The sequence below is a fragment of the Eucalyptus grandis genome, chromosome 5 (assembly GCF_016545825.1).
Source record: "Eucalyptus grandis isolate ANBG69807.140 chromosome 5, ASM1654582v1, whole genome shotgun sequence".
NCBI classification, from domain to species: Eukaryota; Viridiplantae; Streptophyta; class Magnoliopsida; order Myrtales; family Myrtaceae; genus Eucalyptus; species Eucalyptus grandis.
Window position 1 is genome coordinate 62,106,905 of NC_052616.1, and position 71,327 is coordinate 62,178,231.

At 38.8% G+C, this 71,327-nt stretch overlaps 6 protein-coding genes and 1 pseudogene across 8 annotated transcripts; 3 read left to right on the top strand and 4 right to left on the bottom strand.

Annotated features, from left to right (window-relative positions):
- LOC104431363 overlaps positions 1–3,228 on the bottom strand; it is a 3,901-nt pseudogene extending 673 nt beyond the window's left edge.
- A 15,810-nt stretch (positions 3,229–19,038) lies between these two features.
- On the top strand, positions 19,039–19,581 carry LOC104447727 (UPF0481 protein At3g47200). The gene has a single exon (XM_010061433.2). The coding sequence runs from the start codon at positions 19,039–19,041 to the stop codon at positions 19,579–19,581; it is 543 nt and encodes a 180-aa protein (XP_010059735.2).
- A 1,014-nt stretch (positions 19,582–20,595) lies between these two features.
- On the bottom strand, positions 20,596–26,478 carry LOC104445809 (coatomer subunit delta). Its single transcript, XM_010059729.2, has 12 exons — positions 26,347–26,478; positions 25,842–25,899; positions 25,156–25,195; positions 24,707–24,930; positions 24,221–24,463; positions 23,949–24,123; positions 22,812–23,116; positions 21,945–22,143; positions 21,719–21,872; positions 21,294–21,356; positions 21,089–21,185; positions 20,596–20,969 (listed from the first exon to the last, which is right to left on the bottom strand). Exons 2-12 carry the CDS (start codon positions 25,842–25,844, stop codon positions 20,880–20,882), a joined length of 1,593 nt encoding a protein of 530 aa, XP_010058031.2. The 5' UTR covers positions 25,845–25,899; positions 26,347–26,478; the 3' UTR covers positions 20,596–20,879.
- Positions 26,479–29,864: 3,386 nt separating this feature from the next.
- Positions 29,865–33,132, bottom strand: LOC104445810 (MADS-box protein FBP24-like). The gene is made up of 8 exons (XM_010059730.3): positions 33,000–33,132; positions 32,417–32,660; positions 31,304–31,370; positions 31,043–31,207; positions 30,914–30,955; positions 30,756–30,797; positions 30,158–30,371; positions 29,865–30,049 (listed from the first exon to the last, which is right to left on the bottom strand). The coding sequence occupies exons 2-8, from the start codon at positions 32,602–32,604 to the stop codon at positions 30,045–30,047; spliced, it is 723 nt and encodes a 240-aa protein (XP_010058032.2). The 5' UTR covers positions 32,605–32,660; positions 33,000–33,132; the 3' UTR covers positions 29,865–30,044.
- Positions 33,133–40,663: 7,531 nt separating this feature from the next.
- On the top strand, positions 40,664–42,289 carry LOC104445812. Its single transcript, XM_010059731.3, has one exon. It carries the CDS (start codon positions 40,886–40,888, stop codon positions 41,852–41,854), a length of 969 nt encoding a protein of 322 aa, XP_010058033.1. The 5' UTR covers positions 40,664–40,885; the 3' UTR covers positions 41,855–42,289.
- A 1,710-nt stretch (positions 42,290–43,999) lies between these two features.
- LOC104445813 (DExH-box ATP-dependent RNA helicase DExH18, mitochondrial) lies at positions 44,000–48,863 on the bottom strand. 2 transcript variants are annotated; one of them, XM_010059732.3, is made up of 3 exons: positions 46,157–48,863; positions 45,054–45,118; positions 44,000–44,842 (listed from the first exon to the last, which is right to left on the bottom strand). In XM_010059732.3, the coding sequence occupies exons 1-2, from the start codon at positions 48,622–48,624 to the stop codon at positions 45,064–45,066; spliced, it is 2,523 nt and encodes an 840-aa protein (XP_010058034.2). In that variant the 5' UTR covers positions 48,625–48,863; the 3' UTR covers positions 44,000–44,842; positions 45,054–45,063. The 2 variants fall into 2 exon arrangements, 1 of the variants encoding a protein (XP_010058034.2); XR_005551261.1 differs by lacking the exons at positions 44,000–44,842; positions 45,054–45,118 and adding an exon at positions 45,135–45,904 and having other exon boundaries at positions 46,086–48,863.
- A 15,350-nt stretch (positions 48,864–64,213) lies between these two features.
- LOC104445814 (potassium transporter 10) lies at positions 64,214–70,104 on the top strand. 2 transcript variants are annotated; one of them, XM_039312453.1, is made up of 9 exons: positions 64,214–65,164; positions 65,216–65,391; positions 65,747–65,972; positions 66,095–66,340; positions 67,021–67,071; positions 67,156–67,416; positions 67,532–67,699; positions 68,560–68,814; positions 68,901–69,934. In XM_039312453.1, the coding sequence occupies exons 2-9, from the start codon at positions 65,266–65,268 to the stop codon at positions 69,932–69,934; spliced, it is 2,367 nt and encodes a 788-aa protein (XP_039168387.1). In that variant the 5' UTR covers positions 64,214–65,164; positions 65,216–65,265. The 2 variants fall into 2 exon arrangements, with proteins under 2 accessions (XP_039168387.1, XP_010058035.2); XM_010059733.3 differs by having other exon boundaries at positions 64,214–65,391; positions 68,901–70,104.
- The last annotated feature ends 1,223 nt before the right edge of the window (positions 70,105–71,327 follow it).

Consider the following 71,327-nt stretch of genomic DNA (forward strand, 5'->3'; position numbering starts at 1 on the left):
AACTGTGCGTCAGGCCAAGGGTCCCCCAATATTTTTCCACAACTTTGAGGACTTACTTGCTGCAAGCGCTAGCTGGACGTGTATGTTCTCGTTCTTACTTCTGCAATATTATCTATGCTATGCAAGGATATTTAGAAAGAACGTAAATAGTTCGGAAAATCACCTCCACTCGCCATCAATCTGCCTCACATTCGGGGCTTCTCTAAGAGCTGAAGTGGTACGGAAATCACGACATTTCTCAGATCAAACATTGATGAAGACTCATCAGTACTTTGCATTCTCCACTTCGGAAGACCTACACCTGCAGCGTCACCAGCTTGACCAGTTGGAAAAGGCCGGTTTGGATCTTCCAGGCTTAGAATGCTCTCACTGTTGAATAACTCCTTGTTGATGTTAGGATGTGCCTTGAAAAGGCTGCCCGGATTACCCCGGGTTTTAATCTGAAAAGTATGAAAAAGCTCATAATATGCAAAGAGGCCGTAAACACCTGGAACAGTGTACATCACATGTTAAATAGCATTTTGCGGAAATTTCACATATATGCATCAGAGCTTAATTGCCCAATGCACTCTATGAAAGAGAGTCCACGGAAGAAAAAGGTGCTCAAGACGTGTCATTATGTCACAGCCATTGGTCATGCACACATGGGTTTATTTGTATTAAATGAGGCCATTACACACAGCATGAGTGATGAAACTTTACTTTCCTTCTTTCTGAGTAAGACTGTATTTCATAACCTAAAAGATGCAGCCTGCTATTCATCAACAATGACAGAAATCAAAAGACACCAATTCTTTAGCCAGTTCACCACGAGTTGGGACTCATCAAAGATACCAGTTTAAGAACAACAAAATGTTATGAGATAACTATGAAGTGAATGCCATCTTTAATTATGTGCAACTAAAAGTGGACTGGTCAAGTCACCTGACTTGTGACATACATCCACAGTGAAATGCTACTCAATCCAGAAAATGAATGACTGGTGACATTACCAAATTTGGCATGTCATTTTTAATGAATGACCTAGCTGTACTTGGAAATTGCTTCTCGTGGAATATCTGCTTCTGCTTATACAGGCATCGAAAAGATGAGGGAAGGGGAGAGTATCTGAACCTGGGTAAGCCCATCCTCTCGGTTTAGAATTTGAAGTGACAATGTTCCCTGGAGATCAAAATTGCTCATTCCACCATCACGTTTGAGTGTCACGTTGATTTTCTCCTCAACAGTCAAAAGTGATGGGATCAGTGAGTGGAGCAGCAGCCAATTTAGATGCAGCAGCTTTTGGCTACACATCTTCCAGAATTACTTCACCTTCTGCCTTCAAGCTTTCCAAGAACTGATTTGTCCGTTGGGTCTTACCAAGCTGCATACCCAGACCTTTGGAAGGAGCACTGAGATGAAGGTGGACGACCTATAAAAAAAATAGTCAGGACAAAGGCAGGGTCGTGTAGAATACTACCTACCAGAAATATTGGAATTAATCCAAGCATCATGCGAACATGACAATTTTCTAGTTGAGGGAAATTGAATGATAAACATATTAAATGAATGTAAGTTTAGAAAACTGACATATTAAATGAATGTAAGTTTAGAAAATTGAGTCTAGAGATTGATAGTAACTAGACATGCTGGTTCCTCCTGCATAATGAATTTGCACTGACACAACATTTATTTCCGCTATGAACTTAGGTAATTGATCTTTCAAACTGCTTTGACGTCATGTACCATGTATTCCTCTTATATCTTTTCAAACTTTCCATAATTGTAAATTACATATATGTGAATTCGATTGATTTTGCTTGTATAATGTTACTTATAGACGGTTACAATTTCCAAGTGAACTATGATTGAGATTATTGTACAGAATTAATTTCAACAAGAAATTGATCAAACACACAAATCAGACTATAGATTGGCAGTTAAAACCATAAAACTAGTTATCTAAAACCGGTTCCTTCTTCTAATAAATAACGCCATCGAAAGTTTCTAAGCATATCTAGGCGAGAAACCTCTGAACATTTTGTGAAAAAACCGGTAAACACTAAATCAAGTGGGAGGAACTTTTGTGAGCAACGGAAATTTGACTGCACCAAGTCATAGCAAATACTGTTACGTGAATGTGTGGGGATGATCCAAAAGTTATCAACAAATACCCTTTCCACTTAAAGGCTTGAGAGAAGCTAACACGATTCAAAGTAGTAGCGACCCACGAGACTTAACCAAATGACGATTACTACCAGAGCGAATGTGAAGAGCCACTAACCTTTAGGCTTAGCAGAAAAGGAATCAGCATCCGTGCTCAATCCAAATCCAGACCCACTTCCAAAGCCACTTCCACCGCTGGAAATGCTCATCTCACTAAAGCTACTCTCAAGTCTTCCAGACCCCATTCCCAGAGACCCTTAAACCCTCCTTCGTCACCTCTGGACTTCTCGATCTGCACAACATTGAATCATTTGTCTTGAAGATGGTTAACAACACAGGATAGTCATGGAAGGAAAAAGCAGGAGTCTTCTAAGGTCCCCAGAATGTACCTTGCTTTTGTCAATCTCACTAGCTTTACGCTTCATAACGTCCTTAGTTTCAATGATCTTATTTTGCCTTACTAGCTTGTGCAGCTTTTCTTTGTGACTTTCCATCTCACAGTATTGCTTGACCTGCGCAACGGTGACATTTTCCTTGAGAGATAACTTCATCAAAGGTAATCAGCTCAAAGGCTGTTTTGCCTATTCCCTCTTTATCAAGAGAGAAAGAATACTCAGGTACTTAAAAGAGTCTTAAGGAATTGACCAGATTGAATACTTATAAACAATTTAACTCGAATTTTGGCATTCAGGAACCACAGATCCAGAAAAATCAAAAGAGGAAAGGCAAAAAGAAAAGAGACTATAAAGATAATCTTAGAAATCCACCAAGAAGGATACAAGCTTGGAGAGAAGCCCAAGGGTTTCCAGATCTTCAAGAATGTTGCCTGCTTGTTGGTAACGAGAAGCAAGTACAGAGCTTCTATTGGCTGGTAAACATAGCGAACATTCTCGGTTTCAACATATGGGTGCTGCTTTCCAGCACCCACTAATTTCGGGAAAGCAGCAAGAAGACCCTCGATTCTAACTCGAGACATGTCAATGAACTGTCGAGAAACAAGCACCGCAAAAGAATCATTAACTCAGGAGAATGAGGACACCAAAACATGAAGAAAAATGAGGTTGTTCCCAGGGACCGAGGAAAATGTATTTATTGCTTTCCTCTTCTAGTTAGCTATATACAGGATGAAATAAAAAATAATCAAAAAGCAATCCAGTCTATCATTTTCTTCAAAGATATTAATATTGAAATCGAATGACTCACCTTTCCCAGACTTGCTCACTATAGAAGCTGCAAGAACCACCTGTTCAGACACAAATACGGTGCAAGAAAACGCTCAGAAACAATATCTAAGCAAACATTGTACTCAGCTCTGCACATGCCTATAGAGAGTGCCCTTCCCTAATAAACAAACAATAGTAAGTCTTAGACTATATAAAATTGTACGAAGCAGGACTCCTCAAGTTCTCTTACGCCTCAAGCCGCATGTTCCTAAATGTAGGCATTAAGCCTCACGGCATATCCTAGACCTGGTCCAATAAACGATCAGTAGGTTACAAGCTTCCAATCAATAAAACCTCAAAAACAGACCTAGCATTTAAGTCATCAAACACACGGCTTAAACAGTGAGGAATCTCTTCGTGATTAATTTACAAAAATGATATCTCTTCGTGTTCTTTAACGTGGACATGAACCATGGCCCCATTAAACAGCCGATTATCGGTTCAACTCCAACATGATACAAATTCCATGCATCATGGTTTCATTAAAACAAATGTCCTAGAGTAAAGAATCTGAAAGCACGTAATGTGCAAATGAGTGAACCAAAGTCGCTTTCAGCATAATGCAATTGATAATGCTAGCACGAACACCTAGAGGAAGTGAATAGGTGTTAAAATAAAATTTAGACAAATAAATGCAGAATGAAATAAGTTGCAAGCAAAGTCTAGATAAAGAACAGATCAATTTCGCGAAACACCACTTTTGGTAGATATTCAGAGTCTGTTGTAATGCTGCAACAGAGTTAAGTAAAGAAATAAGAGACAAGAGATAAAGAGAATTGCACATTGTGACATCCTGAATTTTCGACCCATCCCAATAAAATGAAATGGGTATTTCGTCGACGCGTCTATGGTTCTTTTTCTCTCGAGCGATCACTCACGAGTTAACCAATCTATTGGGTGAAGCCATTGAGAGATATAACCGTGATAAAATCCCTAAAAACTACCCGGTAGGTCGAATTGGACTAAAATCGTGTTCGGTCGATTTTAACCATGAAATTGAATTCGGTTTTGGAAATCGGACGTTCGAGCATGTTATGGTTCATTTATAGGACGTCGTCTTATCTTTCAGAGAAATTTCCGTCGAGTTCGGGATTTTTACGGAAAATCGATTCGAACGATTCGGAAAAACGGAAATTCGGATTGGCCAAATTGGCCTCCTTACCGAATTATTTGGTGATGGGGACTTGTGGAATTGATGTGGGCTTTTTCCTTGGAAAAATTGGACATCAATTGGGGAAATTTGTGTTGAAATTGAAGCTCATTTTTAAGAAATTCGGAGCTAGGTGGGGGATGCAACATTTGGCTTCAAATTGAAATTTTTATGAATTAATTTGCAAGATTTAATTGGGGGACATAAGAGGATGATTATGTGGAATTTTGGGACTAGGATATGATGAATAAGAGATATTTATCTTGACTTTTCCCTCATCCACCGGCTTCTCTTTCATTTCCTCGGTGCTGCCCTCTCCACGTTGGTCTCTTTCTTTTCGTTCCTTCGAAGACCGTCTGCAGCTTCTGTTTTCATTTTCCTTTTTTTCCCGGACGCCGCAGCTTCTTCTCTCTCTCTCTTGCTGTCCATCTTCCCCACCGTTCGAACGCCAGCACCTGCTTCCATTTTTCCCCTTCTCTATCTCGTTTCCCTTGGACAGAACCGCCTCTGCGCTTCTTCCTTTTGTTTCTTCATCTTCGGCCAGTGATGTCCACGTACTCTCCACCGATCTTCAGCTTCTTTGACGCCAGCATGCGGGTCAACAAACTAGCCAACTTCTCCCCATAGTTGACCGAGGCCACTCCAGCAACAGCCACACGTCCTCCTCCACCAGCTCGTCTTCCACCACCGATTCTCACGCTGCCTCTCACGGCAGCTCACAGTCAACATCAGCAAGTTCCTTCTTCTTCGTTGACTCCGTGGACGCCAGCAGCACCGCTCGAAGACGCCCACGCCTCCACCAAATCTTCTCACGCTGCCGCTGCCAGTCATCCCTTGCGGTTGCTCTTCACGTTCAGCTCAAACCTCCGCAGCCCAGCGTCCTTTCCGAGCCCAGCAAAACTTGAAGTTGAGCCCAGCAGGCCGCATATCCCAGCCTGTCAGTTGAGCTCAGCCCAGCCCGCAATTTTTCAGCCCGTCTTCAGCCCAGCTTTGGTCCATCTCAGTTCAAGAGCAAATCTCAGCTTGGGCTGAGGTTTGTTGGGCCATTTTCCAGCCTGGTCCTAGCTCCATTGGCGCCACCGCGAGTCCGAGTTTCGGCCTCTATCGTGCCACCGTCACAGTGAACCGGTTTCCACAATAAACTGCTAAGTTTATGCGCTAAACTCTTCTTAGTAGGCTAATGACGTTTAAGGGGTATTTAGATTTAATTAAGCTTAGATTAGTGTAATTATTAGTTTATTTAATTAATTTAGGTTAGTTAGATTAGTGATTTAGGTGGTTAGAAATTGTAATTAGTTAGTTTACTATGTGGCCTAGTAGTTAGAATGGTTAGGATAATTTAATTAGTTCAATCGGTGGTTAGATTAGCAATTATAAGCCTAAGTTTGTATTTATTGAATTAATGTGTATTTATTTAATTAATTTCAATAATTTATTTAATTATTAATTATTTTCCGGAAATTAGACCGGGATAGCCGGTGAGCGGAATTTTGTACTGATTGCAATAGTGTAGTTAATTTCTACGATTGAGTTTTGAATTCAGTGAATTGAGTAGAAACTAAAATTTTGGGTATTTATCCTAAAATAAAGTAATTTCAATAATTAATCATAAAATTATCAGGCGACGGTTTACAATGCCAAAATGTTTTTATGGATTGCATAAATAGTAGGATTTTCCAAAATAAAGATATTATATTTTTGGTTCAGCCGACTGTATGTCCGCACACAATGATTTTTATCGGTATTTTTAATATGAAGAAAATATGCCGGGACATTATTTTAATTGAGAAATTTAAGTGCGAAGCACAATGTCTTTAACCAGATTGAATAATTGTGTGCTGGTTAGGAGAATTTGTCATCCACTATGTGTCGGGTGAACGATGCTTTCAAACGAAAAGACATCTTAAGGTGCTCATTGGGGCGAGACAACGCTTAGCTATGTGATGGATAAATCCGCTATGTAACAGATAGATCTGTTGAACGTCAGATAGATCCGCTATGTGATAGATAGATCCGTTATGTGACAGATAGATCCGCTGTATGTCAATTAAATCCCTATGTGACAGATAAATCCACTATGTGACGGATAATTCCGCTGTATGTCAGTTGGATCCACCATGTAACGGTTAGGTCGTGCTTGTGTGACTAAAATTACTTGAAATGCATGATCGACTAAGGTGTGGTGATTGGCGGAGATGTGATTTGAGACGTTCCAACTGGTGTGTGAAATTGGCTATATGGATATAGTTGTAATATGAACTGTACTAACCTGCAGAAAGGAGTTGAGACGAGGTAAGTCTCTATGATTGTGTGGTTGTGAGATTATGGCACTTTAGGTGTATTACCCTCCTAATCGGGGTTTAGAGCATGAACTTACTGAGACATTATCTCACTGGTTATTGTATAATCATTTTCAGGTCCTTAGTTGGTGATCTTGGAGGACCAAAGTCCTGGAGTTTGTGGAGGTGAAGTCTAAAGGATCGACATATGTGTCCTACTAGTATGTTGTAGGATAGCTTCTTTCGAGAGTCGATTATTTTGTAGACTCCTACCTAGACTCTTTTTGTATATAAACCCAGTTGTTTATAAAAGTGTGTTTTTGTGAAATGTTGCCTTGCTTTTCTATTCCAAGATGATTACTGTCAGGGGATTTGTTAATCACTTTCGCATATGCAATAAAAAGAAAGGGTCCACCTTATCTTGGAAAGTTGCAAAATTTTATCGACTGCAGAGGGATAGACACGCGCTCGAGGATCAGGGCGTGACACACATAGATTTTATAATGATTCTACTTTGTCACGACCTCTTTTTTCCGTCCGGGGAAAAAAGAAGAGGGTTTAGGGGTATTTGCGTAAAGAGGTGGACCAATGGCCCTAGATTAGGCGCAGCTCTCCCAAGCCCATACCCCGCGCGACGTTGGATTCGTTTTTAGTTATTAACAACCTATGTAATTCTAGGAGTCGCCACTAGCCTATCGAGGTCGGCTAAACCAATCAAGACACGGGAGTGTTGTCTCGATTCATACGCAACCAGAGATTTCTAAGAACGGAGACTTGTTTACGCCAATGTTTCTATTAGCGCCCTTGCGGTACCACTAACTTGGAAGGTTGTTTATCTAAATGGCCATACAATCTTGATTACCAATTATAATCTTTATGAAACCACTAAGTGTCCATGCAAATGTTTTTGTAGTTTTTTTTTTTTTAATGTTTAGACTAATCCTAACATAATTTATAAGAGAAATTTACACTCAAAAAAAATGAAAAGCGGCGCGTAAGTAAACATCCAAGAAATTGAAATGACTTGAAAATAAACGGAAAAGGTAAACCCGATACAAGTCGGGCAAATAATATTACATGGCCTTGTTATCACGCCCGGGACAGGATCCCCATGAGCAAAATGAGAGTTCAAATATGCATGAAATTACTCTATATGCATGAAATTACTTTAAATAGTTTTAATCTACACAAAATGGATTATTTACAAAAATGGTTATAAAATATCAAAATAGCATTAAATTAGGAAAATGACCTTTTAAAATTAGGAAAATTTCATATATGTCATTTATATCCTAATTTGATGCTATCTAACATCTTTTGATATTTTTGAAATTTTCATGTTTTTCTCTTTTTTTAATTATTTTTTTTTAAAAATAATAATAATTCCTTAAACCGATCTATGCTAACATGGAGTAACACAGCACATGAATATCACAATAATCAAGCTCAAATCGACCGTTTCAAGATCGAAGCTTAGTTTGGGCATTTTGTCGAACACTTGGTGTGCATTAAACTAGCCACAATCAGCTTCCTCGGGCCATGTTTGCGGTCTTCAATCTCAACTCATGAGCAATATTATGTGGAACTAAAACATCAAGGTTAAACTACAACATGCAAGGAGTAAGATAGATAAAAACACAGCTTAAAACATACGAAAACCAAGCTGGAATCGTCATCAAATATGCGGGTTTGATCTGATTTTGCAAATCTGGGTTTGAACCCAAGTCAAGCAAACAGGTTGAGTGCCCATATTCAAGCCCCGACACCTATCACATACGAGATCTAAGGGAAACATTACTTGATCCGAATGAAAGTAGGTAACATGAGCTTTCAAATTCAATAAACATCATAGAAAATGACTAACCGAACACATCAAAACAACCTCTTCGAAAAGCATACATGCAAAACTCCTGAAGAGATTTCAACACTTAGAAAAAATTTCAGCCTCAAAATCAGTTTCTTAGACTAGTTTTCCTCTTAATTCTTCACTATTAAAACATGTTCAAACTCGAATAAAAATACATCTAGGATACTTACCTTGCTTCATAGTATTTTTTTTTCAAGTGGTTATTGGCCAAGGAAACCGAGAAATTGTCCTCCGGAAGCACGTGGAAGTTGGCTTCTTCAACTGGAAATGAGATCTGCACAAAAGAAGAACTGACAACGAAGGTTTTCGTTGACCTCTAAAATTAGACTTTAAGACGTCTTTTGTTAAAAAAATTGACACCAATCCAAACCATATGTATTCTAGTTTGGGTTTGAACTCATGGTTTTCCTCATTTGTCTCTCAAATTTCTCAAAAACACTTGCTTTCTCTCACTCGTGACCAACTGGGCTCAACACTTAGAAAATTTTCAGTGTTTCCTGGCCCGCCTGGAGGGTGTTTTTTCGGGGGACTTTATGAGGCCTTCCCAATCTCCATTTAGGACGTGCGACCTATGGATGGAAAGATATTTGAGTGGAGTTTCACTCTCTAGTTGAAGGTTTTGGCTAATTTTGACCGAAGGCTTGTGAAAATCTCACTTTTCTCTCAAAAGGTTGATCTGGAATTTCTGGGTTTGCTTTGCTGGAGTTGCTTCTGAGGGCCTCTTTGGGGGACGACCGCGAACTCTCTCCTCCCCCTCTCGTCTCCTCTCTCTCCTCTCTCGAAAGACCTTGCTTCCGTGACCTTATCCCCCGAATTAAGGGATTTTTGGTCAGCCTTTTGTCCACCTACCAAGCCTGTCAACAGGGCTACTTCACCTACTCTTCTGACTTAGCTAATTTTTTAACTTCTGCAGCTGTTGAGTGTGCAGGTTTTGCTGCAATTTTCCGGTGCTGTCAGAAGCTTATCTCTGGCGAATTTTCGTCCACTTGCATTACTATATACGGTCTTCCATCACGTGCAAAGATCGAGCTAAATGGGCGGCTGAGTGGGATATGGTGGGGCCACCAATATGGCTACTTAGCATCTCCGAATTAAGACTTAATCGTGGACTGAGATTTGGCAGCTGGTTTGGGTGCTTTAATCCATCACTTTGGCTGTGGTTTTTGATCAATTAGCAATTTCATGTATATTAGTTTAAGATCTCGACCAAATTTCGCAATTGTGCCCAACCAATTTTGCAAAAAAGTCCCTCAAAGTTGGCCATTTTCTTATCCGAAAATGCCAAATTCAATGCAATTAGGTCCTTTTTGCCCGATTCGATTAATTAGACCTGACCCAAGTTCAATTTCAACTTAATTGGGGGCCAAGATAATGATTTAAGGGTTCGGGCAAAATTTTGCAAATTTTGCAAATTAGTCCCTCAACTTTTGAAAATTGCATTTTTGCCCCAATTTGCCATTTTAATTCCTATTTGACCTCATGGGCTTGGCTAGTCACATTTAGATCATTGACTCCAGCTTTTTTTTTTTAATTTAATTTTTTTTAATTTTTAAATTTTTTTTTAATAGGAAAAACATATTCCATTAGAAAAACTATATTAAACACCTAGATAATCTTTATGCAATAATTTTTTTAAGGTGTCAACATACTTAGATCAAGTCTATATCCACTCTTGCACACTGACAACTTACTAGTTGGATTCCACTATGTGATCAACAAAGCATTACAACTTTTAGTACAAATACTCAGTGGTAAGTTATATTATTTTACTAAGTCACTCCTTTAGTATTTCTCTCATGATCACAAACATTTAAACTCACAGAAGATAAGTGTATGATCGAAATTTTATCAAACTTTGGAATTCTAGATTCGACGCTTTGTTTCTTACTTGCTTCTCGGTCCTTAGTCTCTTTAAATATTCATCAACTTCAAAACTAGCCATTGAACAATATCTAGAGTATCGTCTCCCAAACCACCCGTTGGATAAATATGTATCAATAAGATTAGGTAAATGTGAGTTAAAAGCAGAATCACTTGATTCTAATCATCCATACAAACAAAATTTTGATTTGCATGAGTAAAGTTTCTTCGTTTAAAAAGTTCTTATCTTTAAGATCCAATTGTCAATCAATTAGATTAAGTCAATCAAATATATCTTGATGTGGTATCCAAACAAAATCACTAGTCGTTTTATGTTTTGGGTTTATGTCATGTTTTGTCATGTTATTCATTTTGAACTTGCTTCGTTTTGAACCTGCTACATTCTAGACTTGCTTCGTTCTAAACTTGTCACGTTTGGATTACATTATGTACTTGTGTTGTTCTAGACATATCACATTTTTGACTCGCTCCGTCTGTATGTAAAGTTTGAGTGTGTTCAATCTAAAGTATACTTCACAATTTGGACTTAAGTATGAGCATATTCATCCTTAGAGTTTACTTCTAAACATATTTAGCCTTAAGGCATGGACACAATTTGAATAAATTTAGCTTCAACATAAAGTTTATCTTTTGGTTCTTCCAAGTACAAACATTGATAATATCATTTACATTTTCTATCATATGCATAGTCCATTACTTAATCATTAAACACATTAATAACCTTTAATTTATATTATCATCTTTAAAACATCATGAGGGATTTCCCTAACAATATCCCATTTTTGATGATGACAAAACAATCTCTGAATATGCAGATATATAAACACGCTTTTAAAGATATTAATAAATCAGGGTAATCTTAAAGAATGTAATTCAAATAAGAAAACAACAAATAGATTGAGCATAACAATATATGGAAAGATAATCGCAATCTTGCAGCTTAAAATATATCAAACATATGCATATTTATATTTTCTCCCCATTTTCGTCATAATTAAAAGGCAAAAACAATGGAAAGGGTATCACGTAAAGAATATAAAATTCAGCTCAAATTCACATAATATCTACAAAATATATTTTGCGTGAAACATATGCATATTTATGCAATGCATGCTACTAATTTAACATGAAATGATATAAGATAGTAGTATAGTCTAAACTATATGAATGAGTAAAATAATTTATTTGTGTTTTTTAATGAACGTGTAATAATTAAATATGCAATCTAAATTAACCAAAATGACTTAATCTTAATAATGAGCAATTTCTAATTAAATGAACCTAGCAACAATTACTAAATGACGTGCATTTCATGAACCTAATTATATATGATGGGCACGTGATTTTATTTTCTTAATAAACATGCAATCAATCCTAATATGCAATGAGGTGCAACGAATGCCCTAATTCTAATTTTCCTTACTCACGATGATTTTTTTATTAAATTCGAAATTAAAATTGGCGAATAATTAAGCGTGCAATTTAAATTGAAAAAAAAAAAAAAAACTAATGTCCTAAATGAATGCATTTTTTTAGATTTTTATTTAAGAAATTGAAATAAATAAATTTTATATTCTAAACATGCAAGATAACCCTAAAATGAGGAATATTCTAAAACAAACCTAATTTATCTCATTTTTTTATGATTTTTTTTTACGAAAATAAAATTGATTCAAGCAACATAGCAGTATATTAGTGCAAGATAAGATTGATATCTAAAAATTGACCAATCATATCTCATTCATGAGATTGGATTGGCCAATTTTAAATAAATCGCAAATTGACTCTAAGCCGAGATCGGATTGCGCAATTTTTCAGCAATTGTGATTGCAAATCGAATTTCGGCGCAAAAATCGGATTTATCAATCTCAAATTTCAAAGGCAATTTCATGTCGGAAATATCAATCTTACATCCGGTTACATCCAGGAATATTTCTACTAAAAGAAAGCAAAATAAAAGAAAATTAATAAAAATAATAAATTAAATAGAAAAACTACCTAAATTAGTTTTCCCTTTTTGTCCTTTCCTTGCTTTGGCTTTCCAGTGTTGGTGCGCAGGGGGTTGGCCACCGTCGGTCTCCGGTCGCGGTCGTCGGAGCTCCGGCGCGGGGACTCCGGCGAGGGATCCGGTGGCGTTGGCAACCCGACGGCAGGGGGCTCGGCTGCTGAAGGTGTCGCTCGGAGAGGAAGTTCGAGCGGCGTGCAGAGGCGGTGGCTCGCTGCAGGGCGAGCTCGAGGGCCGCTGCGACGTCGGGGACGAGCTGCGGTGGCGCGGGTGGTGGCTGGCGACGGGGATCACAGGTGGAGCCCGGCCGAGGGCGCCGCAGGTGTTGGCGACGGGGTCGGCAGCTGCTGGCGTCGCGGGGGCAAAACGAACAGCGGTCGGGGCCGTCGGGTCGTCGCAGGCGGAGGCGTCGGAGGTGGCTGGCACGACACGAGCAGGCGGAACGGCGGAGGAAGACTCGAAGAAGACGATGAACAGAAGCCTTTTCCTTTTTTTTTTTTTTTTTGGTTTTTTCTCTCTCTCTCTCTCTCTCTCTCTCTCTCTCTCTCCTCTGCTGCCCAGTCACACTCTTCGCAGACCCCTCTGCTCCCTGCTCAGTGCTCACGTCTCTTCTCTCGTTTCTTCTGTCACATTTTCCTTTTGATGTCCTTCGAAAGGTATAAAAACCTCACGTGGCCGTGCATTTATATTCTGTGGCCCTCTGCCTTTTTCTGTCTGCGTGTACTACTCCGCTAAATAGCCGATGATATCCTATGTTGATCTCCAAAATATATTCTTTCTTCGGATCATGTAGGTAATCAGTGGAGCCCCAGCTTACCAAGACATCATCACCATTTGCTGCCTCTCTCATATTTTCTTCCCCAAATATATTGGGAATCCACGCCGATTGCTTTCTTTTCCTTGTTGCCCATCAAATATTTCGAAATATTCTACTATTGCAGGATAGGAAATAGCCTAATTGATGCAATTTTCAGCCATGAGCTTCGTTTAAATTTTTATCATCGCAGGCTTAATCCAATCAAATCCAATTTAGAATCATTTACTCGAGTCTTCCGCCATCGGTCTTATGCAAATGCATAAAGCAATTTTGATTTTTTTGTTTATGGGTTAAAAATTAATCTCCCATTTTTTATGTAATAAATAACTAAATGAATTGCCAAAATTTAAATGTCAACAATGTTGAACAGAAATTCCATTAACAAGAGACATCTTTTGATATGACAACATTGATGACCATCTAGGAAAGTGTTTATCTATATGCCAAAAGATAAAATGTAAATCTCACCATAAGACAAGACAAAAGCAAATAATATCTTGAGTGAGTTAAATTCAAGGGAGTCCGATTAATTGAATTAAAATGGGATCAAAGCAAGAACTGTAAAAGAAAAAGAGAGCAAACAAATGATGAAGAAACTTAATGCTAGAAGACAAAAACTGAGTTAGGCACAGAATTGATTTAGTAATTTGTGAATGCCAGGTCTAGGCTCGGTCTTCTTATTTAAAAGAACATGTTTTTATTGACTTAGAGAAGTCTAATGCAGGGTGTAACGAACAATTCATCTCTGCATTTCTCTCTGTCACCCAGAAAGAAAATGAGAAAAATGAATTGACCTGTGACTTCCAACTGCTTAAAGAGTCAGTCCCACCTCCCTCCAAACCCAAGAACTCAATCTTGCAGATGGCAGGTAGAAACGTTTGGGGGTTGAAGCAGCTGTCTCTGCAGATGTCATGCAAGAAAAGAAACTTTGAAGCTATCTTCAGGAGATGTGCCTCGACCTCATCACAAGTGCATGGGAATTGTAAAGCCAGCCTGCTGAAGAAATTTAATGCCAAGATTCCTGAAGAGAGTCAAAATGTCTGCATCTACCGAGTCCCCGCTAAACTGCGTCAAGTAGAGGCAGAGGCGTATGATCCAAGCATTGTATCGGTTGGCCCTTATCATCGTGGAGATCAACACTTGAAAGAAATGGAGGAGGTAAAGCTAAAATTCTTCCAGAGTTTTCTCAAGTCAAGACAAGAAGGTGAAGTCGAACTAGACAGAGTGATTTCGGCAATGGAGAAACTAGAGCCGAGGGCTAGGAGTCGTTATGCAGACGATGTTAAGCTGAGCAGAGATGAATTCATTGAGATGATGACCATCGATGGTTGCTTCGTCCTGCAACTCCTGAGGGAGGTTGGCGGCCGTTCTTCTTCATCCCTCCTTCAAAGGTGGATGTTGCCAACGCTGCGCCGCGATTTAATCAAGCTCGAAAACCAGCTCCCGATGATAGTTCTAGACGAATTACTCGATTTGGTCGATGCCAATTCTCAATGTGAATACTCGATTCTTTCCCCACAGGACCTCGCGTTGAAGTTCTTCAATCCGTTACTGCAGAGGGACTCACATACAAATGCTGCTGGTACCACCGCGATGAATGAGGCCTGTCACTTTCTTGATCTATTCCGCTCCAGCGTTCTCCCTGAGATACAGGATCGGGACCGGGAAAGGCAAGCGCGCATGATCCGATCTGTAACTGAGTTGAGGGAAGCAGGAGTGGTCCTCGAGAAATCGCAGAACAACAGGGCACTAGACGTCCGATCTGAGGGAAGGGTCCTGAAGATTCCGCCCCTCCACATAGACGATCACAGAGGCACCTTGTTCCGCAACATGGTGGCCTTCGAGCAATGCCACAAGAAATGCAAACCCGACGCCACAGCGTACCTGTTCTTCTTTGACGGGCTCGTGAACTCGGCGGACGATGTGGAGATCCTCCATTACAAAGGCATAGTCCACCACTCCCTCGGAAGTAACAAGGAGGCAGCGAATCTGGTGAACAAGCTGTGCAGAGAAGTGGACTGGGACGGAGAAGAGTCGTACCTGCACAAAGTGGTGTGCGAAGACATCGATGTATACTTCATGAGTAGGTACGCGAAACTCAGAGCACGCCTTGTTCATTACTACTTCAGCAACTGGGTGGTCGGGATCTCGACCATGGCGGGATTGTTCGTGCTCTATCTTACGCTAATCCAAACGGGTTGTGGAGTTGCCGAAACACTGAAAACTCTGAAGGAGAATAGCTTCTGGTCATACATAAGCGATTCCTTTATTCTGCTCTTCTCGCGCCCCTCCACGCCAATCGTTCATAAGGACTCGAACAAGGGATGAAGTTTAGAAAATATTCACTTAGTTCTCGAAAACAAATTTGCAAGCTCTTCTGAATGTGCCGTGGGTTGTGATCCTGCATTTCTTAAAGTCTTGTTCCTTCGTTTCATGATGAGTTATGATGAGTTACCAATGATCTTTCTTTAGAATTCTAATGTGATGCAGGATCGCTTGTAAGAGAGTTGAAAAATCACTCGAAACGCCTCACATTTCATCCGCTCTATAGGTAGCTAATTAAGTCCCTGCTCATCGAATTAAATTAAGACAACTCTTGTATGTAAAGATCATTAACCGGCTTAAAGTTAGGATCAAGAACTCCGGTACCATTTCAAGATGAAAAGGTGCTATATCTACCGATAAAATGCAAATGGGACCCTGAGGGAATAACTCGGTTGCAATTGTCCAAAACTAATTCTAAGCAGCCTTCATAAAAATGAGATATAATAGACATAGAGGACATGCATAGTCGGAAAACAAGATACTGGTCTCCGCTTTACTCTATGCAACCACTCGAACTACCATGTGTATATCATTCATTTATATGTCCAGGAAACGCTCGAGACGGAATTACAAGAATACGTCAATGACATCTAAATATTGTCTTAGCCCCACTTTGGCAAATTTGCCAAAAAAATTGTTTAGGTGAATGTGACTTTTCTTTTTCTGATCTGCCAAATCCCCTTAAAAAGCATTGAATTTAGCTTGGTTCCCAATTCTGGTCCAAAATCAATATGGAGCTCTTTCCACACTAGTGTACGCTGCAATATTTTGTCTCCTAATCGGTCACATTTCAATTTTGTTATGTCATAGTTATGGACAAAGGCTAGGGTTCAACATCAACCGTTCGAAAAGCTCCATGCAATTGGGTAAAAACTGGGGGGAAACTTCACGTGCAATTTACCAACTATAGTGTTTCCTCTTCAAGAAAATCAAGTTTTTTATGATTGTCATACAACAAACTCCACTCTTGGGAATCCGACAACTAGTACGGGCCTGGTCAATGTTAGTTTCTTAGCCCTTTTACCAACAACGGGAGAAAAAAAAAAAAAAAAAGCACCTCTCGAAGTACTGAAAACCCTGGCAATCATTTCAGTTTTGTTACCCTTTGTTGGTCAACCTTACCATGACCCTCCTCAAGGGTTCTAGCAAAGGGATTCACCTTATACACGAAGCACACAATGAAGTCTGTGTATCTCATCAATTGTAAGTGGGAAGTGATTGCGGAGCGAGAGGGTCCAGATAAAAGCAACTCATGAGGCAAGCGTTTAGAATGGCGAGGGGGGCAAAAGATGAACCCAATTCCACCGAAGAAGAGAAGAACATTCTTGGATTGTATATATATAAAACTAAAATTAATTCACAAGAGTCATCTTTTAATGTAACAGAAACGTTTGGCAGTGAAACTACATTATTGTGCTCGGGTAGGAAACCTCCTAGTAAAATGCGTACATGTACACCAAAGAAAAAGGGCAGGATCGATCACTTAGGTCAGAGGACTTAGACAAGAAGCGATTCTTGGCAAATTTCCATAATGACAAAGAGAGTAAGAATGATTAAAATTGAGCACCAAACAAGGGGAGAGTGTTTATGGATTGTGTATGTTGAGCATGAATTTAATTCGACATCTTTTGACATGATGGCATTGATGATCTTCTATGAAAACACCAATTTGTATGCCAAAAGACAAATTGTAAACCTCACTATGAGAGGGGACCAAAACACACAACATTTCGAGTGAGTTAAATTCAAGGATGTCAGATCAATTGAATTAAAATGCAACTGAAGCAAGATTTATGAAAGAAAAGAGAGGAAACAAATGATGAAGAAGCTTCATGCTACAAGCCAAAAATGAGTTAGGCATAGGATCAATTTAGTAATTTGTGAATCCCAGATCTACGCTCTGGTCTTCTCCATTAAAAGATCAAGCTCTCATTGACTTTGACATAGTCGTTGTTTAGCAGTGGAACTAAAATGTTAAGCGTGCTTGGGTAGGTGAGCTCTTGGGAAAATGCATACCTGTACGTCAAAGAACAAAGGGTAGGATTGATCATTTGGGTGAGAAGGCCTAAACAGGGAGTGGTTCTCAACAAATTTCTGTAATGGCAAAGGGGGCAAGTATGAATAAAATTGTGCACCAAACAAAGGAAGAGCGTTTATGGATTGTGTATGTTGAACAGGAATTTAATTCATAAGATTTTTTGACATGATAGCATTGTTAACCTTTTAGGAAAGCACCTATCCATATGCCAAAAGACTAATTGTAAACCTGACTATGAGATGGGACCAAAACAAACAATACCTTGAGTGAGTTAACTTTAGGGTTGTTAGATCAATTGAATTAAAATGGGACTAAAGCAAGAATTGTAAAAGAAAATAGAGTGAATAAATGATGAAGAAACTTCATGCTACAAGCTAGAAATGAGTTAGGCATGGGATCAATTTTGTAATTTGTAAGCATTTTCGGATTGTGTATGTTGAACAGAAATTTTATTCACGAGAGACATCTTTTGATATGATAGCATTGATGACCATCTAGGAAAGTGTTTATCTATATGCCAAAAGATAAATTGTAAATCTCAATATGAGACAAGACAAAAGCAGATAATATCTTGAGTAAGTTAAATTCAAGGGAGTCCGATTAATTGAATTAAAATGGGGATTAAAGCAAGAACTGTAAAAGAAAATAGAGCAAACAGATGATGAAGAAACTTAATGCTAGAAGACAAAACTGAGTTAGGCACAGAATTGATTTAGTAATTTGTGAATGCCAGGTCTAGGCTCCGGTCTTCTTATTTAGAAGAACACGCTTTTATTGACTTAGAGAAGTCTAATGCAGGGTGTAACGAACAATTCATCTCTGCATTTCTCTGTCACCCAGAAAGAAAATGAGAAAAATGAATTGACCTGTTGACTTCCAACTGCTTAAAGAGTCACTCCCACCTCCCTCCAAACCCAAGAACTCAATTTTGCAGATGGCAGGTAGAAACGTTTGGGGGTTGAAGCAGCTGTCTCTGCAGATGTCATGCAAGAAAAGAAACTTTGAAGCTATCTTCAGGAGATGTGCCTCGACCTCATCACAAGTGCATGGGAATTGTAAAGCCTCCCTGCTGAAGAAATTTAATGCCAAGATTCCTGAAGAGAGTAAAAATGTCTGCATCTACCGAGTCCCCACTAAACTGCGTCAAGTAGAGGCAGAGGCGTATGATCCAAGCATTGTATCGGTTGGCCCTTATCATCGTGAGATCAACACTTGAAAGAAATGGAGGAGGTAAAGCTAAAATTCTTCCATAGTTTTCTCAAGTCAAGACAAGAAGGTGAAGTCGAACTAGACAGAGTGATTTCGGCAATGGAGAAACTAGAGCCGAGGGCTAGGAGTCGTTATGCAGACGATGTTAAGCTGAGCAGAGATGAGTTCATTGAGATGATGACCATCGATGGTTGCTTCGTCCTGCAGCTCCTGAGGGAGGTTGGCGGCCGTTCTTCTTCATCCCTCCTTCAAAGGTGGATGTTGCCAACGCTGCGCCGCGATTTAATCAAGCTCGAAAACCAGCTCCCAATGATAGTTCTAGACGAATTACTCGATTTGGTCGATGCCAATTCTCGATGTGAATACTCGATTCTTTCCCCACAGGACCTCGCGTTGAAGTTCTTCAATCCGTTACTGCAGAGGGACTCACATACAAATGCTGCTGGTACCACCGGGATGAATGAGGCCTGTCACTTTCTTGATCTATTCCGCTCCAGCATTCTCCCTGAGATACAGGATCAGGACCGGGAAAGGCAAGTGCGCATGATCCGATCTGTAACTGAGTTGAGGGAAGCAGGAGTGGTCCTCGAGAAATCGCAGAACAACAGGGCACTAGACGTCCGATCCGAGGAAGGGTCCTGAAGATTCCGCCCCTCCACATAGACGATCACAGAGGCACCTTGTTCCGCAACATGGTGGCCTTCGAGCAATGCCACAAGAAATGCAAACCCGACGCCACAGCGTACCTGTTCTTCTTTGACGGGCTCGTGAACTCAGCGGAAGATGTGGAGATCCTCCATTACAAAGGCATAGTCCACCACTCCCTCGGAAGTAACAAGGAGGCAGCGAATCTGGTGAACAAGCTGTGCAGAGAAGTGGATTGGGACGGTGAAGAGTCATATCTGCACAAAGTGGTGTGCGACGACATCGATGTCTACTTCATGAGTAGGTACGCGAAACTCAGAGCACGCCTTGTTCATTACTACTTCAGCAACTGGGTGGTCGGGATCTCGACCGTGGCGGGATTGTTCGTGCTCTATCTTACGCTAATCCAAACGGGTTGTGGAGTCGCCGACACGCTGAAAGCTCTGAAGGAGAATGGCTTCCGGTCATACCTAAGGGATTCCTTTTTTCTGCTCTTCTCTCGCCCCTCCACGCCGATCTTTCAAAGGGATTCGAACGAGGGATGATGTTTGAGGATATGCAGTTAGTTCTCATTAACAAATTTCCAAGCTCTTCTAGATGTACCGTGCGTGATGATCCCGCATTTCTTAAAGTCTTCTTCCTTTGCTCGTGATGAGTTACCAATGATCCTTCTTTAGAATTCTGATGTGATGCAGGATCGCTTGTAAGAGATTTGAAAAATCACTCGATACGCCTTAGGTTTCGTTCTGCTCGTCGAATTAAATTAAGACAACTCTTGTATGTAAAGATCTTTAACCAGCTTAAATTTAGGATCAAGAACTTCGGTAATATTTCGAGATGAAAACTGCAATATCTACCAACAAAATGCACATCGGACACTGAGGGAATAACTTGGTTGCAATGGTTCAAAACTAATTCCAATCAGCTTTTCATAAAAATCAGATACAATAGACATAGGGGACATGTATAGTTGGAAACAAGCCATTGGGCTACACGCTTTACTTTATGCAATAACACGAACTACCATGTGTATTTCATTCATTTATATGTCCAGGAAATGCTCAAGACAGAATTAAAAGAATACGTCGATGACATCTAAAATCGAGTCAATAAATTCTCAAGAAAGAACTCAACATTCTCGCCACATGTTGCAAGACATCGGTCAGATGCAGCATTAAACTATAAACCAAAGATCTAAACAAAACTCGAATTCAGATTAATGTATGTGGCACAGGAATTCACAAAACCAAAAAGTGGGCAGAAGCAGACATTCCAGTGACCGAATGATCTATTATTCAGACAACTTGGTAGTTCTCGGTGATCAACTGTGTTCTCTGAGAAAACTTGGGAGGCGGTCCACCTTTCAGAGGCAAGATATTCACAACCTGAGGAGATGAGAAAGGATAGTTCATATCAATCCATAAGAACAAAATGAACTAAAAGCAAGAGGAAAAGAGGAACCAAAGCTCCTAGTTTTAGAGAAAACAAAACTATTACAACAAACCTTTAAGACACTGAATGTGCTAGTAGCTGAGAACTGGACAGATATAGGGAAAAATGCAGAAGCATCTACCGGAGGAACGACAAACTCCATTGAGCCACTGTGGACAGATCAAGAGTGTTTAGTGAAAGGTCAAATGGGTCGCAAGGATGGTAATACTCGTGCACAGAAATGGAAGAAAGCTATAGAGCAGAAAATTATGCTGCACCTGCGATTTGAATTGTCAATAAGAACGATTGACCACTCCAAGATGGAATTTCTAGAGTCATATCTGCAAGAAATTAAAAACGCATCTGTAACTAGTAACAGAACATAACAAAGGTACTGTGCCTACTGACGACTAGCAACTTCATCATTGATTGGGCAACTGAATATCAAGTATGAATATAGTATAAAATGAAAAGTAAGGGAATGACACTTCATTTTTTAAAAGACCACAGATTTAAATAAATAAGGGGCCAAGCTTTAATAACTGTGTGTCAGGCCAAGAGTTCCCCCAATATCTTTCCACAACTTTGAGGACTTGCTTGCTTTAAGCGCTAGCAGGACATGTACGTTATTGTTCTCCCTTCTGCACTATTATCTATGCCATGCGAGGATATTTAGAAAGAACGTAAATAGTTCAGAAATCACCTCCACTCGCCGTCAATCTGCCTCACATTCGGGGCTTCTCTAAGAGCTGGAAGTGGTACGGAAACCACAACATTTCTCAGATCAAACATTGATGAAGCCTCATATTCAATGCTTACATAAGTTTCATTTCCAGAAACAGAAGGCCAGCAATTTACTGCAATGATAATTGCCTGTTAGTAACAGAACCATAAATTTGATATTTATATCACCAGGGATATTAACCTACTTGACAGAGGCACCATAGACTCATCAGTACTTTGCATTCTCCACTTCAGAAGACCTACACCTGCAGCGTCGCCAGCTTGACCAGTTGGAAAAGGCCGGTTTGGATCTTTCAGGCTTAGAATGCTCTCATTGTTGAATAACTCCTTGTTGATGTTAGGATGCGTCTTGAAGAGGATGCCTGGATTACCCCCAGTCTCAATCTGAAAAGAATGAAACAACTCATTATATGCAAAGAGGCCATAAACACCTGGAAAAGTGTACATCACATGTTAAATAGCATTTTGCGGAAATTTCACGTATATGAACATGAGAGCTTAAATGCCCAATGCACTCTATCAAAAAGAGTCCACGGAAGAAAAAGGGTGCTCGGAGCATGTCATTATCTCACAGCCACCAGTCATGCACACATGGATTTATTTGTATTGAATTACACACAGCTTGAGTGATGAAACTTTACTTTCCTTCTTTCTAAATAAGAAATACAGCCTGCTATTCATCAACAATGACACAAATCAAAAGACGCCAATCCTTTAGCCAGTTCACCATGAGTTGGGACTCATCAAAGATACCAGTTTAAGAAAAACAAAATGTTCTTAAATAACTATGAAGCAAATGCCATCTTTAATTAAGTGCAACTAAAAGTGGACTGGTCAAGTCACCTCACTTGTGACATACATAGGGGCATGTTTTAAGACACCTCCCACGGTGAAACGCTTCCCACTCAATCAGCAAATGAATGACAGGTGTTATTACCAAATTTGGCATGTCATTTTTAATGAATGACCTAGCTGTACTTGGAAATTGCTTCTCACGGAATATCAGCTTCTGCTTATACAGGCATCGAAAAGATGAGGGAAGGGGAGAGTACCTGAACCTGGATAAGCCCATCCTCTTGGTTTAGTATTTGAAGTGACAATGTTCCCTGAAGATCAAAATTGCTCATTCCACCATCACGTTTGAGTGTCACGTTGATTTTCTCCTCAACAGTCAAAGTGATGGGATCAGTTAGTGGAGCAGCAGCCAATTTAGATGCAGCAGCTTTTGGCTGCACATCTTCCAGAATTACTTCACCTTCTGCCTTCAAGCTTTCCAAGAACTGATTTGTCCGTTGGGTCTTACCAAGCTGCATACCCAGACCTTTGGAAGGAGCACTGACAGATGAAGGTGGACGACCTGTAAAAAAATAGTCAGGACAAAGTCAGGGTCATGTAGAATGCTACCTACCAGAAATATTGGAATTAATCCAAGCATCATGTGAACATGACAATTTTCTAGTTGAGGGAAATTGAATGATAAACATATTAAATGAATGTAAGTTTAGAAAATTGAGTCTAGAGATTGACAGAAATTAGACTTGCTGGCTCCTCCTGCATAATGAATTTGCACTGAAACAACATTTTTTTCCTCTATGAACTTAGGTTAATTGATCTTTCAAACTGCTCTGACGTCATGCACCAACTATTCCTCTTATATCTTTTCAAAATTTCCATAATTGTGAAAAATAAAAAATATATATATGCAATTCGATTAATTTTGCTTGTATAATGTCACTTATAGATGGCTACAATTTCCAAGTGAACTACGATTGACATTATTGTACAGAATTATTTCTGACCAGAAATTGATCAAACACACAAATCAGACTACAGATTGCATGGCAATTAAACCATAAAACTAGCTATCTAAAACCAGTTCCTTCTTCTAATAAATAACATCATCGAAAGTTGTAAGCAACTCTAGGCTAGAAATCTCTGATCATTTTGTGAGAAAAACAGTAAACACTAAATCAAGTGGGAGGAACTTTTGCGAGCAACGGAAATTTGACTGCACCAAGTCATAACAGATATTGTCACACGAATATGTGGGGATGATCCAAAAGTTATCAACAAATAACATTTCCACTTGAAGGCTTGAGAGAAGCTAACATGATTCAAAGTAGTAGCGACCCACTTAGACTTAAACCAAATGACGATTACTACCATTGCGAATATGAGGAGCCACTAACCTTTAGGCTTAGTAGAAAAGGAATCAACATCAGTGCTCAATCCAAATGCAGACCCACTTCCAAAGCCACTTCCACTGCTGGAAATGCTCATCTCACCAAAGCTACTCTCAAGTCTTCCAGACCCCATTCCCTGTAGACCCTTAAACCCTCCTTTGTCACCTCTCGACTTCTCAATCTGCACAATATTGAATCATTTGTCTTGAAGATGGTTAACAACACAAGATAGTCGTGGAAGGAAAAAGCAGGAGTCTTCTGCGGTCCCCAGCATGTACCTTGCTTTTGTCAATCTCACTAGCTTTACGCTTCATAACATCCTTAGTTTCATTGATCTTACTTTGCCTTACTAGCTTGTGCAGCTTTTCTTCATGACTTTCCATCTCACAGTATTGCTTGACCTGCGCGACAGTGACATTTTCCTTGTGCCCAAGAGAGATAACTTCATCAAAGGCAAAAATCAGCTCGAAGGCTGTTCTGCCTATCCCCTCTTCATCAAGAGATAACGAATACTCAGGTACCTAAAGAGTCTTAAGGAATTGACCAGATTGAATACTTATATATTAAGTTGACAGTCCCAAAAAAAGTTGTAATATTCCTTGCCATCATGACATGTTCAAATAATAAAATTTTAAAAACAATTAACTCGATTTTTGGCATTCAGGAACCACAGATCCATAAAAATCAAAAGAGTAGAGGAAAAAAGAAGAGAGAAAAAAGAAGAGACGATAAAGATAATCTTAGAAATCCACCAAGAAGGATACAAGCTTGGAGAGAAGCCTAAGCGTTTCCAGATCTTCAAGAATGTTGCTTTGCTTGTTGGTAACAAGAAGCAAGTACAGAGCTTCTATTGGCTGGTAAACATAGCGAACATTCTCGGTTTCAACATATGTGTGCTGCTTCCCAGTACCAACTAATTTCGGGAAAGCAGCAAGAAGGCCCTCAATTCTAATTCGAGACATGTCAACAAACTGCCGAGAAACAAGCACTGCAAAAGAAATTACAAATATCAATGATTAACTCAAAAGAATGAGGACACCAAAACATGAAAAAAAAAAATGAGGCTGTTCCCAGGGACAAAGGAAAATGTATTTATTGCTTTCCTCTTCTAATCAGCTATATACAGGATGAGATAAAAAATAAAAATAATCGAAAAAACAATCCAGTCAATCATTTTCTTCAAAGATAATTATATTGAAACTGAATGACTCACCTTTCCCAGACTTGCTCACTATAGAAGCTGCAAGAACCACCTGTACAGACACAAACACAGTGCAAGAAAACGCTCAGAAACAATATCTAAGCAAACATTTAATCAGCTCTGCACACGCCTATGGAGAGTGCCCTTCCCTAATAAGTAAACAATAGTAAGTCTTAGACTATATAAGATTGTACGAAACAGGACTCAAGTTCTCTCACGCCTCAAGCTGCATATTCCTAAATGTAGGCATTAAGCCTCACGCCGTATCCTCATCCTAGTCCCACAAACAATCGGTAGGATACAAGCTTCCAATCGATAAAACCTCAAGGGCAGATCTAGCATTTAAGTCATCAAACACACAGCTTAAACAGTGAGAAATCTCTTCGTGATTAATTTACAAAAATGCTATGCGCATGTCTTTTAACGTGGACACGAACCATGGCCTCATTAAACAGCCGACTATCGGTTCAACTCCAACATGATACAGATTCCATGCATCGCGGTTTCATCAAAACAAATGTCCTAGAATAGAGAATCAGAAAGCATGTAATGTGCAAGTGAGCAATCCAAAGTTGCTTTCGGCATAATGCAATGGCATATAGCCTGATCTCGCCAGTAAACGGACTTCAGATGCTAAACGATGAGACTAGATTGACATCCCACGACCTAAATTGCGGAATTAGAAACTGAAATCTTACCATCTTGGCCTCCTGACAAGCAACCACTCGCTGCTGAGGACAGCTGAACCGGCCGTACCTACACACAACACAAGGAAAAAACGAACCTGTCAATCAAGAACCACGAACAACACTCGATCCCGGATCCCAATGCCGCATCCCGCCCCAGATTCAACCAATCACGCACGAAACTAATCCCTAAACCACCGCCACCGAACACCGAACGCAAAGGGGACCAAACCCGCACGAACGGCCCGAAAAACCCGAACTCGGTCCCGTCACTGGATCAACCGCATCAGATGCAACGCAACAATAAATCAAGCTAACGAACGTCAGATCTGACGACGACTGACGGCCCGCTCAGCGGAGCTCCTAACGCAATTGCCAACCCTAATCGAGCATCCATTCGCATTGCTTTCGGATTCCCGGGGAAACCGCCGGGGGAAGGGAGATCGGAGCGCGCGACGGGAGGCCGGCGGCGGCGGGGATCGGTGGAGATCCGGGGAGGCGGGATCAGAGATCGTACCTGCTCGGTCGCGGCGGAGCGCGGCAGCGGATCCGCGAGGGAAAAACGGAAGGATCTGCGAACTGGAGAGGATCAAGATCAGCTTTGTTTTCTTTCGGTTGGGGTAAGGACGACGAACCGATTTATATTTTCTTTCGTGCTCTCGGAGTGAGTAGTTCTTCTTCGCCTACGAGTTCACGGATCGCTTGATGGGCCCGCAACCATCACGGCCCATTTGTGTTATGGGCTTTCTTGGCCCGTCTCGTTTCCTTCGGGGCGATGCCGGGTGTGATGGAGTTTCAGCAAAGGAGGAAAAGAAGAAGTTACAGTATAATTGATTTATCAAAAAGGGATCTTGTTGGCGATATTTATATTGGAGATTCTTAAGATTTTCTATGGAATATTATATAGGCTAATGCTATGTTAACTATGATATATCGAAATATGTACGATTCTTCTATTTGCATATATTTCTTATTTCTTAATTGATCTCATTAACGAGTGCACTAGAGACACTTGTTGACAGCATCTAATAAAATAATATTTTTATTTTCAATACAATGATTGCACATAACATGAGAAAGATAGTGCGTTGGAAATGATAAATTCTTACTATTTGGGCTGTCTAATAAGTGTACAGGATAATTGTAAAATTAGTGTAATGAGTAAGGTGGTGAACTGAAGATGGATATCTACACAAGTAGGAACAAGTAAGTCATGTTCTATGTTTTGAGTATTGATTTGACATACCATTTAGAGGACGGATTTTGTAAAGAAGTCTTACATGCATTGGTTTTGCCAAAGGAAAAACGTAAGAATTGGCGATTTGATAGTTAGAACTAATTCAATTTCTGATTTTGCGAACCTATAACCAGCCCAAAATAGAATTGGTGAGAGAAAATTGGCTCAAGCCCGTTATTTTCTAATGACAAAAATTAACTTATAAGAATTGGCAATTTGATATTTTAGTGATATAGCGGAGGATTTTTCATATATTTATGCAATCTATTCATATATCCTTAGTAAGGACAAGTGTGAGAATGAGATATTGCAAGCTCATCTTTGTAAGATTTGGAATTTGATAAAATCCTATTACAATTTTAAATTTCTAGCAAAATTTGATAAAAATCGATGGAAAATATTCATTTTTCTTTTGCACAGTCCAATGTGGAAAGTTATGAAGTGCATACAAAGGAAATCAAATAAGGCAAGACGAGATGTGGAAAATAAAAAAGAAATATTGCATGTAGGGGTACATATTTCGACAATATATTCAGGAGGTTATTGGCGAGCAAAAGTGATCTTTATGTATGTTGAGAAAAGAAGTGTGAATCTACTCAGGAGGTTGGACTGGCCTTAAGCTAATCTTAAAGTCTCTTTCAGAGGGAAAAAAAAAATACTTTTGCGTCTTCTAGAATTGGATCATGGTTTTCAACGTGAACACAACAACATAATCACTTAATAAGCAAATTTTTTTAGAGTAAAATTGTGCAATTTTTATATTAAAAAAATTGGTTTTTCACTTTAAAACATAAATGGGCATATTCATGAAATATTACTTGTCCATAAGATACACATAATTGTGTGATTTTCGATGAAATTTCTATCTCTGGCACTTCTGCTAACTTATGACAATTCCTTCAAAACAAGACTAACTATCCAAGTATAAAATCTCGTGCAAGAACATTTATATATGTATGTCCCTGTGACAACAGAGCCAAGGGAGAGAAATAATAATCATCTAATATCTATAGTGGGGACTCTCAGAAAGAAGAAGGGACGACCTTACAAGAGAGAGATGGTTTCTACAATTGGGCAAAGACAAATGTCGTCCCTTCTTTGTGAGAGCCCCCTCTATTATAGACCACATGTTAGATGTAGTACATAGTCACAAGTGAGTGGTAATACATACCAATTGGATTATAAATAGTGATTGGTCTGGCATGAGGATATTGAGTGAACAGTTATATGTATATATTTTTACTATCCAACAATTCATTTGTTAGTTGACGATATAACACTTCCATTAACATTCATATGCCAAAGATATGATTGCATCAAATCATAGTTACAAAAGTAAATGGATGATTCTTTTGATTTATCACTAGATAGCACGGACACCAAAAGACAATTTTCATATGCGATATTTTTGTAAACTACGTGATTGACATAGTTACTTTTGTAGACATAATTTCTCTTAATCTATAACACAATTAATGTACAACTCATGATAACATCCTTCATGGGCTTTACATGCATAGGCTCTTGTCTATGAACACCAAAACTCATAATAGCGTTCAAGGATGGAGAAGGAGGCAGTGGCTGCCGCTCTCAGGCCATAAGTTGTCTGACAAAATTCCTCCTAGAGAAAGTAATCTGAATCTTCTGCGCGAGAAAGGTCTAAGCTAAATTTATTAGCTTCCCAGTTCACAAATTCTACTTCCCCCATTTTCAGAATCTTAGCAATCATGCCGCTTACATCAAATCCCAGGCAATATGAGATTTAACGACAAAATGCAAAGCTAAGCCAATCTAGATCTCGACAGAAAAAACTAGTCCTACAGCACCTAACGCCGGAATCGCTGTCCGTGAGCCGCCGACTCAGCTGGGCCATGACTTTGGTCAAGTGGCTGAATGTATAGTCCGGGTGGCTCGACGCCAGCACGGTGACCAGGCGAATGGACTCCTTGACGGAGGGCTTGGAGTCATTGCAGAAGTCGAAGAGGCAGTTGAGGAGCATCGGTATGTCGTCGTTGGGAGACGGACTGTATGGTGGCCTCGAGATCGGAGAGGGCAATCTGGTCGGTGTTGCAGTCGGCGAGCTCAGACAGCGAGGTGAGGATCTGCTGCTTGAGCTCCACCATCCCGAGGTGCAGCGACACCGACGAGGATGCACCGGCACCGGTAGAGGCCACACCGGCACCAGTAGAGGGCACACTGGCCGTGGCGGCAGAGGAGGATCAGGACGCCAGCGGCGCTGGCGAGGGCTGGGCGTGAGGCCACGAGGCACGGGAGGGCTTGAGTGAGCTCATATCGCGGCAGCGGCGATTAATGTTGAGCAAAATATGAGTTTTGGTGTTCATAGACAACTCGCGAAAATATTCATGTTACTATTGAGCAAAATGCGAAGAGATGCTAGACAATTAATAAATGGAGTATGAATTTGCATACCGGGCTAATGTTCGAGCGACCGTGTAAATCAAGTTAATGAGTAAGAAAAGAAATGGTGAAAAGAAAAATAGAAGTATGAGGCGAAAAATCGGAATAAATATTAATAATTGGAACTTGTAAATGACAGAAAATTATTGACAATTTGGATTCTTCTATTTTTCTCTGCTTTTGAGCAGCATGCAATAAGGCCCCTCATAAAGAGGTCAAATATTTGGGTGCATGGTCCAGCAAAGGCAAAAATAATCTATAGCAGTAAAGAAACGCAGTAAGTAAAATCCAAACACACCGTAAAATTGACCATCTGTGCAGTTTGTTCCATAAAATCCATGCATATATATACCCACAAGCAGATAATTAAGCTAGACATATACTGTGGTCAAACAATTGCAGGAAACCAACCAATACATAAACACAAACTAATCATAAGTAAGTCGCTTGTTTTTGGGTCTCTGAGAGGAAAAACACAATCAAAAGCTAGCATCCAGCAACGTCTAGAATCCTTCCTCAAAGCTTGGCGTCCCCAAACGCTGCTCTCTTCTTCCATCTTCCTACTCTGAAATGGCCACAAGAAAGCCAGCAAAAGGGTTACACCGGATCAACAAGTCAGTGACACTTAGTTCACCGATTAACATAAACATAGCCAAAACGTTTTGATGATTACCGCCATAGTTCGAGGGCTGGAGAAAGTCCTGCAGGTTAGGCTGGGTTGGTTGGAGGCGATATGGCTGAAACGGCGTAGGGAGGGTGGCGAGCTGAAGGATGCTGCTCGGCTGTTCTTCTCCGTAGAAAGGGAATTGCTCCAGCACATGCTGAGCTTCCTCTGGCTTCGACACTCCTGCCTGTTGATGCCCCATTGCCATGTGTTGCTGCTTAATCTATAGCCAGCATCGGTGTCAACATTGACCATAGTCAGTCTTATTACATTGCAATGAGAAACATGTTTCGATACGTTCTCATTTTTTCACAACAAGATTACTGTCCAAAAGGAAAAACAACTCACAGCAATATCTGGAAAACACTAATATACAGAGCTAAAATCGGTTTGAAAGATTTTTCGGAACATTTTTGCAATTTTTTTTTTCCTTTTAACTAGCAATGGGAGGCAAACTGGCTAGGTTTCGGCTCAATGCATATTTTGATGTTGCTTTTACGATATGATAAGAGAGTTTGAAAGTTAATGAACTGAACCAAACATCTTTCCCTTCAGTTCTATTGCCTACCAGCGGTGCAAGTATTTTGCTAGTGCCATTTTGACTCACCAGATGATATATCTGATTGTTTTCATCCTGCAGCATTTTCTCCTGGAAATTGTAACCGTGGTCACAAACGTATGAAACTTAAATTCCTTCTTGATGGTAAACAAAAAAGAAATGCATGTAAACTTAAATTTATTTGGGAAGAAAAAGGATAGTCATACCTTTCTCCGCAGATTGTCCATTTGCTGTTGCATCAGCTCAAACTAAATAATACCCAAAAATCAAGAATACAATTCGATTAGTATACATAGATCGACAATTTGAACAACATTGGAAGTGGATTAGCTTACCTTCCTTGCGCGGACCTTGTTGATGGAACACTCAAGTTGCTGCTCCATCTGATCAAAATCCTCGAGTCGCATGTTGTTCAAATCATTGGCGGTGTACTGCTGCACACTCAGTTGAAGGTTACACGTTTCCCTCCGTATCCTCCTTAGCTCATTCTGAAGCTGTTCCTGCAAAACAGTGTTTGACGACATATGAATATGATTAGCCATTATATTTTCCATAAAATTCTTTAGGGAGAGTGAGACATTCTCATCCAAATATACCTGTTCATTATGCTCCACAGTTTGATTCCCCTTATGGCTGTGGTACTTCCTTATGATTTCTTGCATGCTGCAAATTCAAATAACCAAACAATGTAAGAAAAATCCATTTGCTCACCATTATATATGGCTAATTCCTAAGTAAGTTAGTTGAATAAGATGAAGCATCCATCCCTGCTCTAAGTAAATAAATTGTTTACATGAACTCAAAATGGAAATTATATCAAACCAACCATTATTAAAAAAAAATTAAAAGAAATAATATTCATGGCTCGAATTATCTGACGAATATCATCTAAAGAATCCATAATAAATTACTAGACTGCTAGGGGTGTTAAACTCAAGTTATAAATCTCAAAGCAGTGAGAACTCTTTTACGACATAATAAAGACACTTTGATCCGTACCAGGTATTTGGCTTTTTTTTTCTTCTTTTTTCTTTTGTTATGTGTAAGCACGTTTCTAATAATCAATTTAAGCAGAAAAAAAAAATCCGATTTAGTGATCCCCCAGTTAAAAGTAATCAATATCTAATTATACTCTGTCCATTTAAAATTGAGTAGCTCGAAGTGAATAATCACATATATACATAATTCAAGCTAAACTAGAGACATATAGTGAACATTAAGGATGAAATTTAAAAGAGAGGTGTCCGAAGAAGAAACCCTAGCTATGGCCTTCCCAGGAGAATTTCAACAACTGGGTTTATGCAAACACTAAAAGAACACAGACAAAGCGCAGAGAAGGAGAGGGAGTAATCACCACATAATTGATGCGGGCCCTTTCCCCAAAAACTTCGATTCTCTCCGCAATAAAATGGATGAAAAAAAAAAAACAAGAAAAAGAAAGAATTACGAAAATGAAAAACGTTATGGGACATTACTAAAGGTTACGATGCAACTTGGGAAAAGAAAAGAAAAGGCAAAAAAAGAACCTGGGAAAAGAAAACAAAAAGCAGGTATATATAGATAGCTAGATACATCTATATTGCAAGTATCAATCACAGTAAAGGCCAAAGGGGTTTTTTATCAAACAACAATGATCTGAAAAGTATCATTGTCAAATTGAACAAACAAGGATTTTTAAGCTAGACCATGAAATGAAAAAAAAGGTTCACCTAGAGGACTGACTGCAGTAATCAAAGATCTTTCCAGAGCTGGAGAAGATGATGAGCCCGATCTGCGCATCACAGAGGACGGCCAACTCGTGGGTCTTCTTCAACAGCCCCACGCGGCGTTTCGCAAATGTCACTTGCCTCGTGGTCTTGTTCTCGATCCTGCGGATTTCTATCTTTCCTCGGCCCATCTTTGGTGGGTTGATTTCACTCTCGTTTTCTTGCTTTGTCTTGCTGTTGTTTGAAGCTGAAAAAGAGAGAAGTTTACCCCTTTTTAGCTCACCCAAGTTTCTGTGATTATATATTGTTGCAAGAAGAAAAGCCAAAGATTAGAAACACGTAGCAAATTCAGCAAATAAAGCAGAAAGACATTGCATTGGTGCTTCAGCTCAGATTTAGGAGTGCATCTCCATTTTTTGATACGCAAACAAGATTAAATGATGGAGTTGAAGAGACAAATTGAAGGCTGTCATCGGAAGTGGAAACTCATAGCTTCCAAAAAACCCTAGTTTTCTTATACTTGCATATACCTCTGCACAAAACAAGCACAGAGAGAGAGAGAGAGAGAGAGAGAGGGAGGTATTACCTTCTTCTCTTTCCCTTGCTTGTGGGATTCGAAGATGAGCCCGAAAGCTTGTCTTATGAAGTTATTGAGCTGAGCAACTCTCTAAAATTAGACCAACTTTAGGTTACTATTTACCAAAGAGCCTTTATCTGGCTTAACCCGAGTCATGCAAAGGGTCCATTCGCATGTGAGACTCTGATCGTGGATTTGAAATTTCTTTTATGCCAATTAATTCCATATGCAATAGAGAAGTGAAAGAAATGATGATGAGAGTGTCATAACGTGCATGTGGTTGGTGGCAAAGAAAAAGAGAAATAGATAGTTTCCATCTCATATAAATAAAACCAACTCCCTATTTTTGTTATCCTGGCTTTTTAATTTACAGACAAGCTCTTGTAATGATACCTTTTCGACGAAGAATATCAGATTGATGGCCTTGCAATAATTGGAATTAGGAGACTAGTTTAGCTAATCATGACAAAAGATTAAACTTGAAAACTTGATCGATGCATTTCGGTAGCAAACATGCTTCAGCATATAAAAAGTTCAGCTAGGTACGTAGTTTCTTATTTGGACTTAAAAACTTTAAAGAGAACATATTTGCCGAAGGAAACATAAGACATCTCATTCTTTAATCAATCTTTACATTTATGTCCATTCATTTATATCAAATCCTTAAATTACAATCCTCTCGACACCTCATGAATTGGCTTCACCCCAAGTTTATACTAATGTTGTACCCACATGATTTAAGTTTTAAAGGAGAAACTTGCATGCATATAGGTTATTGAAAGGACTTAGCTCAGAACTAGCATCGACCAATTGTACAAATTCAATGTTAAATCATAAAAGGGAGGGAAAATTTAGTAATTGTTAGTATCAAATTGTTGAAACCGATTGAACACAAAATGAAAAAAATCCAAATAATGGGGAAGTAACAGTGGTTATTTCATTTTCTTTTTTACCATGCATAATTATTGCATGGTGATGATGGCACCATGTGGTAATGTTTAATACTCGCCATGATTAAGTAATCTTTCGCTATCTCCTCGTGAAGGGGGTAGGAACAAAGGGTGGACGTCATGCTATGACTAATAACCACTCTCTCTCTCTCTCTCTCTCTCTCTCACGCTCTGTCCACGACCGAAGTGGGGCTTTATGAACTTTGCCAATTCTAGGGCAAATTCAAAACGTGAAAAAGAAAGCAGGTTACCAAGAGTGGATATGACAGCTACCAAGGTTTCTATTTTTTGAAACGGCAAGTGCGTGAATCTGATGTGGTGGTGCCTGTCAAGCTTCAGAATCAGTTCTTTGGCTCGCCCACTGATTAAGCGTCATTGCATTTCAAACAACCACATGAACATCCATCAAATGTGAATGCTTGTAATAATTGAAACAAGCAGTGTTATTAGGACGATGTGAGTGCGCGTTTGGATTGAAGTAAGTGGTAACTACACGCTGTTTCATAAGCACGTAGATTTGACCGAGGAGAAGCTACCCAATTTGTTTCTCCGCGTTGTATATGCTGGAAAAACTTCCAAGCAAGTTCAAACAGAAAGACTCGAGAAGTTTCGCAGCACTTTAACTTTGTTCAGAAAAGGAAACTAAGGGCTGGCGTTTGTTGTGATATCCTTCTGCGGTCGATATATGGATGTTAGAAGCAAATCGAGAGAATATTTGGTTGTGAGAAGAGGACTTTGTGGTAAAGACAAGGTTTTAGAGTCAGCAAGGATTCGGGGTAGACACTGGAATTCACGAAGGCCAGCCTGATTGGTTCTGTTTGAGGCCGGTTCAGATGAGAATCGGGCCCGGCTCACACCAGAATCGGCTTGGTTCTTGACTTCGAAAAGTTGGAATTGATCGAGACCAGTTAGGTCCTCAGATTTCACGTTGGAGCCGGAGATTCTAAGCAAAATTAATAACAAGTTGCATGGCAGGCATTTCCATGGTAGCGTAGTAGGTTCCGTGGTAAAGTCGCCAATGCCAAGATAGATCACAATTGCTGCACGATAGAATTGACTATAGAAACAATTCTCCAGACGAGCTTAAAAGCTCATTTTGATCCAAATCATCTTGACATCATTACTTTCAATGAAAAATTATCAATGTTCTCTAAAATAAGCGAGGCAATTCCTTTACAGTTTTAGAAAACACCCACTAGGAAGCGTTTCAACCGAAAAGCCCCGAGCACATGAGAATACCTCACTTAAAAAGGTCATAACGTGAGAGGGGATGCCTACACATATGTGATTCCTTATGGCCAACCAACACACGGGTTTGGAGCAGTGAAATACAAGGAAAACCTGCAATTAATCTCTTGAATGGGAAACAAAAACACTTAGTTTATTAATACTTTTGTTTCTTTTACCTTAAATGGATCGCAACCACATATTGTTTGAAATTCATTTTTCACATTAAATTCTGCTTTAGAAATGATCAGAGCATTAGAGAGAGTCCAAAAACACACAACAGTAATCGAAGAGGGCTCTCAAAATTTGACACTTCCCTACAAGAGGCTGACAACAATTTAATTATCTCTGAAAATGTTTGGTATACAGTCGATTTCCTAATGTATGATCCAATCTCATTTCCGGAATTCGATGTGTTATTGTTGTGACAATGCAAATACTATTTGCCACCTTCTATAAGTGTGACTTAAGGATGTCAAATTTCATTCTATGTGGATGTGTTTTCTATGAAGGTCTCTATTAGTTCCAAAAAGAGCTATCAAGTGCAAATACAGCTAGTTGAATATACTATCTCATGGAAAAGAGAAACAAATTACGAATCATTATAAGCAACCCTTTGTCTTTCTAGAGATGTGTGTGATCGTGTCCATTTCATTCTAGAGCAAAGGAAATTTACCAAAAAGGTTTAACAACAAATTAAATGTAATAGATGTGTGTGAGTGCGCACGAGCAAGGATAAAAAAATATTAAAGCTGTTGACCAAATTATGTACCCACAAACTGGAGGTTTATAGGGGTATATGATCTTGCGAACGTAAGGTGGTGCCATTAGTTTTAAGGCAAAGAAACACTATTTCCCATTTCACACCAAGGATGTACATGTATATACAATGCAACCCAAAGGCATAAAAAGAAGTTAATCGCAGTCGATGAGATATTGAAGCTTTTCCATTACCGATTCCACAATATCGTGAGACATGGGACGTCATTGAGCTGGAAAACAAACCCTAGTTAGGGAACACTTGTTAGGAACATCTATATTTGGAAGTACAAGGTTAATCAAAACTGGTCCCCCCCACACGGCTCCTTTCGTCATCATCACTCTCACCCAGCTAGTTTCTGCCTTTGGGCCAACCTATTGCAAAGTTTCAACCACTAGATTTATCAAGCCGGTGTGGACATGAAGCTGCATGAAGTTGACGAGAATGCTAACATCATGACTGAATGAGGAACGTCAAGAGAAAGCAGGAAACAAGAGAGAATTTGTGCTTTCTTCTGAAAACAGAGTTTCACGTCGACTTCGACAGTCTTTCTTCTGAAAACAGAAGGCAGTTTCACGTCGACTTCGACAGTCTTTGTAGGAGTGCATTGCACCATTCAAAGATAGAGCTACTTTCACGGTAGAGAGAGAGAGAGAGAGAGAGAGAGTGTGAGTGTGTTAATTTTTGGAGTATGACATTGAATGTGTTTTGGCCCACACGACTATTATATTTAATTTTATGAAAACAACATAAATAATTCCTAAACTCGTTATACATGTTTAGTGGAGATTATTATTCTTCTGCCATAAATCGATAGTCTTCTTCTGCACTCATCTAGCCTAGATGCAGACTAACTATGAATATTCTCATACTTATATACATCTTATGTATATGTATAAGTGATATATATGTAAAATCTAAAACATCATCAATCCAAAAGTTTAAATCGAAATATGTTTGGAATTTGCGTATGAGATACAAGTGGAATCTTGACAACAACTGAAAAAGAAAAAAGAAAAAGATAAGAGTGGAATAAACTATTGGGTACCCATTTAATGAAACACTTAAAAAATGATGAATAATGGCATTTTTCATTTATTCCAAAACTTGATATTACATTCTTTTTATTACATCAAAAACTTGATATTACATTCGTGTCCATGGATCACATTTCGTCTTGCAAATCGACATAGATGGCTTGAGATTTCACACAAATAAAATCATGACCACATTTCATCTTGTGAATCAACATAGATGGCTTGAGATTTCACACAAATGAAATCATGACCGTTTAAGGTGACTCTCACCATTAATTAGTGATTGCCCATTGTTGTAATTTTAATATGAAATCCCATTTAATAATGGAGGCAAAACAAGGAATCTGAAAATATTTGAACTTGGAACTTTTTATTCTCATATTATGTGAGATTTAGTAACAACGTTGCCACCTATTTTAATTATCAATTTTATTAGAAAGAAGTAAGTCAATTACTTCATGAAATCAGAAAATAACCTGCTGTGAAACGATCACCTAAAAAGCTTATGGAAATTATGTGTACACGGAAGAATACCTCACTCAAAAAGGTCATAACAAGTGGAAGCCGATATATCCGTGACTCCCCGTGGCCAAGCAAGACACGAGATTGGAGAAGTGAAATGCAAGGAAAATCTGCAATTAATTTCTTGAGAGAGCAAGAATCACTTGGGTTACCATTCTTGTGTTTCGTTTCCCATAAATGGATCGCGAGGGCAAACCGTTTGAAGTACATTTTCCACAAGGAAGTCCCCTCAGGAGGATGATCAGAGCATTAAAGAGAGCCCAAAGCACGTGATCATAATCGAAAATGACTCCAAATCCGATATTTGACTGCAAGAGGTAATAGGTTACCTCTGATAATGTTTGGTATGTGGTCGATCTCTCACGACGAATGATCAAATCCCACTTCCCGAATTCGAGGTGTTTTTGTCGTGTCAGTGCAAACGATGTTTGCCACCTTCTGCAAGCATGCAACAAAAAGCTCCGCTGAGAAATTTAATCTGTACTCCATTTAGGCGTGTGAGGAAGAAAGCTTCCTATGAAAGTTCATATTAGCTCCTGCTTTGAAGTTAATCAGGAAAAGAAGCATGAAATGGTCGTCACGCTAGCTATAGCTTTTGGGTGAGCAAACCCTAGCTAGATCTAGTTGTATATACTATCTCATGAAGTTCTGATCAAGTGTTAACCTTAAGAAATAGAATAAGAATCGTCATAAGCAACCCTTTGTCTGCCTAGAATTGGAAGCTGGAGTCTTACTGTGCCCTTTTCATTCTATATGGCCTCCCATTTTCCTGTAAGTTCAGCTGCTTCCTAACCTCATTGAACTACAAATTGAGTGTACTAGACATGTGCGAGTGCACACGAGCAACGGGAAAGGACGTTAAAGACGTCGGACCGAATTATGTAGTCATCGTTTTCTTGAAGTTGATATATACCTACAAATTCGGGGTATATAGGGGTATATGATGTTAAGACAAAGAAACGCTCTTTTCCCCTTCTACTCCAGGGTTGCACATGTATATGCAATGCAGCAAGCGAAACATAAGAAACTTATCATAGTCTATAAGAAGATATTGAAGCTTTCTTATTACCAATGCCACATGACTATGAGACATAGAATGTCATTGAGCTGGGGAAAAAAAAACCTGAGTCAAAGCGTACTTTGCTGTCATCACTCTTGCACAGCTAATTTCTGCCTTTGGTTTCGTAGTATTTTTTTATCTAGCTTCATTCTGAAGAGATCTTGAGACGACTACATTCAGTATGCTCATGAACTTAATATCTAGTTTTGCAAGAATAATCATAGATTTCGCCAAAGTTAGATCGAAACAACGTATTTTGTCCTCCATATCTCTTGTTTTTTTAACTCCGGTAGAAGCTCGTACTTTTGCTAATCTCGTCTGTTGCAGACGACAGCTTTTCTCGAGCCTGAGTGCACATGAAGCAGCAGAGACAATCATGACTGAATGCAGCACTTCAGTCAAAGCAAGGAACCAGAAGAATCTGTGCTTTCGCCTAAAAACGGGAGGCAGTTTCACGCCAACTTCAACGTCATCCTCTTCCCCCAAAATCGATGTTGTCTTATTTTTCTGCACTTCATCTATCAGATCATGAAATATTGCTAATTAAAGGGTTTTGCATGGGAAGATCATCAAAAATTTCTAAATCTTTTATTCTTTAGCTAGTTCGGTATTAATTATCTTAATTGTGCCGATTGAACTCTAAATATTTTCAATTTTTGTCAATTGAGTTTATTCGGCCAATTTTGACTGGAAATCACTAATATGAATGCCAAAATCCTAAGTGGCTAACGTGGGCATGACTAACGCTAATGTCAAAAAATTTAAGTAATATTTTTCAATTTATTTTTTCTTTTTATTCTTTTCTTTTTTTTTTTTTTCCCAACTCTGGCAGTGCAAGGTCACCAATCAACTATCGCCGATAGCAAGTGAGGCCAACGACTCTCACCTAGCCTAGGCAAGGGCTGCAATGCCCTTGCCAAACACAAGCGATGGTCTCTATGCTCTCGCCGACCATAGGCCCCTAGATTAGGTGAGGGCCTCACCAATCAACGGGTGAGTATTGCTTGATGAGGACTTGCTTATGATCGGCGAGGGGTGAAGGTCCTCACCCGTGGCTAATGAGGGTCACAACTCCCTCGCCTCCGTTAGCCTTTGCCATAGGCCAGTGACCTTGCCAACCAAAGTTGGGAAAAAAAAGAAATAATAAAAATATTATTAAAAATTATCTATGTTACGTAGGTAATGCCATGGAGGACGACTGGCTTCCACATTAATGGTTTCCAATCAAAATTAATTGGTTGGGCTCAAATGGCTAAATGTAAAAATATTTAAGATCCAATTCATACAATCATAAAATTTAGGATTGAATTGATAAAAATACAACAATTTTAAGGTTTTTTAGATAATTTTCCCATTTTGTGTGGAACTGTGTTTTTGGAAGTTGAGTATGAGACAAAAGTGGTTGAGTGCTGTGTAGGTATGGAATGAGTGGGAGTACTACTTTTATTGGCAAAATGAAATATTGGGTATCAATTATTGAAACATTTAAGTTACGTTTCTTTTGAATGATTTAAAAAATTGATCACTTGTATGCTTAAAATAATCAATCAATAACACAAAGTATTCATTATCGACAATAACTTATACCTGAATATCTTCGTAGGTGATAAAAATATTTTTTGAATGGTGATTTTTATAAGTAATCAAGGGTGATCGTTTTCTCATAAAGATTTTTTAAATTATTAATTTCTGGTGAAACAAGTGAAACTTAGAATTCCAAGAATAATGAGCAATTTTTCATTTATTATGATACATAGAGTCTCGGATTTTAATATTACTTTCATGCAAGTAAAATGACAGCTAGATTAAGATAGATCTCGCCGTCCATCAGATATGGCCTATTGTCACAATCTTGGCATTAAATGGCGAGATTGAACCGGGTTCATAAGGTGATACGTGGGCGAACCTAATCAAACCGGCCAAAAACCGGAACAATAAGACCCCAAAAAAAATAAAAAAACTAAAAACCTCGGTGACACGACGTCGTATCAGATTCCAGCCGCCGAACCGGTCCACCCGATCCGGCCGGTCCGGTTCTCTCTAGATCGGCCCAAACCGTACGGCCGACGGCCCATATAAACCTCGAAAGCCCACGTTTTTCCCCATCTAATCCCCAACGTCCCTCTCTTTTCTCTCTCCAACTTCTTTGCTAATTCTGAGAAAGAGAGAGAAAGAGAATCTCAGCTCGAGCTTGAGCTGGACGCCGATCGGCGGTTGCCGGAAAGCACGGCGGCCCTGCCAATCCCCTCCGGCCAACCCCTCCCCCTCCTCCGCCGCGCCTCCGCCTTCAACCGCGCGCCGCCGCCGCCGCCGACGCAGTAAAGACTCGATCTAGAACCATGGATCTGGCGCCGGAGGAGCTGCAGTTCCTCACCATCTCCGACGTGCTCCGGGAGTCGGTGGCGATCCCGAAGCGGTCGCCGAAGACCTTCTACCTCATCACGCTGTCCCTCATCTTCCCGCTCTCCTTCGCCATCCTGGCCCACTCCCTCTTCACCCACCCGCTCGTCGCCCGCCTCCAGGACCCGGCCGGCGACGACCCGGCCCGGACCCGACGCGAGTGGGCCGCCCTCTTCGCCTTCCAGTTCGGGTACCTCCTCTTCCTCTTCGCCTTCTCCCTCCTCTCCACCGCCGCCGTCGTCTTCACCGTCGCCTCCCTCTACACCGCCAAGCCCGTCTCCTTCGCCTCCACCCTCGCCGCCATCCCCAAGGTGTTCAAGCGCCTCTTCGTGACGTTCCTCTGGGTCACCCTCCTCATGGTCGTCTACAACCTCGTCTTCGCCGCCTTCGTCGTGCTCCTCGTGATCGCCATCGACACCCGGAGCGCCGCCCTCGGGCTGTTCTCGCTCTTCGTGATCTTCGTGATCTTCCTGCTCTTCCTGGTGGTCCACGTCTACATCACCGCGCTGTGGCACATGGCGAGCGTGGTGTCCGTGCTCGAGCCCATCCTCGGGTTCGCCGCGATGAAGAAGAGCTACGAGCTGCTGAAGGGGAGGACCCTGATGGCCGCCGTCTTGGTCTTCGTGTATCTGGTGATCTGCTGGTTGATTAATGGGGTCTTCGCTGGGGTGGTGGTGCACGGCGGGGACAGCCACGGGGTTTTCGGGCGGATCGTGGTGGGCGGGTTCTTGGTCGGGGTGCTGGTGATTGTCAACTTGGTCGGGTTGTTGGTGCAGAGCGTGTTTTACTACGTCTGCAAGAGTTATCATCACCAGGGGATTGATAAGACGGCTCTTCATGATCATCTTGGTGGGTATCTCGGCGAGTACGTGCCGCTCAAGAGCAGCATTCAGATGGAGGATATATGATCGGGCGGTGATGTTGGATGGATTTGTAAGTTCTACTTTGGTGCTCTTGGAATGGATGTAAGACCATCCTGGTGGATTGTAAGTGGTGTTGTTAAATAATGGTAATAATAGCGGAAAGTCCTGGTCTGATACTGGCTACCACTTTATCTTTGTTCCTTTCTTGTTTTACGTAGGTAGTGTTAGGTTCAATCCGAGAATCTGAGTTGTCTTACTGATGAGAACATTTATACCACGATGTTAGCGGTTAAAGGAAATTGCATAGTGTAATGTCCGTTTTCTGTACTTTCCTGTGATGTCTGTTAGTTTAATATGGTGTTCTGAGTCTGTTATCTGTTATGTTTAATGCTACATATCTGCCTTTTCCTGCTACCCAAGCAGCTTGTAAATTGGTGAAAACAGTTATGGTTATCTACCACATGACTCAAATTAACGTTACTCATGCATCCAATTATTAATGGATGTTCAAGAGCTTCTGTGAGTAGCTTTTAATTTCGGAATTTTGCGGTAACTGTTAGTTCCCCTAGTGCAATTCAGGCATGGATTAGCTTTTATTTGTTCTGGTTTTTCTTGGGTTTTGCTCTGTTTTATAGTTTTAGACTAGCAGGTGTCGGAAGTCATCTTTGCCCAAGTTAGATGTTTAATACGAATCCTTGTTGGACTTTAAATCAGAGTAGTGAGTCTAGATGCAAAATCTTTATGCTATAATCAAATGTACTTTTCCCTGCATAGAAGGGAGTATGTTGCTATTCTTATTGAAATTCATTAAAAAGAGTATCTGGTTGGCAAGGGCCGAGTCATAGGAAGACATCAGAGGCTTGCACTTGGAGTATTTAGTACATGCACAGAAAAAATATGCATAGCTAGGAATTTTTTTCCAAATATGATTTGGAAGTGAAAGCTGTTTAGGATCTTCGACTGGCTCTTGAACATTTGCATTGCCTCTCTAAAATACAGAACCCAATGGGGCTTTGACTGGCTCTTGAACATATGCAGATGGGCATATCTAGGTTCATGTGTAGACATATAGAAGGAAATGTTCAGAGTTATTAATTTCTACCCTGGTGCTTTTGGTTCATGTGGAAAGGACGTGTAGCTTGGTCCTTGGTTGTAGAAGTATTTACTTGAGATGGCTTATGCAGAGTGCATGGTTAAAACGTCCATTTTTTATCGGCTCGTGATACTGCCGAATGTGGACGGACATTAATGGATCAGAACCCAGTTGTAGGACACAGACTTAGTTTTCACTGATAGATCAGATGATTTATGTCTTCTCTATCAAGAAATGCTTCTCATACAGTGGTACGTGCCAATGAACTCATCTACTATGCGGAATGAGGGCTTGCGTGCTTGGCATAGTATCTTGTGATTCAATTCTTCTTTTTTCTGCATTCGGTTTATCTTCTTTCAGTATACTGAGCTCAGCTTTTCAAGATCCAAAACTCGGTTAACGTCATTCCTAGAAACCAATTTCTCTCCGGTCAGCATCGTTCTATTGTGGCACAGGCTACTTCAATTAATATTACATGAGGGGTGTTAATTTTTCAGTCAGATAACATCAACTAATAGTCGCCAAAGTCATTCTCCAAGATGACGTCCGAAAATGATCGCAGTTTACAATGCGATAGTCTTCGTCAACGGAACAATGCCAGTGCTTAGACTATCTTTTGCTCTGTGAAATAATCAATCAGGAGAATTTTCTTTATGCTGCTTGACGAGAAAACTCAACTCCTCTTTATAACTTAATGCCGTTACCCTTGAAAACAGGCTCCTCTGAAACGTGACAAGATTGAGCCATGCCCCAAGATTTTGGGGAAAATCTAGACACAAAGGAAAGATTAAGTACTTCATTCCAATTATCCGATATTCTAAACCAGTATCCGCCTATGGGCATTACCGAAGCTTCTAATGACTTACTTGATGCAACACGGATTAATGATGATTCATTTCTTGCCATCTGCAAGATTAATCGACCTAAGCATGTCTAGATGTGAGTATTTTTTTCTTCCTGCTGGACTCGATACTACAAATCATCTGCGAAGTATTTTATTATTCGGGATGAAGTACTTACATTTGTGAACAAGGAGTAATCTCATTGTCTCTGTCTACTCATTACACGATTAAATTTAACGGCTTCAAGCGAAACCATACAAGATAAGAAACTTGATTTGGAGACATGGTCAAAGCTCAAGGTACATCCTCCTACACAGATTGCTCTTGAACCAGAGGAAATTTAAAATGAAACATTATAATATTAAAAGCGAGACATCCAATCAAATACCATAGTAAGACCAAGCTTGACATGATTTCTCAGTAAGAAGGTACACCCTTACTCAAATGTCCAGTAGCATGCTAATGAGAACAACTGGACAGGAGGATATAACCACTTAGCAAAATGCCAGAAAGATGGAATGAATCTCAACAGGCACAAGCAGATAATGAGAGGCACCCCATTTGTCGCACCAAGATGAGCCATCCATCTTCAAAGCCCAGCCTGACTTGTTGCTGGAGCACCATGCTGCATTAGTGACGATCCACATAGTATCCAAAGGTTCAAATGACAGGATATTTCATCAAAACTTGAGCTCTCTCTCTCTCTCTCTCTCTCTCTCTCTCTCTCATTCTTTCCCATAAAAAATACATTATATGGGTCGATTTTCATCATAGGAACTGGAACTGCCTTCGTTCCTCAACAGTGCAGCAAAGAGCTGATGCTCCATTAGTGCTGCCCAAACTAGGACAACCGCTTGGCAGTGACCTCATCGAAGCAAAGCACCCTTCACCAGCCTGCTCACAGAAACTGCTACCGCTATACAGTAGAGATTTTGTATTCAGGTTGTGAATCTACTCCTCGTCTTCAGATATTTCCTGCAGAAGCTGCACCAGCTTATCTGACGGACCATTTTAATATACAAAGATGCAGAGCCACAATGACGACGACCGTCCTGCCATCTTAGGCACACAAGTCCCCGAGGTCCTCTGCTCAATCACCTGAATGAACAGCAAGGAACCATTCTCTTAATTATGGCATGATTTGCAGATCATAACTAAAAATAAAGAAAATTGCATACGTTGCCGCCAAGCTACATCTGCACTTTGATAGGAAATGGAGTAGTGATTCTTGTGAAATGCAACAAAACATACATAACAGAAACTGCATTGGAGGTGCCAACAGATAGGCCACAATACTGAGTAGCATTACCTGCACATGACTATGTAGACAATTTCTCAGCATGTGGAATTTCCGGGACCTTATTCTGTCTTCTCCTATATGACAAAGAAAAAGAATCATTGTTTTCTGAAGGATGACAAAGAAAATAACAATGATCTGGAAATAGCACCAACTTTTAATAAGGCAAAAAATTGTGCCCTTGTGAAGAGCTCTTCACCAACTTTGGACAATTGCGACGCTACAACTCTCAAGGTTTACTACCAGGAGGTTAGTCGTCTTAAGGTTATGAACAGATTAAACACTGTATCAAAACCTTACCTTCCTTTTAACTTCTGCCTTTTCATTTTCATGACAAGTGAGCCAAACAAATAGTAAAATAAACAATGTTCCTGATCTGGAACAGTACATATCACAAAGAAAAGTCATCTATGGAAGAGCTAGTTAAGCCAAATGAAAGTAAGAGTTGGCTGCAACAAAGACAACAACACCCACCACTAAACTGGAAACCCACCAAACCCAAGGTCTTTTCTTAAAGTTTCCAACCTCATATTTTTATCCATTCTAACATGCGCTATATCATATGGTCATGTCTTCTCACTAGAGCATCTGATGGCCTTAATGAGTTTGCCCTTTTTTAAACAACAAAGTTTCCCTTACATCAAAGCAATATCTAGTCAATGAACCACCAAATCAGTGAGGTCGCCACAATCACATACAGCAGCTGGAAACAGACAAGGTCAATTCAATACACTCACAATCACTCCCTCCCTCGCATCAAGTAGTTCTAGCCTACCAAAGTATATGCCTTCTAAGATCCATTGACTGGAATACTGAAGGAGTCAGAAGGACATTCTGCCAATATCATAACTTGGCTTCAGGTACCAAAAAAGCAACAAAACATCCATGAAAGTACAGATATGAGTTCATACAGGGGAATCATTTGAGGATTTACTAACAAGAAGATTGTTACTAACCCATGGATGAGAAACACGCGCACGCTACATATATATATATATATAGAGAGAGAGAGAGAGAGAGAGAGAGAGTTAAATACACAATAAAGGATTGGCAGAGAGTGAATATCATCCTGGTCCACAGAAAGTATTTGCAGAAAACTAAACAGAGTAACTTACAAAGAAAATAGTTTGGCAAGTGACTGTGGTCTCTCGTAGCCATCCTCCTTTTGTTCAGGCTTCTCTTTAGGCTTTGGTTTTCCTGCCTGCCTTGATTCTGGTTTCCAGTTAGCGACTTTCAGAGACTGACCCAATAACTCAGCAATGCCTGTCGCCATAGCTTCTGCCTTCTTAACATATGGAAAAGTTTCCTCCTCAAAGTGGTGAGACAACCACAGATACATAGACACCACCTGATGTTTGGTCTCCAGATCCAAAAGCTCAGCATCATTTCGAGCAGAGCCCTTGGGCATGCCCATTGCTATATTAACAGGCAATTTTTGACTATAAGCTGTGGCAAACCTCAGAAGATGATACATTGATTTTGGGTCTCTGACATTAACTGGTGCAAAACAAAAGTTGAAGCGATCTTCAAGAGATAGCCCTGGGACCTTCTCCAACATGTTTGCAACCTTCTTAATATGGTCGTGCCGGCACAAGAAGTATGAGCCATCAAGACGGCAATTTTCACCAAATTTCTCAAGTAGCTTGCAGAACGTAACATTGGAAAGTTGGCAAGCAAAGAGCTCAACCTGCTCAAAGAAAGGAAAGAGACCCACCTTCTTAACTTCTTCAAATGGCTGCTTTAAACACTCAATGAGGTACTCCAAATCATTAAGCTCAAAGGTAGTTGTAAGCCCATCGGGATATCGGCTTCCTCTTCTACCAGCTCTTCCTGCAATCTGCTTCACCTGTGATGCAGGAACTGGCACCATCTTATCGCCGTTATACTTCGAGAGAGTGTAAAACACAACCCTTCTGATATTAAGATTGAGACCCATCCCCACCGCATCACTTGCAACCAAGACATCATACTCATTGTCTTGATCATTAAACAAGTTAGCTTGCTGTCTTCGAGTCTCAGGTGGCAAGGCACCATATATGACACAGCAGCGGTGATTGGTGTGCTTCTCAATAGCCAATTTAACCTCAAATATTTCTCTCCGAGAAAAAGCAACTACACAATCACCGGATCGAACATTGCGAAGATCCCCCAGCAGCGTCTTGGCTTCAACAACCAGTGGCTTGAATCTGTCATAGTGACATTCCTGCAACTCATCCCCAGTATCAGAACAGATTTTCCTCACCATATTCAGAACACTTGGATCCCCACAAACATGTATCTCATCAGCCTTAAGTCCTAGCAATGCTCTTGTCCATGCATAGCCTCTATATGGGTCTGCCATCATCTGGATCTCATCAATTACTGCCACATCATATAAGTGATCGGTCGACACCATTTCCACAGTACAAGCAACATGGTTCGAGAAAGGGACATTCTTCTTTTCCTGCCCAGTGTGAAGACTACAGTAAACTCCCAAAGAATTCACCTTGTCAAACACTTCCATAGCCAACAACCTAAGCGGACTACAATAAACGCCATTCTTTGCTTCCATGAAGCGCTGCAGAGCATTGTATGTCTTCCCACTGTTGGTTGGACCACAATGATATATTATCTTTCTTTTCATAGCTCGTGCAAAGGGAAACCAAGTGTGGGGCTTTGTCAAGTCAGCCGACTCAATCATGCCCCGAAACCGCTTAATCTCATCAGGAAATTCTTCTAAGCAAAACTCGACAAATATAGGGAACAAGAACTTAACAGCTTCCTGAGATGGGCCAAGTGAAATCAAGTACATGGTGATATTGGCGGGGCGTTTCTTGGAGAAAAAAGTTTGGAATTTGCGGGCTGCAGTTGGGAAAAAAGACATGCCTATGTAGATGGCAAGAGCCTGATTAGATGCCCACGGCGACTCCGCTAAACAACGAAAAATCTCCTGGAGGATCTTCCACTTATCTCGGCTCAGGTTCGCGCGCTCTTCAGAATCACGAAGTTCCCTGTACAAATCCACAGGATCACGCGATCCCACATTCTTATAGGCAACATCTACGGTCGAACTAACACTACCGCCGCTTCCATCCTCTTCACCCATCACCATATGCCATTCATCACTCTCATCCGAACCGCCATTATCAACAAAACTAATGGACTCACACGCATTTTCCCCCTTCAAATCATCTCCATCCTCCGCTAACCGGTCGAGGCACTCAGCAAATTTCAAACTTTCTACGCCATCGCCATTTTCCCCGCCCATCACTCCGGACCCAAAAACACGCGCGTCCTCCAAATCCTTCCCTTTGTCCGCCGACGAGCAATACAACCTCGCGTCCACCGCACTCACCACCCTAAAATACGGACTCCTGCAAAGCAGATTCTTCCGAAGCAGCAACTGCCCCAAACTCCTAGAAACCGGGCGACTTCGAGCATCGAGATTCGGGTCGAGCCCGCGATCCCGAGACGCCGCCGAGCGGCCGAACTGCCCGCTGCCCGAGCCGAAACGCCTGTACGACAACAGGGCTCCGTTCCTGGACCCGTTGTCCCTGGAGCGGCAAATCCGAAGGAAGGAAGCGGCGGCGGCGCCTCTCGCCATTACCGAATGCTCGCAAGCAGCAGCAGCGACCAGTCGATTGAAATTCAGCTGGGAAACGCGAAGCCCGGGCTCAAAGATCGAGACTTTCGGGGTGGGGGAGAAGAGAAGGAAACGAAACCCTAGAGGCGTGATGAACTGGAAGGTGTCATGTACGAGCACGAAGATTCATGCCGATGGCTGCGCCTGCGCGGCTCATAGCTGGAAGATTTTCCGGCGGAAGCTTGAAGAAGGGAAAAAGGGTTTCCCGGGAAAACAAGAAAGAAAGAAAATCGGGCCGGGTCGGGTCGGTTCGGGTCAGGTCGGATTTAAAGGCCGGGTTTGTGGCGGCCCAAGATGAGGATGATGGATGGGCTTCATGCGGGTATGGGCTTTGGAATTAAGTACAATTCGACTTCTTCTTCCTGCTTCTTCCTTCTATTTATTTTCCTCTTGTTTTTTTTTATATGTATAGGGTGCGTTTGGGAGGGCATTTACAAGTAATTCAAAGATTTTGGGGCGGAGTTTTGCTTTGAAAATACTGAAAGCTCAAGACAAATGGTTTTTTTTTGGGCTTCAGTATCTTCAGAATGCGACTTAAAGAGTTTAATAAAGTTATTTTTTGTCGAATCTTGCCATAACCGATATATTGATATTCTTGTTTCACCCTTTGCTCTTTCAACTTTCCTTGCCCCGGATCTGCACCAAAGACAGAGAGAAGGCCATGGTCGATCGTGGCCGGCATAGCAAAGGAGGTCAAGGGATGTCGATGCAACTTGGCCAAGGGTCACATGACATCCACTAGGGTCACACCAATCAAATTTCATAATTTGATGACTACAAGAGTCATGCCCTCAAGATTGGGCTAAGGGGTCTCATCCATACGAGATTTGGTCTATCACCTAGATGCTAGCAGTCTTGTAGCAACGGCGTGTCGTTTGAGCTCACACAACCCTGCCATCACGACCACTAACATGGCCCGATATCTTTCTTTTTTTTTTTATTTATCACATATTCATAAATTGTTTTATAAAATGTATAGTACATTAGTTACCGAAAGTATGCATGCCTTAAGAGATATGTTTAAAGTCAAAGTCCTTTATCCAGATGCAAAGTCATGAAGCCAATCCTCTCCCAAACGCATGGACATAAGAAAAGGAGTCAAAAGTCCAGGTCGGTTGAACGATGACATTCACACCTGGGTACATAATATCTAAGTTCTAGAAGTTCGGAGATAAGGATGAAGGGCATGGAAAGACGTCATAATTATGTCATATTCCACAAAAAAAAAGTGAAAATTTAATAGTAAAATTAAAATTCTGGACAAAAATGTTTTGACTATAGGTAATATTAATTTAAGATATGATGCAAGAGAAGCAATAATATGATAAACGTGGCAATCGTAGAGAAGCTTTCCTACGTCGTTTCTGCAATTTGCGTAGTCTTCTTGTTCAAGTTCTTATCCTCTCATTGGAGAATTCAACCGTATAAAATCTGCATTCTTCTCTTTCCATGCATCATCGATTTTATCAAAAGGCGCACGCATCTCCCAGTCTAACTTCGGGCTTTCACTTTAACCTCGAGGCTCTTATTTATTCGCGTCTAATCCATTTAATAAATGGTTACGTATAAGTTGAGGGTCAATTCAACTGAAAAAATTATCTAAAAAGTTTTAAATTTATTGTATATTTATCAATTCAATCAATAACTTTTGAATTTTATCAATTAAGTTAATCTGGTACAGCATGTCCTACATAAAATGGCTAGACGGTTGGCTCTAAAATAGACAAATTTTTAATTTTAAAAAAATTCTGAATCTTTTTTTTTTTCCTTTCTTTTCTTCCAAGCTTGGTGAGAGTCGATAGCTGACCCTAGCTGAACTTGGTAAAAAAAAATAAAAAAAAATAAAACCATCAAAATATTTTAGAAAAAAATTATAACAAAAACTATTCACATTAACATTAGTCGTCTTATGTAGCATTATCAATATTCACATCAAAGATTTTAATTAAAAGGTTTAGCACTCATTTGACAAAATTAAAAGGTTTATAACTAAATTAACAAAAATATGATAGATTTAAAACTTTTTAGATAATTTTTTGACTCGATTTAGGTCCCTACTTATACCTAATCCAATCCTGACGTTAAAGGTTTATAAACTTTTGTGACTAATCAAAGATTTGACCCACATAGAAGCTGAATCTGAAAAAAGTTCAAATAGGTCGGGTTATCAGTTTCTTTTTTAGTGGTTCGTATCGATTTAAGGAACCATGAAAAACACTTTTTTTTACTCACTACTGGCCCGAAAAGAACACGAAATATTTTGGTCGAATTTTAGTTCTAAGGTTTTTTTTACCCTATTCTCTAGTACTAGCCATCAAGGTAATGAGTGATGATACATATTATTATTATTCGTAGATCAATTCAATTAACACGTTGTCTTCTAAGCTCAATTTATGCAATCTGAAACCGCAGCTGCATAAAGATATTTCAACACCAAGCAATATTAATTGTAAGTATAGATTTTTGCATATTTAACATCTTATGCTTTACTTCTTTTGCTTTGTTTGTTTTCAGATAGGTCTATTTTATAAAAAAAGTATTTGAGTTAATATCATGAAAAATCTCAAATTGATGTACTTATGTTAAATTTACCATAAACTAATTTTTTTTATTACCAATAACCTCAAACTGGTACATTTATAACACATTTACTTAAAAATAATTTTTTTATCACTAAAAGTCCAAATTGGAATATTTGTGACTATGCCATGAAAAATCATAAAATTAGTGGTAGAGGGTAAAACCCTAAATCAATATACCAATTAATTTTCACATGTTATTCAACTCAGTAATTTACCAATAAAATTTAACAGAAACTAACGGATGATAAATTTGTTATATATATACCTACTTGAAGTTTTTTGTAAGAAGAATCGGTAATTTTCATAAACAATGAGTCAACCACAATCAATGTGATTGGGCTTTTATCTACTCTAATAAAATTCAATTTTCTTTTTATTGATGCTAATAGCTTAGTATGATAATTTATTTTATTATAAGTAATATTTTATATTAATTTCCTGAATTAAAAGTATTTTTCTTTTTTTTTTTTTTCTATTTAATTATTGATTGTGTTAGATCTTTTATTTTTCTTTTCTTAGTCAATGAAGAATCTGTCAATGTCAAGATGTGACCCATCGAAATGGATTTTGTCAAATTTACTTGCCAATGATAGTAGTAATTTATTAGACGAATCTAGATAACTACGCTTCAATTATTTCAACGAATCTACGTAACTCCTATAATATATTTTATGCTTATACAGCAACTGGGTTGAGTGTTTGACTTATACATAAGCATTTATTAAGGCAATTATCACTGTGCCAAGTTGGATCCGAACTCCTGAGATTCGCACGGATGTGCGCCCAACGTCAACTTATAATGTGCATTTTTTAAGTTTAAACTGATCTTTTTTAATTGATGAATTATATAATTATTTTGTGCTTTCGCATTATTTCAACCACTGAAGTAGACATGTTCGTTTCTCTTGTAATAAATAACAAACTTGCATCACCAAATGAAGCGCTAATAAATGCATTAATATATTATCTTGACGGTCTAAATTTCACATTTGGTGGACCAAAGTTTGGTGAACAAATTTTGAAAGAGTTTGTAAGTGTCAATAACGATGGGCAAAAAAAAGTACCAGTCACCTGACCTGATTTTATGGTAACTTGTGATGAAATTGCTAAACTATTTTTTCACAATTTATGAATTATCAACTTTTCTTTTCTTTTAATAACTATCATTTATCTTTCTTACTAATGACTTAAATTTATCAACTCTCATAATAATTTACCATCTCTATTTCAGTAATTTATCAATAATTTTTGGATTAAATTCCAATTAATTTGGATTACCCTCTCTTATTTATCAATGTTTGTTTGATTTATTTTAATTAATGAACATTTGTTACATAGTTTACCAACTTTTATTTGTCTCTTACAAACGCCTTAAACTTGTCAATCTTTAATTGTCTGATTTTCCATTTTTCCCCCATTAGTTTACCAACTAGTTTTGATTGATCAAGTTTCACTAGAGTTGCTTATCAAGATTTATTTAGTTTTTTTAAAAAAATTGCCAACTTCCGTATTGAGTTACCAACTTTTTTTTCCTTACTTTTTGATCCGATAAATTAACCAACTTTTTTTTTGCCTTACTTACCAACCCATTAAATTAACCAACTTTTTCTGTTTTAAAAGTTATCTAGTGATTATCAACTTTTATCTGATTAAGTTATTAACAAATTTTGTGTTAACTCTTATTTCAATTAGTCTTCAACGTTTATTTGGTTGGTCTTCAAAAACATTGATTTTTCTTTCATTTACCAATGCACCATCATATTTTTATCAACTATATGAAATTACCAAATCTTTAATGTTAAATTATCAACTCTCATTTGAGTTGACAAGTTATCCAACTTTTCTATTAAGTTACTATTTTCACTTGCCTTGCCTGCAATTTTTGAATTTGAGAACTCTTTTTGGAAATCAACCTCAATTAGAGTGATTACCTACTTTTCTCCATTTAAGTTACTAACTAATTTTGAGTTAACTACCAATATTTATTTGATTTTTTTCCTCCAATATCAACTTCTCTAATCTCTAAGTAAATTCTCTTATAAAATTTACCAACTTTTATTTACCTTTTTAACAACTGCTTAATTTAATCAACCATTATATGAAATTAGTCATCGTTATTTGTGTGATTTACAAACTTCCCTCTATTTAAATTACCAAATAATTGTGGATTATCAACTCTCATTTGATTTTATATCCAATATTTACATTTTTTTCTTAAAATTATTAGTTGTTCTTTTGAGTTACAAGTTTTTTTTGCTTTGCTTATTAGTTTTTTACATTTACCAATTTTAAAATTTACTAACCTCATTAGAGCTATTGCCAACTTTACCTTAATCAAGTTACCGACTAATTTTGCATTACCAACTCTTATTTGAATCAATCACCAATACCAATTTGTTATTTTTTTTTTATTTTCAATTTCTCTTATCCTGACCACAAAAAAAAAAAAAAAAACTCTTATCTTTTACCCATTTTTCTTTACCTTTCTTAGCAACACTTTAAATTGATCAATTATTAGATGACATTACCAACATTTCTGCACCACTTACCAACTTTTCTCCTACAAGGTTATCAATTCCCATTTGAGTTAACTACCAATGTTGCATTATTCTTTTTTTCAAATTCACCAATTTCTCTATGTAGTTTCCATTGCCATATAATTTCGGATTATGAGAAGAGAAAAATCATAGTGAATTCTAATTGTGAGCTTTTGTTCGGTGAAAATAAAATGGATATTCAAAAACGAACACAATGGACCGGTGGCTCATAGTCTCAATCACTGCTCACCATAATTGACTTTAGGATTATGTTATATTCATTCATATATGTAAAACGATGGTTATATTGCTTGCGTACCCTTTTTGTTGCCACGTGGCTTTTTAGCTATTGAATTAGCAATAATGATGATCTCAATGAAAATGGTTGATGATAATAATGAAAAGCATACGTAAATAGTAAGAATTAAGTGCATTATCTCCAAACTTGACCCGACAAGTATTGAAGCCCCAGCTTCATTGCACCCAAATGTATAAAAGACAAGACGTGCTCATGATACCGACCTCTTCTCTTAAACCTCAGATCACCGTAAATACCGACGAATTTGGTGGGATCCATGGATAGAGCAAAACATTTCACTGCTACCCTTGAGTATATTTATCAAAATGGGTCATAAAATTTCATAACTCAAATTTGATGGGCAAAATTGCGTACATGGATTAGTTATATTTAGTAAGTGGTTCATAAATAGGTTTTAACCCAAGGGTTTAATATGAGTGTTAAATGCATTTTCAATTTATTTAGATCTAATCTATCTCTACAATTTTCTATTCTCTCTCTCAATCTAGCACTTGCTCACTCCGTGCTTTCATCTTACTTTGGATATGAATTTTCCTAGATTTAGCTAAATATAGAAGTGTTTGAACAATATAAATCAGGTTAGATATGCATTGGGTCAAATATGAGTCACTAGTGTTGTATTCCATGAAAATAGATCAATTTGGATTAGATCATTTTCGACCTAATCGATTCATTTGATAGATTTACCCTCGAATCACTTGAAAATACATACTTACTACATTTGAAATCAATGGAGAATAATCTTTTATCAATTAGCAAATTGACAGTATTTGCCTACTCATACACGTGGAAGCATTAATATCCGACCGTCCCGCATGTGCCAATAATACTGTAATTACCCCACGCTGATCATGATAATTAAATTAATCCGGGGGCCTTGATTCCTTAGTAGTTTATTGTGAGCATGATGCCAAATCGGAGCTCCTAGGATTCGCACGGACATGTACCTAACGTTAACGTATTTCAATTACGATGTGCTATTTTAAGTTTAAAATTGTTTGTGCTTTTGTCCGATTTGAACTGCTGATGTCGACGTGTTTATCAAATGTTTCGATCTTGTCTATCATTTAAAATTCATTAATGATTGATGAAAATATTAGAACAAACTGTTCGTGTTACATATCTTAATTCTTAAGAGAGTTATGAATACTTACTACAATTTTTATAAGATAACGAGTTCTACATAACGTGTAATAACAAGGTGAAGCATGATAATCGACCATGGAATTTCCTAATTTAATATTGGGTTATAAGATTTTTTAGCCTAATACTTATGCTATTGGAAAAAATAAACCGATCTCTCTTAACAACATTAATCAGAAGTTAGTAATTAATTATACTAATCTAATTCTATATATACTAATTTGCAAATTAAATAGTTTGCAACCCAAATTAGAAGGAAGATATGTTCAAGGAATCGATCTTGTCTCACGCCTTATCTTCCTTTTAGATTAATAGACAGCTGACATGAAATCTTGTCCACATTATTATATTATCTCTTAAAATGATAAAATAGAAAATATATTTCTCCTGCCAAAAAAGGGAAAAAAATTGAATTCAAATGAATATTGGGTTAGCTGAAAATGAAAGAAGAGGAATACGTACATCTGCAGAGGCTACATGAAAATGGTCCCGTTTCTTGAAAAGTCTTTTTAAAAGCCAGACTGTCCCTCCTGCTACTTACAAATGGAAGTTAAATAAGTACATTAAAAAAATGAAAAATTCTATACTATGCTTTTAAAAAAAAAAAATTCATTGGGCCGTTCGACGATATCTGACACTCTACTCCTGAAAATTAATAAATCTGTATAAGTATATAATTTCGAGAGTCCCATAAGACTTTCTAAGTTGTCGTCGTGCAAGATACTATTAATCCTTGCTTCTGAGGAGCTAGGAGGATGTCATCTATACATGATAATATTTCTTTTATGCACAGATTAATTTTCTTCTTGACTAGATAATTTATTCATCATCTTTTATGCGGTAGGACTTTTCCAACTATTTTTCCGTAATTTCCCGAGCGAAGATTGATGAAATTTAAGCAGAGAAAAATGACAACTTTAATAAGAAACGTTCATCTTCGCACAAGAAGAAATTAACTTTGAAATTATTTGACATTGTTATTGTACTTTTTTTTACAAGTATTTTAATTTGAACTAGGCATCGAGACTATATAATGTCTACTTTACACATAAAGCAAGATATTCCGTGCTTGACGAGTAAGAAAAGGTAGTGAAATAGCAATCATCTGTACTAAATTGCCATATGTCCAAAGGTTTAGAATCAATCGAACAATTTCACAAAAACTTACGCCCTCGATCTTTAGTAACCTTCGTCCAACACATCATTGATTGATCTACCATTACGCTATCACTATTTAACCACTTAGGATTCCCAATAAAAAATTGCATAAAGTAACATATAAAATGAAATAGGAGTGAACACAAGAATATGAAACCAAGCAGATTAGATGTGGAATTTTGAGGTAGATCACTTGCAAGTGCTCAAATGCCATACGGAATCTTATCAGATCACTACCAAATGTTTTGTGATCTAAATTATTATTTAAATGGTGACGATATTTCTACCTTGTGAATTTGCTATCTCTTGTTTGGACAAATTATTCAAAAAGTTATAAACTTGCAATTACGTCAATTCAGTCTTAAACTTTTCAATTATGTCATTTTAATCATAAACATTTTTACATTTTGTCAATTGAGTCCATCCGGCCAATTTTGACAGAAAATCATTGACATAGATGCTGACCGATGCTAACGTAAACAATAATTAATAATATTTCAACATTTTTTTTTTCAATTTTTCCCCTTTCTTCTTCGTTTTGCCAATGGTTGGCCACTAGCCACAGCGATGGCAGGCAGGCTGGCTTCATGTGGGCGAGGCAAGCATCGACGAGGCTCCCCTCGCCAAATCTAGCTTGGGGCGACTTAGCCTTTTTGAAGGCTCGACAGTTGCTTGTGCAATTTGCTTGGAGGATGAGTTGTCGAGCTCGCCGAGATCTAGAGGCTCAGCCATCACCGCTACGAGTTTTGAACCGATTTGGTTATGGCTTGTCTTCAATTGCCTCGAGGCCTCGATTTTGTGATGATGCCAAGCTCAACGCTACCTCAAGCCACCCACTCCATCTCTATCACTCGCTCGTCCCCCATCTTGATCCGTGCATGCTCTGCTCAATCGCCTGACAGCACATTCCTTAGTTGTGGCCATCGAGCTCGCCGAGATCTCAACCGCCACAGGTGGAGGTTGTGATCGAGAGTGGATTGGTGGCCGACCCTTGCCAACCACCTAGGCGAGGCCAGCCTGCCCGGGCATCACTTGTGGTCGACTACCATCAAAATGAAGGAAAAAAAAATCAAAATAATATTAAAATATTGTTAAAATTATTTACATCAATGTCGGTCATATCATATAGGATAACTAGCATCGATATCGGTGATTTTTAGTTAAAATTGGTTGGATAAATTAAATTAGCAAAATATTGACAAAATTGAAATGTATATGACTAAATTGACAAAAGTGTAATAAATTTATATCTTTTTGGATAATTTTCCCTCATTTGTTCTTATGAGCATTGCATCAACCACAACTAATGTCATTTGAGTTTATTTGCATTCATGTAGAAAACCGACAAGAAAAATTACTCAATCAATCAACACTAATCCAATGGACTGGTTATCATTGGTTGTCCTATGCGATACACTACCCTATTAGCAATTTCTGACAACACAATGGCTCTATTGAAATTTCAAGCGAAAAGTTTATAATTGAATTGACAAAATTAAAAAGTTTATGATTCAAACTGCATTTGTACAATAAGTTTAGGACTGATAGAATAATTTCCTCGAAACTTACACCTTGATCTTTAGCAACCTTGGTCAAACACACCAATTGATTGATCTACCATTGCGCTATTACTATTTAACCACTTAGGATCCCCAATAAAAAAAAAAATTGCATAAAGTAGCACATAAAATGCGACCGGACTGAACACGATAATATAATATCAAGTCAAATTAGACGGGGGAGGAAATTTCCAGGTACCCCACTTGCGAGCCCTCAAATGCCATACGGAATTTAAAGAAAACGATGCCAAATGTCCTACAATCTAGATTATTATTAAAATGGCGACGACAATAAGTAATAATTATCGAAGTTTAGTTTTACTGTTAAGAAATCGCTTTATTTTTTTTGTCGAAAGAAAAGGGTTGAGTATTTGACTTTTCTAACAATTGGAAAAGCAAAAATGATAATAATCTTGACCCACTCCGGATAAACCTGGCCTTATCTTGTCTGTCCAATCCTATTCGGATGTACAATTTCGAATCACGCAAGCGCGAGTGTCCTAGTTAGATTAGATATGACTAACTTAACGACAAAAAAATACATCAAATTATTCGAGATTGAAAGGTGTATCATTTCGTTATGATGTAGGGAGAAAATCATGACCTCGACCCTGTCTAATCAACTGCTTATTGTACTTTAATACCGTTTTATAGTATCAAATAAAAGGCCTGTTCTCTACCAAGAATACCAAAAACAAATTGTATTTTTCTTGTGATTTCTAGCATGATTAATAAATTCGATCGTCCTTTTACAAAAGGAAGAGGGCCATGTCCACGTGAAAACGATTGTGCCCGCAAGTTCTTTGAATCTCGTTAACGAACTATTTACTAGTTGATTCCTAAATTTATTAGTCATGTCAATTGAATTATAAATATTTTCACATTTTGCTAATTAATTTAATTCAGCCAATTTTAATTAGATATTGCTAAGACAAATGCCAACCATCTTAGATGACATAAGCGGTATTAATGTTAACTTTTTAAATAATATCTTAATATTTTTTAAATAGTTTTTAATTTCATTGATTTTTCCTTTCTTTTTCTTTGTTTTTTGGAGTGAGGGCTGGCGAGGGGACCCAATACTATAAAGGGTGGCTGGTCCTCATTGGAAAAACCTAAAAAAAAAAAAAAAAGTAAAGAAAGGGAAAAAAATATAATATCATTAAAAACTGTTAATATTTGTGCTAGTCACGGTCGATGTCTAAGTCACTAATTTATAGCCAAAATTAGCTGGATAAATCCAAGACTTAATTGACAAAATGTGAAAATGATTATGACTTGATTTGCAAAACATGAAAATAATTATGATTAATTGACACAATTAAAATGTTTATGATTAAATTAACGAAAAAACAATAGATTTAGGGCTTTTCTTAGTAATTTTCCCGTAAACTATATATGCTGTGCTGTTAGATTGACTTTAATCAGTAAAGCTAATGCGCATGCCCTGTGCCCCACGATTTTAAATCATGAGAACGACGAAATATCAAATTGAATATTTGAAATAGATCACAATGTTTTTTTTTTTTTGTTTTTGGGGGAATGGCGGCTTATAGTCACAATCACGGCTCGCCATGATTGAATGTAGGAGTATGTTACATTCATCTAAAGGCGTGGGGTATAGATAATATGCTGATTAATTTGGTCGTGAACCCCTTTTTCTCGTTGGCCACGTGGCTTTTTCCATAGCTATTGTATTAGCAATAATGACGATCGTGATGAAAATGATATGAACATATGTCAATCGTAAGCATATCTCCAAATTCAGACCTAACAAGCATCGAAGCCCTAACTTCTTAGCGCTCCCGATGTACACAAGATAGACAGACAAGGTCGTGATACCGACCTCTTCTCCTAAACCTCGGCCTGTCTTGATTACCGACAAATTTGGGTGGGACCAGCAGAAAAAACAAAGCTGCACCATCAGTTATGTACTCTCGACCCACTTGAAAAAGTCGTACTTCCTCTAATATGAAATTAATGGAGATTACGCAATCTTTTTATATACGTAAGCTTTTATTATCAAGCCAATTGACATCATTTTGTCTTTCTGTTTTATAATCTCCTTGGAAATTTTCCTCCATGTGGAAACATTAGTTCTGACCATATCACTCATGCCGATAGTACTTTGATTTTCCAAGGCTAATCATGATTATTTAATTAATCCGAGGGCTTGATTCTTAAGAAATTTTTTGCGAACATTATGCCAAGTTGGGTTCCACCTCCTAAGATTCGAATGGACACGCACCCAACTTTACTTTAGTTGGATTATGATGTATCTATTTTAAATTGAAACTGATATTTTTTTCTTAAATGATTGACGAAGTTATAATATTGTTCGCCATCTTATATTATTCCAACAATTGAAGTTGACGTTTTCGTTAAATATTTCAAATCTAACGCCAGCCTTCTATTCATATAATATTTCATTTTCTCACTAAGGAGGACGATTCAGATGTTCCGTTTTCCAAAAAGATGGATTTTTTTTTTTTTTTCCTTTGGTCAATAGATTTCTGAAGGAGCTTATAAGTGTATAAAAACCGGTTAACAATAAATGCATCGATCGTATGATTTCTTTGTAAACTATGGGTAATTATAAACAGTTTAATGAAAAATACAAACTATTTTTGACAGTTTACAAATTATCAACTAGCCTTATCATTTAATAATTTTATTTATCTTTCTTATCAACAACTTAAGTTTATCGATCCTTATTTGTATTTATAAATCTTTATTTGGTAACTCACCAACTTTCTTTTGTAGATTAAGTTACCAACTAATTTTGAGATGCATACTCTCATTTGAGTTACTTATCAACATTTTTACCGTATTTTTAATTTTTAATTTTGTTATATGATCTACCAATTTTTGTATGTCTCTCTTACAAGCACATTAACTTTATCAAACTTCTATTTATTTACTTGACTAGACTTTTCTCCTATTACCTTACCACGTTTGATAAAATTTCACTTTAAGTTGCTTATCGACATTTACTTAATTTTTCTTTTTTAAATCACCAACATTTATATCAAATTACCGACGTCTACATGTCAACTCATTAAATCTACCAACTTTCTGTTTAGAAATTATAGAATGATTATCAACTTTTAACCTGTTAGATTAAAGTTACTAACAAGTTTTGCTTTAACAATTCTCTTTTAAATTGGTCAACAATGTTTATTTTTTATTTTTTTTTTCAAATTACCAACTTCTCTTAGCTCTAACAAATAGACTCGCCCTTAAGCTTGTAATGCTGCAGCCGGCTTGGGCGAAAATTAACCAAATGTTTTGCGCAATAGAAGCTTTATTCCTTCATTCAATCTATTTTACAAGCATTAGCATCTCTACCTGATTAGTCTTGTAGATTAGTCCACTTAAAAGCTTGAATCTTTTTGCTCAATTTTTTATTTCCTGTAAACAGGAGCTTTGATGAATGGGCAAACCAATTAATTTGCATCCCAATTACAGAAGGAAGATAAGTTCATGGAATCGATCTTGTCTAATAATTATGAAATAGAACATGTTCTTCTCTTGCCAAAAGGAAAATTTTAATTAAAACGAATATTCGGTTGGCTGAAAATGAAAGAGGAGTAGTCCACACACACCTCACTGTACAAGGAATGCGATTGGCACTTGGCACATTTGCTATTAAAAATTGGTCCTGGCCCTCGAAAGGCCATCTTAAAAAAGCCAGACTGTCCCTACTGTTACTTCCAAATGGAAATCAGGAAAAAAACAGTGCATAGCTTTCTTTTAATTATTATACCATTAAGAAAGTTATGACGTAATCAAAATTCCGTACCATTTTTTATTTTAGATTGAAAGTATAATTAATAGGATCTTTAGAAGTATGAATGTATCTATGGTGCTAAATGCATAAGGTTGAGAATTCTTATCGTAATCATCTTCTAAACATGTCATTGACTATTAAACTATTGAATGAGTCCAATGCAAAAGAAGTGATTTTTCCTTTTTATGACAAAGTGGCATCAATTTATCTCATTAGGTCATAAAAACTTAAAATGTCATTACTGATGAAACATACTAATTTGAGATTTTTGGTAATTCTGACACTATATTATATCAGTTTTTCTACAACCAAATTTCAAGACTTGTCTCTTCTTTGTTTATTATTCAATCTCCGAAAATTAACATGATGTGCTATTTTAATAAAATAAAAATAAAAGTAAAATTTTATAAGGGAAGAAAGCTCATCCATGACCGATTCGCCTGCAAAGGTCGACGAGAGTAGATGGCCTTTGCCTATGGCGCATCTCTGACGATGGATTTCACCATGATGAAGTTTCGATATATTACGTACAACCGTACAAGATGTAGGAGCAAATTCCTTACAATTTTATTTTCTGTAGACAAGTGGCACGAGTACCTATTAAGTACACTGCAATTCCACTGGCACGAATTAATTAAGTCCAGATATTTGACATAACGCTTGATATTGAGTAGCTTGCAATCCCTTTTGAATAATTCTTTCCTTTATATATCAACAGACAAACAAAAATCCTTAACCATCCACAATTTCTCTAGAATTATAATAACTTTTTTCTTCTGAAAAAACTTCCATTTTTTTTTTTGGTAAAGGAAAAAACTTTTTTCATCCTTGTACTTTCACACATTTTTCTCATCCAATCCTCGTTGAATTATCCCATCAAGTCCTTCTACTTTTCACAAATTTACAAACCAAGTCCATCCACATTAAATCTGGCTGGAGTATGATGGGAATAATCTATGCAAGTACTCACGTAGATGTGTGTGGGAAGTATTAGTTGACGTAACAATATTGGGGCATGATATGGATAATATATAGCCAATATGAATGCCCATGTTGGAAAATTTTTATCTAAGTCATGCTAAGACGTTGTTTGATGACTACATTAACTGGATTTGGCCAAATTTGGCCGGATTTAATTAGAAAATTCATGAAAGTATGATTATTTAATTAGACAAATTATAGTTGCAAGGACTTTGCTAGAGAAAGATGTGAAAAGAAAACTAGTAGATCTCTCTCTTTTTTTACTTTTTTTTTTTAAATATTGATGATGATAAGAATATAGTATTATTCCACATCTTTTTTTTATCTAAGCTAAAATTCCACATCAAAGCAAAGATGAGCAAGTAAGTTCATTAAAGATTAAACAACATAAGTCTATTCCCTTTCATGCTTATATCAATTACAATCTCACCTTCATTTCCATTCGTGTGATTTCTTGTCCACACTAGTATTCAAAAGCAACATAGATAGGAAATTGAATAATTAATCAAAAGCATGATTTAAATTGGGTAATTCTTTTTTATAAATGAATCATGATATCTCACGCTTAGAATAGTCATGGGGGCTGTGAATGTCACCCAACAGATCATATCTTAATTACAAAATGCACTGGAATGGCGATTCATGACAGTTCGTAATTATGTGTATAAAAAAATTAATTATAATTTTCGATCATTACTTTTCCTCAAATTTCAAAAATAAAAATACTTCAAGTTTGGATGAATAATAATAAAAAAGAGGATACAAATAGTCTAAGAACTTTAGCTTAACATACAACGTGATCTATAAATCTTTAATTTGTTCAATGTGATTCTTGAATTTTTAGCTTAATGTGTAATGGAGTCTCTAGACTTTTTTGATACATGTTATCCATTCATTAATTTAAGTTTAAGAACAATATTAAATATTTTTATATAGTTCAATAATTTAATCGGCTATGTATCAAAAGTTCATATATTGTATGTTGTTAGGAATTCTTAATATCGGTGATGGGTTATAGTTAATTGAAAGTTTAGAGAGTTCTAGGGTCATCAAAAAAAAATTCATCTATCATATCGAATAAATGGAAAGTAAAGTTTAGCCAAAGTTTAGAGATCGTTTGTGTCATTTTCTAAAAAATTATATATGATTAAACACATTAATATCTATATTTAAATTTCTAATGGAAAGTCAAAGCAACTAAATTCGAGAAAAGCAAAAAAGTAAAATAATCAAAACTTAAGTGTCCAGTAAATTTGCAGAAAAATGAGTACTGGGAAAAAGTACAGTAATAAATGCCATTATTGCTCAATGGAATTTTCATCTGTCAAGGGCCCCCCTCCATCGATCTAGTTGAGCGGCAGATCACCACAGAGTCTTGCAGTGCACAACATAAAAAATAAAATAAAAAAAGAAGAAGAGAAAATAAAGAGAGAGATGGCAGATCAAATTCAGATTTTTCAATATTCTCCGTTCTCCACTGCTTCTTCCCCACACCGATCCGACAATGGAAACGTGTTCACTCCACATAGCAAGGAGACAAACGTGCGTACACCATCTCTCTCTCTCTCTCTCTCTCTCTGTAGCCTTTTTTGTCTGCTCGTGCCTCTCCTTCCAGAGGGAGAGAGGGTGGGAGGAGGGCGTGACTTTTCGAAGTTAAAAAAAGAGGTTTAAATCTTAACGGACTCTGCTGCAGCCACAGAGCTCCTCGTCTGTTTTACTGCATCTCCCTCCACCAGTTTTTCTGTCCCGGACCTCCTCCGCTTCCTCTTTCTTGAAAACCGACTTGGGTTCCAAGAAAATTGTCCTTGCTCATGTGGCTGAGATTGAGAACCATGTGGTGGAGCTGACCCCACTTGATAATTTGCTCTGTCGAGCAAGGAAGGAGAGGTACCCATCTCTCTGTTTCGTTTCGTCCTCTCTTTTCTGGGCCGGGTTTGCTTTAGAGATTCGTGCTCGGATACGGTGGAGAAGCTTTGTTGGTAATTTGAGTTGGAGCTTCAAGTTGCGGCCTTTGTGCTTTCTTGGTTTGCTGAGTATGAGGCAACTAGCACCAGTTTGAGCTTCGAGGTTCTTGCTTGAATTGGTTGCTTTCAGCTTTCTTGCTCGGTGGATTGCTTCCTGGAAATCGGCTGCAACGTTTGTGCTGGGAAAGTGCTGGTTCGGATGGAGGGGGTTGATTCACAATCTACTACTGTGTGTGATGTTGGCTGACGGTTTTTTTTTTTTTTTTTTTGGTCGAAGGTTGACGGGTTTATTTGGTCTTAATTCCTGTTTTGGATTTTCTGGGGGAAGTTTTAATTCTTGATTCAGCTGGACCATTGGATTTCATTTGAGGCGTAAGCCCAAGTGATTCAACCGGTTTCAGTTTTCTTCTTCGAAGGGAAGGTTTTGGTCCTTGGGTTTGAGAGCGCGTGTCTTTTCTGGGGTCAACCTAGTGGGAGTAGCTGCAGAAGCAGTAAAATTTAAAACGGTTACTTTGGAGATAGCATAAGTAGCTGGTGAAGTGCGCAAAGTCCTTTGAAGGAAGTTGTAGATGGATTCAAGGGTTGAAATGGACGATGAAGCTGAAAACAGAGGCGGCATGTGGGATTTGGAGCAAAAGCTTGATCAGCCCATGGATGAGGAGGCTGGTAGGCTCAGAAACATGTACAGAGAAAAGGTATTTTGGGATCTCTCAACTTTTTCCAGACAGGGTATACTTCATAGCTTAAGAGAAGAGGATTATCTGCTTTAATGGGCAACGAATCGATTCAATTAATATTCTCTATTGCAAAGTTTGGGACGTTCTATTTACCTTTTTACTAATTTGGAGTGTATAGACAACATTTTTCTGCTCCCATTTGATCTTCATCCGCTTAGTTTATGATTTCTTCTTTTGTTACTCTTGGATGTAAAATGTGTTCTCATTAGTCGGTACCTATAAATTGTGGCTGAAAGTGAATAAATGATACAAAACATGCATCATCCACTGGTTTTCCGATTAATTCTAGCAGTTAATTTGATTTGCGCTCCAGAAATTTTCAACATTGTTGCTTCTTCGGCTTGCATTCCAAAGTCTTGGGGTGGTTTATGGGGATCTTGGCACATCCCCTTTGTATGTGTTTTACAATACATTTCCAAAGGGGATAGAAGATACAGAAGATGTGGTTGGAGCTCTGTCGCTGATCATATATTCTCTAACTCTCATTCCTCTCCTCAAGTACGTTTTTGTGGTGTGCAGAGCGAATGACAATGGCCAAGGTAAACTGATATCATTTTAGGAGCAATTAGCTCACTGTTTTTGACACTGACAAAGGGATGGACCAAGACACATGTTAAGGATGCTCAGTGCAGTAATTGTGACCATACTCTCTATTGTGTAGGTGGAACGTTCGCTCTTTACTCATTGCTTTGTCGACATGCAAAAATCAAAACAATTCCAAACCAGCATAGGACTGATGAGGAGCTCACGACATATAGCCGCACCACATTCCATGAGAAATCCTTCGCTGCGAAGACCAAACGATGGTTGGAAAGACATGCATCCAGGAAGAATATGCTTCTTATGCTTGTCCTTGTGGGCACTTGTATGGTGATTGGCGATGGAATTCTCACCCCAGCTATATCAGGTAAATCTTATTTCTGCATGATTAAAAATTCCAGAAACCATATGCTGCGTCATACTCTTTGTCCACATTTCTGAGGACAGCGAGCAACTAAGGTTGATCCACTGCACCAGTATAGTGTTGCTTGTGGAGACATGATCTCTTGATGCTATATAAGTGTTGAAGCATCAGATAATTTACTGGTTTTGTATACTGTGTTGTTGAAGTGCATGTGCATTGTGCTGCGTTTGTTTCAACTTCAAAAGAGTGCAGCACAAGAGCGTGTATGTGCTTTACAACCTACGGCTTCCTTATACTTGGCAATGAAAATGGTAATAAAATGGATATAGTGCCATCTTTTGTTTTCTGAAAATAACTGTCTGGTTCGGCCATGATTAATCTGGGGAGGCCAGCAAACTTACTGTATTTCCTTTAGGCATAGGTCTGTACTTATTAACTAGATGTGCTCGGCTTTTTTGCCTCTCCTTCACTGGTTCAAAAGCGTTCTATATGGTGGTGGTGGTTGTATCTTGTCACTCCTTGTCTGATTATTTCTTTTACCTCTTTAAACTTTGTCTAACTACATTGGCCGTCTGAGCCTGATTCCAAACGATAGCATGTGATTGTTGTCAAGTACATCTTTTATGTTAAAGAAGTGCCTACAGATTTACTTCGACACTCCTGATGCCACCTTTTTTAAGCAGTTCTTTCGGCCGCTGGTGGGATCAAGGTAGATCATCCACACATGAGCAATGGTACAGCTCACTTCTTGGACTACGTCATTGAATTGGCTTGTTGTTTTGCAATTTTCTAAAGGATTTGTGGTTTTATTGACACAGATGTCGTGGTTCTCGTGGCTGTCATAATATTAGTAGGTCTCTTTAGCATGCAACATTATGGTACTGATAAAGTTGGTTGGCTGTTTGCCCCGATAGTGCTGCTTTGGTTCATTTTAATTGGTGCAATTGGCATAGTCAACATCTTCAAATACGATAGCAGTGTGCTGAGAGCTTTTTCCCCTGTACATATATACCGATACTTTAAAAGGGGAGGAAGGGAACGTTGGACCTCACTTGGAGGCATTATGCTTTGCATAACAGGTAAGCTTCTACATTATTCTTTTGTTACCTAAAATACTTTCACTTTATTGTTTGCCACACCTAAGATTCTCTAGTTGGACTAAATATTTCGTCATATTGTTTGATCTTGTGACAGGAACTGAAGCCCTCTTTGCAGATCTAGCCCATTTTCCAGTGTTAGCTGTACAGATTGCTTTTACAGTAGTAGTCTTTCCTTGCCTTCTTTTAGCGTATACAGGACAAGCAGCATATTTGATGAAGAACAAGAACCATGTTTCCGATGCATTTTATCGTTCAATTCCAGGTTTGCCACAAGCACTCTGGCTTGTTTTTACGAATGAAAATTGTGCCTGAGAAGTGAATACACTGTCAAGGTACAATCTTAAATGAGTCATTCTGTTGAAGAATGGTCAGTGCAACTATACATAGACAAAAAGACTCTTTGCATTTACTTAAGTATAAAAAGGGCGACAATTACAATCGGAATCCTAAAACTTGTTAGAATGATGCTTTTGAGTTGTAAAATTTTTATTTTGTGCATTTAATTACTGAAAACTTTTCAAAATCGTCCATTTTAATCCTCCTGTTAACTCTGCTTTTAGTGGATGGAAAATCTACGTAAGATTTTTTTATTAACGGCCACAAAATATTGACAGAATACCATAAAAGAGCTGCATGGTACTTTCCGTTTGCTTAAAATTGATGGAGTTCACAAAATGATTCAAGTGCATCAAAGCTGCAAGTTTTTGAGACTTGAATGTATGAAATGACAGTTTTAGGACTCAAGTGTATTATCATGACAAGTTTTAGGACGGACTTGTAATTCTCCCAAAAACAGGAAATGTGTACTTATCTTTTTTAAGTTTAAAACATCGACAAACAAATTATAGCCAGTTTGAGAGGGCCTTTGCCTCAGATTTCTGCATCGCCATTGTTAGCTTTGAGCAAGTTTTTCCAAGTACTTCAAGCAGAGTCTGCTAGACTTTTGGATACCCGTTAGTGTACAAAGTCAGGATCTAGTCAGACTTGTGCAATGTACCTTTGTTATTGTCTTCAAGGATACACAATCTCTCAAAACGTTAGCACTACTCATACTTTGAAAAACACTCTTCTGGTTGTACAACAACTTTTTCCTATTAATGCCGATTTCTGTTCATTTTACAGATAGCATCTATTGGCCAGTATTCATCATTGCAACTTTGGCAGCTATAGTTGCAAGTCAGGCCACAATATCCGCCACATTTTCGATAATCAAGCAGGCACTTGCACTAGGCTGTTTCCCCAGAGTCAAAGTAGTTCATACATCAAAGAAGTTCTTGGGTCAGATATATATTCCAGATATTAACTGGATCTTGATGATTCTTTGCATTGCCGTGACCGCTGGTTTTAAGAATAAAAGCCAAATTGGAAATGCCTACGGTAACTTTACCAGAATATGTTGTAATTGTCATGCATCTTTCATTCTATAACCAAATCCTGATAGATTGTTTGTGCAACCTTAACAGGAACTGCTGTGGTAATAGTCATGCTTGCGACCACCTTCCTTATGACTCTGATCATGCTTTTGGTATGGCATTGCCACTGGATTCTGGTCCTGATGTTCACGGTTTTGTCGCTTGTGGTGGAGTGCACGTACTTCTTCGCTGTGCTCTTCAAGGTCAATCAAGGCGGTTGGGTCCCTCTAGTGATCGCGGCAGCTTTTCTTGTCATTATGTACGTTTGGCATTATGGAACAGTGAAGCGATACGAGTTCGAGATGCACAGTAAGGTCTCCATGGCATGGATCCTTGGGCTCGGGCCGAGCCTGGGACTGGTTCGAGTGCCTGGAATTGGGCTTGTGTATACTGAGCTCGCTAGCGGTGTCCCGCACATATTTTCGCATTTCATCACCAACCTCCCCGCTATCCATTCCGTGGTGGTGTTTGTCTGTGTGAAATATCTTCCTGTATACACAGTCCCTGAAGAAGAGAGGTTCCTCGTGAAAAGAATCGGCCCGAAGAGTTTTCATATGTTCCGGTGTGTCGCGAGATATGGATATAAAGACCTCCACAAGAAGGACGACGATTTCGAGAAGAAGCTGTTCGATAACCTCTTCTTGTTCGTTCGGCTCGAGTCGATGATGGAAGGGTGTTCAGACTCTGATGAGTATAGTCTGTATGGGCAGCAAACTGAGAGATCAAGGGAGGGCCTTGTAATGAAAAGCGAGGGCGTCTCCAACTCTGTTGACACCACTATTTCATCGGTGGATGCGATCGTGCCAATCAAGTCCCCGGTGCATGCCAACAACATGACCACGTCGTCAGGCCAGGCAAGCAGCCAAACAGATGAGTTGGAGTTTCTGAACAGCTGTAGAGACGCGGGCGTAGTGCACATAATGGGCAACACGGTGGTGAGGGCGAGGCGGGAATCGAGGTTCTACAAAAAGATAGCCGTCGATTACATATACGCATTCCTTAGGAAGATTTGCAGGGAAAACAGCGTTATCTTTCATGTTCCCCATGAGAGCCTTTTGAATGTTGGACAGGTATTTTATGTGTAGTAATTTTCATTCTGTTGTATCCCTAATAAGGCAAGAGAGCAAATATATATATGAGCAAAAGCATTTCCGAGTCTCTCGTGAAGCATTGGACAAAAAAAAGGTTGCTTGAACGCAATGTACAGATGGGCCGAAACTGGTGATGATGTTGAAAACCTTTGTGAATTGCATCAGCCGGGTCTCTTGATGGTTTTAACTTGGGAGAAGTATACTATCACTGCCATTGTGTACGGTGCTCACTTTGGTGCCAAAAGTTTCTGTCAGATTACTTAAGTGCCAAAAAATTTGAAAAACATCATTTTAGCGCCAACTCCGATATAGTTGACTGGAAATCCGACGTGGTACTTTTTATTAATTTTTGAAACTTATGTGGTTCGTTGGAGAGTACAGTTAGCATTTAAACAACAAAACGATATCCTTTGATGTCTCTTCCTCAATTCAAAATCCTAAATCCCCAAATTGAGAGAGAGAAGATAAGCCAATGGCGATCGGCCAGTCGCCGTCCTCAATGGCCCGCGCGCTCGGTAGCCGTGGCTCCGACCCCGACCCCGACTCCAACGACGACCAAGTCGAAGGCCGTGATCTGGCCAGTGCTCGAGGAGGCCGCCGACGAGTGTGCCACCCTTGATCTCTCCCTCTCCATCTCTGATCTCCTCGACAAGTGCTTGGCCTGCGTCTTCTAGTACCTAGGCTTCGGCAACTCGGGCCGATGCTCCCTTGTGTGTCGCCACTAGAATGCGATCGAAGGCCAGAGCCGCCAGAGGCTTGCCCTTTACGTCCACTCGGAGCTGTTGGACGCGGTCTGGTTCGAAGAATTTGAGGATGTTGAAGCTAGTGAAATGTTACCGAGATTGGGACACGATATTACTGCGACAGAGGCCAAGTGATGGATGGCCGAGCGATGGCGATTGGCGTTGGGTGAGGATCGGACCAAAAACCTTAATTATCCCCAAATAAATAAATAAAACCAAATGAGTTGTGCGATATCGTTTTCTTGAGGCCATCCACTTGGGACGGCAAAATGACATCGTTCTCTTAAGGAGGACGGAAAACGACGTTGTTTAAAGACCTTATTGATTTTTTTAAAATATAAAAGTTATGTAATCATTTTAGTTGGAATTTCTCGCCATGGCATCAAAGTGATTATTTTCCTCCGATTTGACACTTAATGATCCGACGAAAACTTTTAGCACTAAAGTGAACGCCGTACATAACTTATAGCACTGATAGTGTACTTCTCCCGTTTTAACTTGTAAGCTGAAATGGCCATGCTTATGGTGAAATGCACACCGCGAGGAGATGATTGGTCAAAGAACTGGGACATGGACAGAGGGACCACACCATTTTCAATGGGAGTCCGACCTCCGAAAGATCAGATCCTATCCAAAAGATCTTG

Coding starts and splice junctions, on each gene's coding strand:
- LOC104447727 (XM_010061433.2), top strand. CDS start 19,039: ATGGAGAAACTAGAGCCGAGGGCTAGGAGTCGTTATGCAGACGATGTT.
- LOC104445809 (XM_010059729.2), bottom strand. Junction 24,464..24,706: donor TTAGGCTTCTCTCCAAGCTT/GTATCCTTCTTG, acceptor AAGACTCTTTAG/GTACCTGAGTATTCGTTATC. Junction 20,970..21,088: donor GCACATTCAGTGTCTTAAAG/GTTTGTTGTAAT, acceptor TCATCTCCTCAG/GTTGTGAATATCTTGCCTCT.
- LOC104445810 (XM_010059730.3), bottom strand. CDS start 32,604: ATGGGCCGAGGAAAGATAGAAATCCGCAGGATCGAGAACAAGACCACG. Junction 30,798..30,913: donor TGGACAATCTGCGGAGAAAG/GTATGACTATCC, acceptor TACAATTTCCAG/GAGAAAATGCTGCAGGATGA. Junction 30,372..30,755: donor ACAATCAGATATATCATCTG/GTGAGTCAAAAT, acceptor TGCTGGCTATAG/ATTAAGCAGCAACACATGGC.
- LOC104445812 (XM_010059731.3), top strand. CDS start 40,886: ATGGATCTGGCGCCGGAGGAGCTGCAGTTCCTCACCATCTCCGACGTG.
- LOC104445813 (XM_010059732.3), bottom strand. CDS start 48,624: ATGGCGAGAGGCGCCGCCGCCGCTTCCTTCCTTCGGATTTGCCGCTCC. Junction 45,119..46,156: donor CTTGCCAAACTATTTTCTTT/GTAAGTTACTCT, acceptor TTTGTCATATAG/GAGAAGACAGAATAAGGTCC.
- LOC104445814 (XM_010059733.3), top strand. CDS start 65,266: ATGGATTCAAGGGTTGAAATGGACGATGAAGCTGAAAACAGAGGCGGC. Junction 65,973..66,094: donor AGCGAATGACAATGGCCAAG/GTAAACTGATAT, acceptor TCTATTGTGTAG/GTGGAACGTTCGCTCTTTAC. Junction 67,700..68,559: donor ATTTTATCGTTCAATTCCAG/GTTTGCCACAAG, acceptor TTCATTTTACAG/ATAGCATCTATTGGCCAGTA.